The sequence below is a fragment of the Lygodium microphyllum genome, unplaced genomic scaffold (genome assembly GCF_053477565.2).
Source record: "Lygodium microphyllum isolate KBCC unplaced genomic scaffold, Lygodium_microphyllum_v1.1.10 scaffold_139, whole genome shotgun sequence".
In the NCBI taxonomy this organism is placed as follows: domain Eukaryota; kingdom Viridiplantae; phylum Streptophyta; class Polypodiopsida; order Schizaeales; family Lygodiaceae; genus Lygodium; species Lygodium microphyllum.
In genome coordinates, this window is record NW_028229622.1 from 1,787 (window position 1) to 73,875 (window position 72,089).

Sequence of the window (72,089 nt, forward strand, 5' to 3'; positions counted from 1 at the left end):
TTGCCCTTTAGCATGCATCTTGCCATCTCCACAATGGTGCGATTCCTGCGTTCCACAACACCGTTCTGCTGAGGTGTGTGAGGCGTCGTCAATTGACGCTTGATCCCTTTGCTCTTGCAAAAGCCTTCAAACTCCTTTGAGTTGAACTCACCACCACCATCTGTTCTAAATTTATTCACACTTTTCCCTGTTTCATTCTCAACAAGTACTAGCCATTCTTTAAACTTACCAAAAGCTTGAGCCTTATCACGAAGGAAGTACACCCACATCTTCCTACTGTAGTCGTCGACAATCAACGTAAAATAAGAAGATCCCCCCAAGGCCTGTGTAGGAATCTTACCACACAAGTCAGCATGCACCAACTCTAGAGGAGCCTGTGCTCTATTCTTGCTTTCTTGTGAAAATGCCTTTCTCTGTTGCTTGCCCATCATACAAGCTTCACATGGTTCCTTCAATTCAGTTATTGTAGGTAGGTGAGCAACTATACCTTGCTTTTGCATCTCCTTCAATACTGCAAATCCGATGTGTCCAAACCTTTCATGCCAAAGCTTACTTGTGCCCACTCCAGCGGTGGCTGTAAGAGCACTTAGCTCATACAGGTTGTTCCTTCTTTCTTCTTTGCCAACAATTGTGCCAACACTATCAATAATTTTTGCACATGTCTTCTTGAACCTCACTTCATGACCAAGATCAGTTATGGCAGCAACTGATAAGAGATTTCTCCTGATTTCGGTAACATACAACACATTTGAAAGCTTTTTGACTTCACCATTTGCAGCAACAAAAGAAATAGTACCTGTGCCCGCAGCAGGGCATTTAGCATCATTTCCAACCGTCACAGTGATGGATTCTTGTAGAGGTTGCATAGAACTGTATAGACCTTTCTTGTTGGTCATGTGACGGGAGGCCCCACTATCCAACACCCATGAGTCAGTGGTAGATTCTTCTTGCGCCGAGGAGCACACTTCCTCAATGGTCGCCATGAATAATTCCAACTCTGCTTCAGCCGTATTGGCTGTCTCTTTCCCTTTACTTTTAAGGGTACCATTCTTTTCATCTGCCTTCTTGACACGACAATCTGCAATTGCATGTCCTTTCTTCTTGCAGTAGAAGCACTCTCCTTGAAACTTCTTCTTGCCGCCCTTCTTCTTTTTGTCACCATCATTTTTGGTGGAGGAAACACCTTTGCCTTTTGCATTGGCAGAGAATGCAGCATCTCCATTGTTGCTTCCTTCTCGGGCTTTTAGCCTCAACTCCTCCTCCATTAATAATGCACAAAACTCCTCAAAAGTCAAAGCTTGAGGTCTCACCTGAGTATTTAGGGCAGTTACTAGTCCATCAAACTTTTGTGGACAGATTCGAAGACACCTCCGAGCTAGCTCTTCGCTAGTCTTTTGTATCCCAGCGCCAGCCATCTGGTCACACAGATTCTTAATCCGAGTGATGAATGCTTCAACCGTCTCTCCTTCAGCAAACTTCTCCGCTGCTAGTTGATTCTCCAAGTTTTGAATCCTTGTTTGGTTTCGTGTTTCATACTGACTCCTTAGTACATTCCAAGCCTCTGACGCTTTGGTTGTATGCTGAATCAAAGTCAAAACACTGTCAGAACAGCTTGTAACTAAGGCACATAATGCATCTGCATTCCTTCGTTTCCAAGCTCGTAGAATATCTGCATTCGGAGGAATCATCACACCAGGATTTGATGGGTCGGGGATAGGCTGTGGTTTTGCATCAGTCCCCAGCACAGTCTCCAGAAGCTCATAAGAATCAAGGATAGTTGTAATTTTGAACTTCCACAAGGTGTAGTTTGTACCATCTAACTTGCCTTCGCTGAAGGTTGGTGGACGAATCCTTAGTGTTTGAATAGCCGATACAGCAACACCACCTCCTGCACCGCTTCCTGATGCGCCAGAACCGCTTCCCGGAGTCGACATAGTTTCTCTTTGCTGTTGAAGCCTTTGCCTCTTGCACGCTCTCCGATCTCTAGAGCCCCCTGGGCTCTGATACCATGTAAAATATTACACGGCGCAGTGAACAGAATCTGAGAAAGAGATAGAGAGTACACAACAGATAAAGGAGAATCAGTAAATTCTTTAACTTCAAACAGCTGATACAAAGATGGCTCTGTCCACCCTGTGCGCTTTCACTGTGTGAAGCTTAGATGGCGATCTAGACAGAAGATAGGTGAAGAGCTTAAGGCTAGCTAGAACAACAACTCTGACTGGGTGAAAGATGAGTGAGTGATGGCTGCGAAAGGGTTTAGCTTTTATAGCCTGCGAAGGTCGTTAGGTCGGCCTGCTGACCGCGGCCTGCTGACCGACCTACCATATGAGCCTCCACTAGTCGGCCAGGGAATATTCCAGGGAATATACCCCCCCCAGCCAAGGGCCGCTTCCGCGGCCCCCGGACCCCACAATAGGGGCCCCTTTTAACTTCCTTACACCGCAACTCGGTGCAATGCGCCTCGAGTTGCTACCAGCTTAACCACTCTGTCTAACCCAAAGATTAGACCCACAACGGTCACCTTTTTGCCATCCGGTCACATAGGCCTCATCTGATATACAAGTCAGGACTCAACCAATGTCCGGGCTCACATTTGGCTTCTCCTCATAATGGGGGCCTTACAACTTTGAGCACCATGGATCATTGGTAGCACCAGTAACTAGGGTGGTGCATTCATCATATCTAACACTAATCATATGACCAGTCATGTTGAATGGTTTGGAGAGATGCACGACTTACAAAATCCAAGTTACGTGCAGACAGGTGATGATTCATGCCACCTAATTTCACACATTAGAAAGGTTTCCTTGTCCTTGCATGATGGCTAGACAAAGAATCTAACAGATGTATTACATGTGCCACCAATCACAAAGAATCTAGTGTATGTTGGCCAAATGATAGAGCAGGGGTTGTAGGTCCGATTCAATGCAAAAGGTCATTTTGTAGAAGACTTTAATGATAAGTGCAGGTTGTTTGCAAAAGGAAGTAGAGTTGGCCGCATGTTCACTTTAGATGCTGGAATTCCTGCAGTGGATGATGCTATGTATGCTAAAGGAAAAGGAGTACTTGCAGATATTGAAATATGGCATAAACTATTAGACATGCAAATGTGCAAAGACTAAATTTAATACAGTCCAGAGGATTAGTTATAGGTTTGCTTTCTTTTAGAGTTGTAGATTTTTATAAAGTTTGTGAAGCATGCCAGTTTGGTAATAAGCAGGCGAGACAACCCTTCTAGCATGACAGAGAAGTGAGCAGAAATATACTTGATATAGTGCATACAGATGTTTGGGGGCCTACACAGAATGTATCTCTTGGTGACAGGCTGAAAAGAATATGGCCAAATTTTTTTGGTCTGAAGCTGTCCATATTATTGTCTATATTATGAATAGAACCCCTACAACTGCAATTCATGGGATGACTCTCAAAGAATGCTTTACTGGCAAGAAGCCCAATGTATCACACTTGAAGGTATTTGGCTGCATTGCGTATGTTCATGTGCCAGATGAGCTATGGAAGAAGCTTGATCCAAAGACTGAAAAAATGCATTTTTATTGGATACTCTTTAGAGGAGAAAGGGTATCATTGTTATAACCTTGTCATAGGTGAGTTCAGAGTGAGCAGAGACGTTATTTTTTATGAGATGAGTAGTTGGTATGCACCTGATGGTGATGTACTAGATGATGATAATGATCATGATAGCTATGTGAAGAAAAGCAAGAATCACGGAGTCTTAGTGGACTAGAAACATCTTCTGGTACTACACCTATAGTGAGTCCTTGGTTGGAGACTAAGGAGTAGCTCCACATCTTCAGGTGTATCTATAAGTGTTGCAAGCAAAGACAAAGGAAAGAAGAAAGTGTTGGATGGTAATGATGCATCTACTAGTCATTTGGGATTTGATGGAGATTCTAGTGGTTTAGAGAGTTTGGATGATGAGCTTGGTATTTCTTCAGTCAGGACACCACCAGGTGTACAGAGAGCTCATAATAATGTAAAGGCTCCGTTGAGTGATCCAGTGGTACGCTCGTCTAGCAATGTCAAATACCCTATTAAAAGATTTGTCTTTGAAAGTTATGTAGCTCACCATTATGCTTATATGGTGAAACTAGTTGAGGATATTGAGTCCACTTATTTTGAGGATGCTGTTGGTCATGCTCATTGGGATGCAACAAGGGTGAGGAGATACCTGCATTAGAAGCCAAAAGACTTGGGATTTGATACCCTTGCTACGGGTAAGAAAGCTATTGGCTGTAAGTGGGTTTACAAAGCTAAGCATAATACAGATGGTTCAGTTAGTAGGTATAAGGCTAGGCTAGTTGCAAAAGGCTATGCTCAAACATATGGCATAGATTATGAAGAGACATTCAGTCTAGTTGCTAGGATGGCAACTGTTAGATGTGTGATTGCCTTGGCAATAGCTAAAGGTTGGAGTTTGCAGCAAATGGATGTTAGGAATGCCTTCTTGCATGGTGAATTGCATGAAGAAGTGTATATGAAGCAGAAAATAGGTTATGAGGATTTAGAGCATCCCACATATGTGTGCATGTTAAAGAAGGCACTTTATGGATTGAAGCAAGCACCTAGAGCATGGTCTGACAAGATTGAAGAGTATCTTGTCAATATTGGATTTTGTATTTCTGATGCTGATCACTCACTTTATGTGAGAAGGGGAGATGCAGGTTTGTTCATCATAGTCATTTATGTGGATGACTTAATTATTACAGGTGACAGTGACAATGGGATTGCTGAAGTTAAGGACTTCTTGAAGAAGATGTTTGAGATGAAGGATTTGGGAGAGTTGAGATACTTTCTTGGTATTGAGGTGATTAGATGTGATGATGGTATATGGTTATCCCAAAGGCAGTATGGCTTGTATATGTTATCCAAGTATGGTATGATAGCATGTAAGCCTCTTTCAGTACCATTGGAGAAAAGTGTGAAATTGAGTGCCAACGTTGGGGATGAGATAGAAGACCCTACTATGTTTAGGAGGATAGTAGGGAGTTTGATTTACATGACTATCACAAGGCCATACTTGAGCTATGTTGTTGGCCTTATCAGTCATTTGATGCCTAGAAAGCTTCATTTGGATGCAGTTAGATGTATATTGAGATATGTAAAGTCCACTTTACATTATGGACCTTTTTATGAGGCAAGTAAGGATGCACAAGTCTTTGGATACATAGATGCAGATTGGGCTGGTAGCATGTCAGACAAAAGATCTACTAGTGGATTCATGTTTTCCCTTGGTAGTGCAGCAGTTACATGGAGCACAAAAAAGAAACCTACAGTTTCTTTATCGAGTACGGAGGCTGAGTATAGAGGTGTTGTTATGGCAGCTTGTGAGGTGGTATGGCTACAAAAGTTATTAGGTGATTTGGATGTGTCAGGAGATGGTCCAATTTTCATTCATTGTGACAACATGAGCAGCATACAGTTAGCTAGGAATCCCTAGTGTTCCATGCTAGGACAAAACACATTGAGGTGCACTACCACTTTGTGAGAGAGAAGGTACTTGCAGGAGAGATTGACTTGGTATATGTCAGCACACAGGATCAGATAGCTGACATTTTCACAAAGGCATTGGGTGCAGAGAAGCTTCAAAAGTTCCAAAGCTTATTTGGAGTTGCAGACATAGAGTTGAGCTTGAGGGAAAGTGTTGAGATGGCAAGCTCAACACATGCAGACATTAATGATGGATTGCCTAGCTAGATGAGTTCGCACATCTACACTTAGTACGTTGGTGGTCATTATGATACTCACATGGCCACTGACTTATCACTTATTATATTTAGTTTATTACACCTACCTACAGCTGGCAAAGATATAGCACCAGTTGATTGGTACAGTCTGTTATGCACTGTTTGACTTAGTAGGCCACTTTTCTTTATATTGTGTCTTATCTATACTTTGTGTACATTGTATAGTGTGTGGAAGAAGAAGAAGAAATCATCAAGAAAACGTTTTGGCCTCCATCTCTTTTCTTGTGTTCTTGAGTGAGCTTCCTCTTGTGTATACAGTGTGTGTTTGGCACATAGCTCAAGCAAGTCCCCCCACTACACAATTCTTGACAGCAATATACATGTTTTTTCACTTAGCAACTCCATTTTGATGTGGAGTATATACACATGTGTACTATCTCTATATACTATTTTTTTGCAAAAATTTTAAAAATTTCATTGGAGAGATATTCTCCCCTTCCATTTGACCTTGATATTTAATATGCGACCTTGTCTCCTTCTTAACCAAAGCCTTAAAGCTTTTAGAGTGAATGAACACCTCACTTTTCTCATGCATAAAGTAGACCCATACTTTGCAAGTATTATCATCAATGAAGGAAACATAATACCACTCAAAGTTGCAACCTTTGTAGAAACCCACACATTAGAATGTATAAATTCAAGTGGCTTTTTGCATATATGCTTTTCATGTGGAAACATCCTTGCTTACTTTATAAATTGACATGCTCTACATACTTTATGCATCCCGTCAATCTTTAGCTTGGGCAAACCATCCACAATTTATTTTGACTACATATCTTTTAGTCGGTGCACATTCACATGACCAATTATTTTATGCAAAATTTCAATATATGCCACAACACCTGAATCTTGTGCAAACATGGCAACATCCATTTCAGGTAGACTTACATTAATATTAAACAATTTGCTAGCAGGGTTCCCTTTTACAATCAACCTCAAATCATTTTTGAGATATTCTACATAAGAACCATCAGATGTGAACCGATTTTGCAATCCCTGTTCTACCATCTGATTGACAAAAACCAAATTTTTGTAATCTTTGGTACATGCAATACATCATCCAAGTACTTAGTTTTTCCATTTTGCATACTCAAAGCAATATTTCCAATATGAGTAGTGGGGTGACTTGTATCATCCCTTGTCTCCACATAACCCAGAGACTGTGGATTGTGCATCTCTCTAAACCACTCTCTATGAGAAGTAATGTGGTTAGAGGCACTTAAATCTACATATCATACATCATCCTTTGATGAACCATCAGTAATCATAATATTCATAAAGTGTTGTATAACAAACAATTGTTTACTTCTATCATAATTGTTTTTGCTTAAAAATATGGCTTTTTTAATTACAATGCTAACACTCTTTAATATCACCAAAATTTTGTTGTCTATTAAAATCTACAACTCACACTCTTTGACTCCCCCTTTCTTGAGATTGTCCTCCTCTCTTTTGCTATGCATCATAACCTTGACCACAACCACCGAATTAGTCTCTACCACACAAATTCTATCTCTATTAGTAGAGTAAAACACGTATTTAAACTTGTTTTTTCTTTGAGAATAAGAGAAATCTAAGCAAAGGTTCATATCCTAAAGCATCAATATCGAAATCAAGTCTACAAAATCAATTATATTATCCCTTATATTCATAGATAACCTAAAGCTCTTGTATCTAGCTCCAAGTCCATTTAAGCGTGCATGCACAACATCATCATCATCATCAACTATCACACTAATAGATCTAAGAGCTTCCATGATACTCTTGATCTTCTCAAGACATAATCTTTAATGGATAGATTCCCTCTTTTCACTTAGTTCAACTCTGACTTGAGCTACAGCCTTTTGGCCTTAGTATTCACTTTGAATAGCCTTGCCAAATTCTTTCATGCATTAGTGGGGGTTTTAGATACCTGCAAATATACCATCATGCTATCTGTGTGACACTAATAGATAGCCAATATATGGCTTTACTTTGTGTCTGCACCCAATCTTTCTTAGAATTTACCTATTTTGCAATAGCATTTTATGTAGAAATTTCAAGTGCTACTGCCATGTCTCCTTCAATATAATTCCAAATGCCTTTTCCCTTTAAGAAAATTTTCATCCTAAACTTCTATGTGGGATAATGGTTCTTATCAAGCTTCTCACTGACAATTTGGTGGTTGAAGTTGTCAGACATTTTGATAAAATGGAAAACCTTGTAAAAAATTGCAATCTGTAAGCCAAGTGATACTAGGTGCACCATAACTAAACACATATCCTTTTTCACTGACTGCACAATAATAATTGCAATATGTAATGTATATGAATATACATTTTGTGTATACAATCCAACAAACACTTGAAATCTTACAAATTTGAAATTTATAACCTATGCACTTGTAATAATGGACACTGTCGAAATTGTAGATACCCAAACTACTATTAGGACCACTTCCATGTCTAGAACGGAGGCTGAAATGACCTCAGATACCCAAACTACTATTAGGACCACTTCCATGTCTAGAACGAAGGCTGAAATGACCTCAGATATTGAAAGCCACAATGGGATACTCCAAAGGGCTCATCTAAAGTATAAACACCATTCTTTCTACTCACCAAGTTTCAATGCAATTAGAGATTGTTGCTTGCTTGCTTGCTTTCGTGCTCCAATGCCTTCACCTCAACCTTTAATTGAGCTTTACACAATCGTGGGATGGCTCTAATACCATGAAAACAAATAAGAGGGGAGAGAGGTGAAGCGCCCAAGAGCATACACATACAAAAGCAACGGAGATTTGAGAACACAAACAAATAAGCTAAAGTCTTCTTCTTCCACACAAAATAACATGATAAAAGACTAATATGGAGACAATCTTGCCAAATATAAAGATTGATAATGCATATAAAGGTGTTTGATATATAAGAATCGTTGAATTATTCTTGGAACAAGGGGCTCCAGTTGTAGACATGGAAGTGATAAAGCACATGATATTTGGGACTCAACTGGATGGCAAAGCTAGTAGTGAATTTAATGATGGAAGAAATGATGCTTAAATTAGGATTGAATGATAAGAAGGAGAATACGAGTATTGTTCTATGTTTAGCTAATCAACGAAAAGTGACACTCTTAGGTCTCTTACGTCAAATTCCAACTGTGATTGCAAGGTAGGATTTTAGCATTTTTGGTGGTGCAACCTATCCAAGGAGCCACTTCATACCCAATTATTTTGGTTAGAGACATTGGTTGTTGCAGTCCCGATGTGACCAGAGCTAGACAAAGGCATTACAATGATAGGACCCAAGCATGATAGGGTGCAGTTGAGAGTTGTGGCTAGGGAGTTTTGGCATGAACTCATGGAAAAGAGTATAGACACGGATCAATATGATGACCTTGGAGCAAAGGATGAATTCAATGAGAGCTCAAAGATTGAGCAAAACTATGCTTGGTTATATAGAGATCTACATCATTGAGCCTTGTTGGATGGGAATAAGACAATAGACAATATGGTGCACCAAAATAATATTACAACACCCTTACGAATGGGGGAAGATTCTGTGCACTATTCTCAAGAAGATGACATTGATATCGATTTAGTTAACTGGTTGACTACCTTTAATAGTGGTTTATCTAATTTATTAGCAATTTTCATGGACGACAACAATTTTGGAGATGAATGGGAGATTACTAGTTTAGATGTTGAAAGCTTAGTGAAGGAGAGTACAAGGCCAAATGCCAATGGAATACAAGAGTACTATCATTTCAAGGATTTCTTCTTCGAGTTTAATTCTAGAGTCATTACACAAGAAGAAGAATTAGAGGATGGAATAGAGGAGATGGGTGATGAAATAGACATTGAAGAATTTACCACAGTTTTGGAGGTTAATGAAATGGTAACGGAGAATCCACCTATTCCTTAGGAGAGTTTTGAGGTCTCAAAAATGCCTTTTAGGAGATAGAAAGAAGTGCTCTAGACCAATAGGAGCAAAGCCTCTGTAATGGAACTTCTATTTAAAAAAAGACAAAAATTATTTTACTATATATATATATATATATATATATATATATATATATATATATGTATGTATGTATGTATGTATGTATGTATTATCAATATCTGATTATGATATTCTTTGCATTAATGATATACAATCTCGATCACTTTTATTTAATTATATGTTTGGATTAATGATAATGACATGTTTACTCTAAATTCAAATCAGTAAAAAGCTTGGCACATTTTTTTTCCCTCCTTTCTTTTGCCCCTCTCGTGTTTTTTCCTCCTTTGTGGTAGCCCAATCTGTGTGTGTGTGTGTGTGTGTGTGTGTGTGTGTGTGTGTGTGTGTGTGTGTGTGTGCCATGGATATAGAAATTTGACCTTCAATAAGGTATCCAAGCTCCCAAATCACATCCATATCAATGTTTAACTCATTCCAAAAAGATGGAAGATGGATTCCTACAATCATTAGCAAAAGCAGTTGGATCACCATGCAACAGGCAAAACGTGGAAAAAGGCAAAGATATGAGAGCTCGTTCATTTTTTCTTGGAAGGGTGGAATCCGAGATTTCAAGCTTGGCGTAAATAAGAATAGCATAAAAGAGATATTAGTGCAACATGTGTTTATACATAGAGAGCTATATTTGGAACCTGGAACTTCAAATCTTCCAATGTATAGACCAAATTGTAAGAATTTGATTCTTAAAGTATTTCTTTTCTTGAACTTGGTTTAAGGTTTTCCATTATAACATTTGTTTGTTTGTCTTGTAGATGTCTATCCCTCTGATCTTGAGGAATGGCAACTTGTCGAGTCTATTGTTGATGTTATTCATGTGATGCATGGTTCTCTTGGAGAAGAAATGTACAAATGTAGAAAGAAGAGCTTGTAGAGAATGGAATATTCTTTTATGATCATTCTTATATTTTCCCCATATAGTGCAGCCAATGGGGATCAATATCCCCCCTTCCTTTGCCCGTTTTTTCAAGCTTTGAGTGCTTTCATATGATCATGTCATACAATTTGTTGGTGAGGGATGGGACACTAGGATAGAAGGAAAAATTATATGTAACATAGATCAAGACTCTATAGCTTGTAAATATATGATTGTTACTCAAAATTTCATCCTTTACTTTTATTATAGTAGATAGCATTTTGTTGGTGGTAGTCTGGTTTCTTTAGACCAAAATCTTGATAATTTTAGCAAAGATCCTATAGTGGATCTTGATATTTGGTTCAATGAGGAGATTATTATAATCCTAAAGGTTAGATCATCATGTACGCTACACCATGTGAGGATGGATTTACAGAATGAAGATATTGAACTACCATGCTCATTTGTGTTCCAACTTAATAACAAATGAGTAAGTTTTTATATCATATTATATCCACTTAGGTGTATATCTGATTCCACTTCTTGATTATTAAACATTTGCAACATATTTTTTGCAGATATCAACAACGAGAGAGAAGAATATACAATGCAAGGATATTGAAGAGAAAAGATCTCTTTACATGATCAATATAAAATACATTTACAAATTTTGTGGCAAATTTTTATCAGCCATCTCCATGACTTATACACACATGGACTTACGAGCAATGAGGCAAAGCTACTTCTTTTTTTGAGAACTTTTCTTAAGAGAAGGGACATCCTTTTTAGGAGTCCTTTTGCCTTTCTTTGATGCTTTAGTTGCCTTGGGTGTTGAAGGCATAGCTTCACCTGCTGCAATTACATGCACCTCCTCTCCTTCAATGTCCAAGCCCCCACTATTGTCCATTCTTGTCGGTTGCATACAATTGCCCATTACGTACCTTATGACCTTTGCTCTTATATACCAAACATGCTCACTTGTATAGCAATCCCTTGTAAAAGTTCATACATTTGTAAAAAATGATTTTTAGTTCATTGTTATTTTTTACAATGGATTATATTATTATCATCAATGGACTATTTTACAACAAACCTCAATCTTAAAGTTTAGTACCTTTCACATTACCTTTATAAGTTTATCTTCATTGAGATAAATAAACCTAACCAAACGCATTTGCAACTACTCTCTAGCCAGAAGAGTGACTATCATCCTAATGAGGACACTGCAATCAACAATATAAAGTAAAACTATGAAACTTGTTTATGGTAGTTTAAAAAATAATTTTTCTTATTATGTTCCAACCATTCAAATCAAGACCTTACTGCATCTTGTCTATATTGCATTGTTGCAAGCAGATCAGAAGGCATGGAAGGCTTTTTCTCTAGCACTTCAATCAATCTTTTTATAGCTCTGTACCAGAAAGACAATAAAATTTAGAGTAACTAAAAAAAGAAAGATCAAAATATCAATGAGACCCTAGATTATATAACTTACAACTTGGCATTTCCATGGCTTTCTTTCATAGAATTGATGAGGAAACATTACCTCTCCACTCAGTCCATTCCAATTAGGCTCCAATGAGTACTGAAAATAAAAATATTTAAATAATCTAGCAAAACAAAATCTCATAAAATCTAATAAACTATCAAAATTTTACTTTTCATTGTATGGAATTAGAAGAAGCTCCAAGGTTTCAAAGTCAATTGAATTGAACCAATGGTCAAATGCACTTGCATCAAGCTCACTCCTCATATAGTATGAGATAGATGGATCAAGAACATCAACTTTTTGTTGTATATCAAAGGGGAGCTCATGCATTACACACCTAGCAAAGAAATAGATATTATAGTAAGAATCAACATGAAAGCCTATTGCTAGAAAAATATAGTGAGTTGAAACAAATTTTGATATATTATACCTCATCCCAGTAAGAAGAATAGAGTCATTTACTTCTCTCATTTTATTCTTGAGGATTTTAATACAGTCAGAGTAAAAAAATATAATATCAAACCTTTTGTTAATATCACTAGGTAAAAAGCAACAGACATTGAAGCCCTTAGGGTTAGCCCTTTCAAGAAGGGTAGATAGCTCTTCTTCAAAATATACAAGGTGCTCTGATTCCTTTTCTTCTTCCTTCTTTCTTTTATAATCTCTCCATTTATCTGCTTGTTCTTCTGTGGCCTTTTCATCTTTCTCAGGTAGTCGTGTGTCTTTTTCATCTGTGACATCTTCAACCTTGGGACTTGGATCACCTTTCTTTTTTCTATATGGAGGCACATTTAAAATATTAAAAGCCTTCCATTAGAAAGGGGGACTGGCTCAAGGACCTTTGAAAACGTGTATCTCAACCTCCTAAGAATTATCATGTCTTTGTTCATAAGTGTAAGCCTATGTGCATAAGCAGCACATATATAGGAATCTTGAAAAAACTCAATCAAAAAATCTTCTACAGCCTCTTGAATGCAATTGAGAGCTACCCTTGTCAATCTAAAACAATCAAGTCTATGCTTGCCACAAATTTCCTTGACAAGCCTTTGAAAAAGAAATTTTGGAAGTGCATTATCCGGAGCCTTCAGTACACTTCTAATCTCCTTTAGACATCTAACCTACTGTGAAAACTTTCTCCTTGGCTTTGATTTCCTTATAAGTTTGGAAGGTTTGTAGGATTGATGGATCTTTGAAGCAAGACCTCTAGGATCAACTTTCTGCTTTCTTGCACTAACCTTAGTTCTAGCCATTTGAAATCTCCAGATAAAACAAAAAAAAAACTCAAAATTAGAAAAGATCATCAAAGTCTAATATAATGTCATTTGCAGTCACTTAGTGGTAAACAAACACTACTTAAATAGTTTCAATCCCAAGCCAATCATATATTTACACTTTGACAATAACTTATTTTATCAAATGATAAAATTAAACTTTAATAATTTATCAAAGTTGTGTTAATCTTCTAACTTGACTTTCTATTGAACAATACAGCCCTTTGACTTATGAAATGCGACCTAGGACTTCTAGGCAAGGGAGACATATACTTTTTCGCGTTTCATACATCACCTTTTTTTTGTGAAAATTTTGGTCAAACTCAGAAAAAAATTGAAAAATAAGTCCATAAGCAAGTAGAATATGATTTTGCTATTGGACTTGTCAAGATCTTTTAAATTTGTTGTTTCTCGAACATAGAAGCATAGTAATCAATACATTTAGTTACTCAAACCAATCTTAGCATAAGATTGAGCTATTTTAATAAGTTGTAGAGCCCTTCCCGATATATGAAATGCCAGATGGAAAATCTGATGGGGAGAGTTATGCCTTATCACATTTTAGTCGTCAAGCTTTTTTGAAGAAAATTTTTCAACAGGTTCAGAGAAGATTGGTTTGAGTAACTAAAATGAACATTTTAGTAAAATGAACATTGCTATTGAGCTTACTAAGAATTTTTAAGAAAATTACATTTCTGAGAATTTAGCATGTTTTGTGTGAGGTGATGAAATCTTACCTTGTCTTGGAGGGTGCTAAAGAATTTTTGGATGTGACATAGTCGCCTCGTGCTGGTCTTTTAAAGGAGGGAAAGGGCTTGATCTCTTTGAAAAAACACTTTTGTGGTCCAAAAATTGGTTTTAAAATGACATTTGTTCACATGTGTGGCTGCTATAATACGTAGTAAACTTGGCACGTGTGCCGCATAGACCGTTGTTGCCTCGAAACTTGTGCCACGTATCACTGACATTTTTGGACATGATGGTGCTTTTATGGCACCACTTTTTGGTGTAAAAGAGAACTTTTAGCCTTTTCATTTTCACTATAAATACAACTCTTCTAAATGAGTGTAGGGTTTTTTTTTAAACAAATGCATAGTAATTGGTATATAAGAACTCAAGCTCGTGTTTATGCAAATTTTCTTCCAATCAATTTGTTTTCTCTTCTACAACCATATCCTCAACAAGGCACCGCAAGCCCAAAGTAAGTGTATTCTCAACAAGGCCCATTTATATTGAGGAAGCAATTTAATTTTCGAGTAACAAACTTATATAATCACTATTTTTCTACAATCTTTGAAAAATAGTTCAATGAGTATTTGGAGGAATCAAAGATCATTAAATTTGTTATTTTTCATCTGAAACGATTGATTGCCGTATGAAACGTGAAATTTTCAACATGTAGAGGGTTTCGGAAACCCGTTGTCGCATTTCATAAATCCTCTAACTAAAATAGTGTTCAACCGATGAAACGCGAAAGGGTCAATTTACATTTCATAAGGCATTGTTGTTTTGTTTTGTACAATTTAACATGTATGCTATGTTATCCAAGCATTTACAAATGTGGAGTATGATATATGGATTTAGATATCCAAGATGAATGAAATAAAATGTCATTGTGGCTCATTGTTCTAGTTTCACATTGATGTCTTGCCCAAGTTTTCTTAGTGAGCATATCATATATAGCTTAGACAAATTTTTTGGCTATGAGCAAATGTAAATTTATATACTGTTTCTCTAAACTTGTATTGTTGTTTTAGGATTGGGATCTTTGAGTAATCAAGATGACTAAAAGAAAGTTTTCTCTAGAGGGAATGAAGGAAGAGGATCTGGAGGATACCTGTGATGAGAAGCTCTTTGATTTTCTCCATGCAACTGCCAAATTTGTTTACATAAGAGATATGCTTAATGTTCCTTTTGATTTACAAGAGCTCTTGAAGGAACTTTAAGACAAGCTGAAGGATTATAGGGAGTTTTATAATGGACATGTTGAAGGCCTAGAGATTGAGGGATTTGTCCATTATAGTGATGTAGTGGAAGCTACCGATGCTGCTAGAACAACTTTGCAACAAATAAGGTTTAGTCTTATTGATGAGAAATTCAAGAAGTGGGAAGCAGATTTCCCTTCAACTGTGGATCTTGGACTGGCTTAAATTGTGGATCCTTGTTGTGCCTAGAGGGAGATCTATTCCAATTGCTTGAGTTCAACTCTATGGCTGGGGATATGCAATATAGGCAAGGAGATCTGGAGTTGGCTCCCTTTGATACATTGTACATACATTTGAGTGTCTTTAAGTCATCAACTATGTGCCACTCAATCTTATAGTTTCCAAATCCTTCAATAAATAGCTATTCTCCTACTTGTTGTCTCTTAATAACATCAGGTATTGGTGTTCGATGAAAAACCCAATACAATATATCAAAATCCTCTATATCTACTTTGAATGCTCCTAGCCACCAGATATTTTATTCTGATTGAACACTAAATGACATTGAGTGATTGCAGTGATTTGATGAAAGTGCTCTATTCATCAAGATAATAGAGACCCTCTATAGTTTTGTGCATTCCAAAATCTCACTTTCATCAAGTTTAACCACAAATCTAGCCACTCCTTGTGCCTCTTCTAGTGACAAGTCATAGAATCTGATCATTAAACATTGTAGGGTGGGCAAGTCAATGAAAATATTGCTAAATTCATTGAATACAACTTTCTTTTTCTTATCCTTGAAGCTAGCCTTGATATGGAAAGGCTCACCCAGAATCTCCATCACTTTGTTATTCACTCTTTGTTTGATAGTTATAATCACAGATGGCCTTGGAAGTATGCAATTGTGTACTTGTTCTTGCTTCATATTTGATTATAAAATCTAGAAAAGTTGTATATAGGCATCTCGACTGATACCAATATTATCTAGTGTCTTCTGCACTACCTCACTATCCAAAGAATGATTATTTATAAATGACTCCAAGCATTGTTTCTTTGCCTTTTTAAATTTCTTCTCCAAAATATCTTTTGAAACTACTGAAGGAAGAATATGATAATAAAACTAAGATGCTTTTAAAGAATCTCTTTCACTTGCATTTGATTGAACAAGAGACCTAAACAAAATCAACATCACAAATCAATACAATCAATTATAAACAAATCCATAGTTAATATTTTTTAAGTGAAAAAAATATACCTTGCTACTTGGATTCCTTTACTGCAACCACCTCCTCCTCGTTTGATTCTCTCAATATTTTTAAGATCCTTTTGTCAATTTCCAAGTCCTAAAACAGTTTTCTTTCATTGATAAGATTTGATGTATTTCTCCAACGAATGAATCCTCTGTTGGACAGCCCTCAAGCTTCTGTAACAACTCGTTGTTATGTTTTGATAAAAGATGGTTCTGCAATATGAGGACAACTTTTTCTAAAACCTTAAGTGTATAATCTAGAAACCCATTATAACCATCCCCACAATGAACCTCAACAATGAAGAGCTATTATAGAAAGGCGGAGTGCTATTTTTGCTAGGATCTTTGGGATATAACTTGCCATCCAACCAAAGATCAATATTCTTCTTTCCTTCAAACCGAAGTTTATGTTTCATAGACTCTGTAATAGTAATGGATTTTGTTTTCTTCCTTATTGGTTCATACTCACTATACAAGTCAATATGAAGATGATGGAGAGGTCTTTTACTAGAGCTACAGAGATCATTGGATGACTGATCCATAGCTAAGGATGTGATTAGAAGATTGGATTGAAAAACTATGTGAATTAGAAATAAGAAGGAAAATGAAGAAGAAACTAGTAAGGATGGGAAATAGAAGGAAAGTTTTCAAATATTGAAAAAAATTCAAATTGAATAATAGTTTTCACTTTAATGAGGATGAGTAAGGTCTTCATTATGGCAATCTTTGTCACCTTTATGGTAGCCTAGATTTCTAGGTCTGATGGGACCATGAGAATATCACGACAATGACTTATTAACAATTTTTTATATATTTATTTACCAAAATGTAAATTTTTTTAAAAATCTAAAAAACAATTTTACTTCGTAATTTTTTTCTCTCTCTAGGATCACTTACAAGGCATTTTCGAGACCTCAAAACTCCCTTAATGTACATCTACTCCTCTAAAGACGAAAGAGATTCCATTTGGGTTTGATCAATTGCCTTTGTCTATTCAACAATTCTACTTCCATTATTGGAGGGAGAGAAGTTGCGAATCCCACGGTAATAGGGGTTGTAGGTATTTTCATTCTCTATATTGTAAAGTAGATAACGATGATTCTTCGAATGGTGGAATTATCTTATGTTACGTACAAAGATAGACTGGAAAGAGAAATGGGGAGATGGCTTAGTTATCACAATAAAGAAGTGGAGATGCCTCAAGGAAATGTGTCTTATTTAGTGGGTGTATTGGAGGATGTAATTTTATGTAATAAAGATAAGATAGAAAATAATATTGATCTCATTCAATTGATATTGAATAAAATCACTCAACTTCAAATAAATAAAGTTGTTATAGAGCATGAAGCATTAAAGAACAAGAAGTTGGCTCAATCTTTACAGTTATATTACAATGAGGAGATGAATTATTTAGAAGATATTTTAAGTCAAATTGAGAATTTTACCAAGCAAGTGTTACAAGAGAAGAGTAATGTGGAACAAGTACAATTTCAATTCATGGAATAGTTAACTATCAGGGGTGCGACAATCAGTGTTTTGCAAGCAAGAGTAAGCTCAACTCTTATTAACAATTTGTCTTCAAGGAGAAAAGGTGGAAGAGTCATAGTGTCTACTGATAAAGGATAGGGGGCTATGAATGTCCCTTGGCTCTATCATCAACTATGTTGAATAGGTCATCCTGAATGGGGAGTGTCTTTGAGATCTAGGATGGGAAATTTATCCTCACGAGTAAGTGACGATTATGGTAAGAAAAAGATTTTACTATATCCCGTTGAAAAAGTTATGGGCTTAGTAGTTTACAATGATGCGGGTTGAACACATCTCTCGTGGCATGAACCAGTGGCTCCAACAAAATTCACAGAGCTTACGAGAGTACTTCACTATATTTAGGTTGTTGTATACAAGGAGAAGCAAATGAAAATCTTCACTTTTTCATACTTAAGCTCTAGCAACGAAAGAGGTGGAGGTGGACTTCTCAGGATTAGCAATGCCTTGAGTGTCATAATTAGATTTTGTGACATTATCACCAAGAGATTGAAAACAAAGGTACAACGTATTGTTTAAAGTACTTACAAATGTCAATGGGGAAGCAAGATGTGTTAGATCATTACATGGTCAAGATCATTGAGTTTTCACAATCAAAGGAGTCTTCGAGGGCATTAGTTGTGTATCATACATCTTGTAAACCTCTAGTTAATGATGAGCAACCTATGAGAGTGGGTAATTGGCTATATCATGGATCCATGATGAAATCTACTGATGTATGAGTTATCAATCCTTAAAAGGTCTAGATAGCTTATGTGCACACTTAAAAAATTGGAATGATACATTTTGAAGTGGCGCCTAATAAGTTTTTATTATTGGGTACTCAATTACAGGGGTTGCTTTGGAAAAGTCATAGAAGGTCCTTAAGAAATATTCTCATGTGTTTGCATGGAGTTATACAGATTTAAAAGGCATGAAACATGAATTGTGTCAACATTATATTGACATTGAACTTGGTGTCAAACCTATACACCAGCATCAATGGTGCACAAATCCTAATTATGTGGACAAATTGTATGCTAAAATTACTAAGTTGTTAGATGTGGATTTTATCTATCTTATATGTAATGTCCCCATTACTTAGTTTATTTTAATAGACAATGTGCATATACATTCCAAAAATTGATTTATGTTGAAAAAAAATTTGCATATTTTTAAAAGTAGCTCTAAATATGAAGATAATTGTTATTATTAATGAGATATTATATGCTAGCTCATGGAAGAAAGACTTGGGAAACCCTCCTAAGACTAGCTTATTAAAATTGTAGTATAGAACAACAAAAACAACTAGTCTAGTGGATAGCCACTTAGTAGTTAAGTGCACTTGGGTGATGGCACTATCAAGATAGGTGACCTCCCCGAGAAGATTTTTCTACAAGCTAGTGGGAGCTTCTTCATGCGCAGCCAACGGTGCCAATGAAGCCTTCGTAGCCAGTTGCCAAGTATGCCAAGGTCTATGCCTTGGTCACCGCCTTAGTCGCCGCCTTAGTTATGAGCCTTGGAGTGACACCTATATGATGCACAATACTCGCCCATATATTCAAAAATGTTTGCCTTCGCACTACAAAAAGGGGCTCCCCTCTCTAACATCATTGATGATGTCATCAAAGATGCTAAAAGAAAGCATTCTCTCTTTATTATCGATGATATCATTGAAAACTCTAAAAAGCAAGTGTCCTCTCTTTACCTCCCCCCTCCATTAGTATATAAGCAGGGGTAGCGTGTTACATCAAACACAACAAAGACTCGTGCAGAAGTTTCTCTGTTGTTGACGTGATGAAGCTCTGTTGCAATTAGCCAAGCCTCTCTCTCTCTCTCTCTCTCTCTCTCTCTCTCTCTCTCTCTCTCTCTCTCTCTCTCTCTCTCTCTCTCTCTCTCTCTCTCTCTCTCTCTCTCTCTCTCTCTCTCTCTCTCTCTCTCTCTCTCTCTCTCTCCACACCTATGCGGAAGTGCTACTCAAATCCATCAAGCTTCTTTCATGGTTCCCAAGAGACGTTGAGATGCTAGGCAAGGTCGCACTCGGAGAGCTCCCCAACGTTTCAACTCGAAGGACCGGCTATTCCACAACAAACCGAGGTTGCGGCCATAAACTGTAATCATGATAGATAACTGAACGGAGATAATTAGGTTTAGTATATAAGAAAAAGATTACTTTTAAGAAATTAACTCTAAAACTTTCTAATGAGGGATAAGTTAGTCCGTTACATAGATTACAATCAGTTAGAACGCACTTAAACTTACAAAAACATGTTAGTATTATCAATTGCTTTTTAGGAAGTTTTGTGGTTCCCATGTTCAACTAAGCCTGAGGTTTCCCATGGGGAGACGAGATAGTGATGTGCATGCATATGAATTTCAGTTGACTACTAAGAGGACTCCTCAGGGTTTGTTGGAGGAGGCACCTCACACTATCACATATAGTGATGACTAGATTTCACCTATAGTTATTGTTTCTAAGAAGAATTCCAATAAAATTCACATATGTGTGGATTATTGAGCATTGAATAAGCATACTTGTAAATATAATTTTCCTTTTTCCTTTTCAGATCAATTGTTGGATTGAGTGACTGGATGCTTGTTATATTATTTTATGGAAGGATTTAGTGGCTATAATCAAATTCTAATTAACCCTAAAGATCAACCCAAAAGTACTTTCACCAGAGAGAGTGGGAGACCTTTGCCTATAAGGTAATGCCATTTGGTTTGTGCAACATACCAGCTACTTTTCAAAGAGCCATGATGACAATCTTTCAAGATCTTCTAATCAAATGGATGGGATCCTTTTTGGATAACTTCTATGTACATGATGATGAGAATAATATGGTCGATCATTTAGAAGAGGTGTTCCAACATTATGAGAGTACAGAAGTTTCTTTGAATCCATAGAAATGTGTTTTTGCAGTGCCACATGGCATATTATTAGGCCATGTAGTTTTGGGTGACAACATTGCAATGGATATGGCAAAGTACAAAAAAGTGCTAATATACCTTTATCGATGCTTTATCGAGTGATTTGCCATGGTAGCTTCACTTTTAATAGCCTTATTGAAAAAGAATAAAGCCTATGATTGGAATCTAGCATGCCAAGCTACATATGAGAAACTAAAACTTAAGTTGGTTGAAGGCCCAATTTTGGCTTCACCTGATTGGGCTAAATAGTTTCATATTCATGTTGATGCCTCTATAGATACAATGGGAATTATTTTGTGCCAAGCAGGCAATAAGAACATAGATCATCTAATTTATTATGCTAGTTAGAATATAAGTGATGCAGAGAAAAAATATACCACAACTAAGAAAGAGTGCTTATTGATTTTTTTTGCCATTACTAAGTTTTGACATTATTCGTTGGGCAACAAGTTTTATTTTTTATGTGGATCATGAAGCACTGAAGTGTTTGTTAAACAAACGTGAACTTAGTGGCCAAGTTACAAGATACATGTTGCTTTTTCAAGAATTTTATTTTGAAGTAATTACTTGTGCTGCGCTTTTTGTTGGTTATTGGAGACCTAAATTATATAAGAATGCATATGAATATTATAGAAAGTGTAATAAATATCAATGTACTAGGAGTTGACTAAACATTTTGGGATGCCATTAACTCTTGTATTAGCACTTGTACATTTTGAGAAGTGGGGTATAGATTCAATTGGTTCCATTGATCCACCTACATGATATCATTCTAATAGATATATTTTGGTATGTATTAATTATGTAACTAAATGGGTGGAAGCTAGAACACTTAAGAAGACTGATGGGGGAAAAGATGTCACTCTTTTTCTTTATGAGAATATTATTCCTCACTTTGGCTGTCCACTAAAATTGGTTAGTGATCATGGATCTCATTTTTTAAATAATTTAACTTCGAAATTGATTGATCTCTATAAAATTAATCACTGAAAGTCTACTCCTTATTATCCTTGAGCAAACAATACTATAGACGTTACTAATTGTATTTTTAGAACAATTTTAACCAAAATAATAGTCGAGAATAGATGTGATTGGGATGAGTGCACTCTGGGTGTATTGAATTGGCTACAAGATGACAACTAACAACACACCTTTTAATTTGGTTTATGGAATTGAGGCTGTATTTTCTATTGAGTTGGAAGTTTCTACTTTGCATGTTGCATTATCTAATCACCTTGGAGAGCGGGAATCTCTTTCTAATTGCTTGTGTAAGTTAGTTAAGTTTGACAAAGATCATATGTTTACCTTACAATGGATAGTAGCACATTATAAACAATGAAAAGCCTGACATGATAGATGCTTAAATCTTAAGGACTTCCAAAAGAACGATTTAGTTTTGTTGTATGATAGTTGTTACTACTATAAGTTTCCATGGAAACTTCATATTCGATGGTTACGTCCATTTCAAGTTAAAGAAGTCTATGATAATGGTTCTTTTTTTGGGGGGGGGATTCTTAATGGAATGCATATATGGAGATTCTGTGGATGGATGCTCTTACTCCTCACCTTAATGTTGATAGTTTTGATCATGTACCTTATAGTATTCCATGACTTCATATATATGATAGGTAAATATGCTCCGTGAGGTGAGGCATGTTATGGCATGTCTTTTGTGGTTATGTTTTGTTTGCAATACCATCCTCAGTTTAGTTATAGACCCTATTAGTGCCACCTTTATATGCATGCATAGCTACTATTTTGGTAGTGTCATGCTTATTTTCGACGTTATGGTAATACTGCATGTATCAAGCTATTGGGTATACTTATTAGCGCCACGACTATGATATTGTATTTTCTCTTGAGCATGGTGTTGTCCAATATAGGATGGATAGAGAGAAATAGAAGTTTGCTCGTTATTAGGGTTATGTTTATCATTTGACTCTATCTTATCTTGATATCTAGTTTGACGATAGTTGTCTATACTGGTATTACATTTGTCATTACATGAACGCGAATGTGGGTAGTACATTAGGAAATCTGCCAGTGGCACCTATGCCACCTTATATTTTGGTAGTTGATGCTCTACTCCATGACATGATGGAGAATTCTAGTGATGTATCTGATGATGCTTTTGATATATCTAATGTGAGGGTGCTAGGGATTCTTCACGATCATCCTACATATTATGATTTGCCTGATGAATTTGATGTTGACAATCTAGATGATTTTGGGTTAAGGTTGTTATTTGTTTTAGAGGAATTAAGAGACTGTGATGATTTTTATTTAGGTTTTTTGTTTTCTTACCTTGCTTATTTGTGTTTTGCTTTAGATGAAAGAATTTAAGAAAAAAACAACCAATTTAAAAAAACCAAAGTGGAACACAACAAAATACTAGAAATGTCTAAATTGTAACTTAGGATTTTTCTTTTCTTTTCCATTTTTTCACACATTTGTTTAGTTTAGTTATCTTTCACTTAGTTAGGTGGTCAGCTCATGCATAGTTGGGTTTACCTTTTAGTGTAGATTTTCTTTTAATTGGACTTGGGGACCAATATATTACGATGCACTATTACCAGATGTATCCTTCCCTTTCTTTATTTTGAATTTTTGTTACTAAACTTTCTGTTTTTTAAAGTTGTTTTGTTTTGTCGTGATGCGAGTAATGTACATATGAGTGGTAATTGTTACCACGAGGGGGTTCCTGACTTCTGCATGATTGCATACTTTCCAATTTGAATTGGTTGACTACAAACTCACTAGAGTATATCCCCTATGGACTTGTTTCATTTTTGCTAGGATTTGTTGGGCCGCAAGACATCTCTTCGTGAAATTTGACTAGTTTGTTTGTGGTTGGTTGTACTTCTATTGAGCTTTGTGAGATTAGCCTAGATGTTAGTTGACTAACTAGTATAGCTTTCTTGATTACGTTTCTCGAGAAGGATTGGTGAGCTAAAATGTTTGTCATAGTGACCATGTAAGTACATTATGATATTAAAATTATAAAAAAACACAACTCAACCAACCCCAAAGCAAATAGTTCAAGACTTGAACATAAAAAGAAACTAGCCATGAAAAGAAAGAAAGAAAGAAAGAAAGAAAGAAATAACTCTCAAAAGACGATATCCATCACCTCTGAGGTCCTGGTAGGCTATAGAGATTTCCTTGACAAGTGACTTTTGTGTCCGATGCCTTGCATCTCTTTAGGATGGGACCTTTTGAGCATGGCTGAAAGCAAGGCTTAAGAATTTTAAAAGAAAAAAACAAACAACTTTTGATAAAAGGAAATAGAGGTGCAATAATAATTATATTACATGTCATCATCAATTAGTAGCTAGACACATTGTTCTTTATTTCATGGAGGCTTAGCACTTCTGCCTTAGAGACTCTATCTTGTGGTGCATCCTAGCTTGGTTTTGTTGAGATCTAGCATTGGTCTTGCAAGCGTAAGCAAAGTTCTTGTCATGGATATCTAGAAGGAGATAGTGTAGCATTTCTTTGCTCTGAGAGGTGTTTTAGTACCTATAGCAACTCTTATGGTTTTCTTTTTGGTTGTATTCTTACTTAGGAATTGCAATGTCATGCACTTCAGTGGTGGGCAGAGTGGTTCGTGACCTGGTTTAGTTGCCATATTAAGCTAGTTTTCATTGTAGAAGGAAGAGACTATTATTTGTTAGAATATACTATTCTTTGTGTTCCTTGTAGGTTGAATGCCGATGTTGCTATGTTGGTGGGAATGCTTGTAGCCTGGAGGGGGAGAGTATGATTATTTTTTCAACTCAATGGCTTGGGTCAAGAAGCCATGGGCGAGGTCAAAAATAGGCCGGAGATGTAGAAGGGTGTCAAAAAGCACTAGTTCAAGTGTGAAACTTGTAAAATTTGAAGAGAGAGATAATCAAGAAGTTGAGTGGGAATGTCTTGTGAAGAGAGGTTGAGCAAGAGGGGGAAAAACATATTAAAAAAGTGGGCGCCATCATGGAAGGAGGATGTTGATGATTTGATACAGCAAATGACAAATATTTTCTCATCTATGAGCATAAAATGAGCACTTCTTCTCTTCTCTTTCATTTTGTCCCATTCTTAAAGGCTATTTCATAATATATATAGACAGATAGGTTTTTAGTAAGATCAATGATAAATTAGAAAATATTAGTGATGAATGAAGGAGAGTAAGGAGTTTCAAGATTGTTGAGCCCAAAAGAAGAGGAGAAGCAAGTATCAACATTGTCAAATACGGCCAAATATCTTTCTTTCTTCTATTAATAGGGTATTTTCATTTCCAATGAAAAGTGAAGTGAAATGGATAGTTTTTAAATAGAGTTCAATTGTTGCATCATATGAATCAAATTGATAAAAGAAATGGTGAAAAATAGGTCAAAGATTGCATTTTTAGGTGCTAATTAATGGATATTAAGAAATTTGGGATTTTTTATAAAAATTAAATAGAAATAGAGTTAAACATAATGAAAAGAACCTAATAATAATGAGATCTCACCTTTAGATAAAGAAATTATTGAGAGGTATAAGCATTTTAGTGGTTAAACTGATTTTTTTAGTCATAATTAGTGATAATTAAGAAAGCTAAGAAGATATTAGTGATGTTATATTAAAATAGAAATGAAAAATGATTAGGGGGACTTGATTATTAATTCTTTAGCACTACAGATCTCTGGATTTGAAGATATCTAAATTTTTAGGGTTGAAATGACAGTTTTGGAGTGTTTTTACTGTTTAATTAGTGAATACTAGGAGAAAATGATGCTATTTAATGATGGAAATTTGGTATGCAAGATGAATTTGTTGTGGAGATTCAATGGTTAAGAGGGTTTGAATTTTTGGATCTGAGAGTAATTATTATGTATATTTCTATTTTTTAGATAGAAATAATGAAAAATTAAAATGCTAAGATAAGGAAGGAATTTGTCAAAAGTTTGAAAAGAGATTATAGTTTATTTTCTAGTTAGAGTATGATGCTAAAAGTTTGTGATTAATGGAATTAATTAGAGAATACTTCCTTTGTAAAATGAAGGATTGAAATAATAATTAGTGAATATTATATATTTTATCACAGTATTAATAAAATTAAAAAGTGCATTAGAAGTTTCATAATATATATTTTCTCTTATTCGAATATGGAGAGAATTGGACTTAAATTGTTGATAGTTTTAGTTCAAAATGGAAAAGTTAATGTGTGAAATTATAGAATTTTGAGAGATTAAAGTAAATATATTGAACAAAATTAAGTTTGGATTACATGTGTGTGATGGAGCTATTGTTTATATGATTAATTAGAGATTATTAAGACTTCTTTAGTCCACTTCTAATCCTTAATTAACATAATGACTCAAAAGGAATCACCTTCATTGATGCCTTTGTAATATATTGTGGATGATTCTTAATGATATATATATCTCTTTTTGGAGGTGTCATTCAGATGGTCGTGTTTGTGTGTGTGTTGTAATAATCTTATGTGATGAGTTCGTACTAGTTGAATAAATTATTCCGAGAGCTCTTTTCAACTATTGATGATGATGGTGGATGGAAAGTTGAAGATGAAACCTCTTATATCCTTTACAAAATTTTTATGACTTTTAATTGATTATCAAATGTGTTAATGAATAATGAAGTTTTCCTTTAGAGGTCTTTTTCTAGAGATACAGGTAATAAGTTGGGGTCGTTGTTTGGCGAGATTATTGAAGATACTGAAGAAGATCAAAATTGAGATCTTTAGTGAACTTATATTCTTATTTTCCTTAGGTCGCGAGGATGCTTCCTTTCTAAGTGTGGAGATATATTGAGAGTGGAAAAAGGCTGAATTTTCGACTAATTTTTGTTGTTTTTGAGGTCTGAATGATTGATTTTTGACGGATTTAGAGTGATGTATGGTTGTCAATGGAAGTGTTTGAGAGTGTTTTGGATGACGTTGATTGTGTTTTGGAAGTTCATGATGATTATTAGTGGAAATATGAAGCTCTGTGATGTTCTGATAGGTTCTGTTGAGGTTTTGATAGCTTCTGTATACATTCTGTATAGCTTCTGTTTTGTTTTGATTTTCTTCTATATGAAGCATGGATTGATGATTGATGAAGATTGAAATCTTTTGAAAGCTTATTGAATAGTTTTTGATAGTTTGGAATGATTTTAGTATGAATTATGAGGATTTGATGTTCCCTGATGACCTTTTGTAACCCTCTGTAAACCTTCTGTAGAGCCTTTGTCTCTACTCTGTATCTGTTCTGTATCTGCTCTAGTTCTGTTCTGTACTGTTCTGTAGATCTTCTGTAAGTGTTTTGTAGAATGTACGTGTGACTTTGGAAAAGTTTTCTAACTTTTTGAAAGTATGAATCTAAGTTCAAAAGAGCTAAAACAAATGGAAGAAGAAGCTATTGAAGACTGAAGAGAAGACTGGAGTGACAATGACAGTAGTGAGCTATGAAGAGACACTGTAGTGGCTCTGGTGCCTCTTCACATCAGACATACCTCTTGGGAGGTGCATCCACGACCTAAGAAGGATTCTTGAGAGTCATTATGAGAGTATTGTAGTGAGGAGATGATGTACTATTGAGAGAGAGAGAGAGAGAGAGAGAGAGAGAGAGAGAGAGAGAGTCAGAGATAGCAAATTCTATTAAAACAGTGTAACTGTATATGAGAGATGTACTATTTGAGAGAGAGAGAGAGAGAGAGAGAGAGAGTCAGAGATAGCAAATTCTATTAAAACAGTGTAACTGTATATGAGAGATTGAGAGAGAAAACTATGAAGACATTGAAGATGAATACTATGTGATTGAATTCCATTCAAAAATGGTGTGTTCTTTTGTGTTCCTTGTTCTATTGAAGAATTCTATGAAGATGTTGAAGATTATGGTTGATTCTATCAAATCCATGGGAGATATCTACTATGATGGTGCGTTAAGATTTATTGTTTTCTTTGTTTTGGTCATCAAAAGAATGAAATAAAATCTTGTTGATGTTACAAGATAGATTTTCTTGCAGTAGAATCCCCTTTTCCTTGGTGTTCCTCTTGGGGCTCCAATAAGTTCACTTATGCTCTTCCTAATAAGAGGTGTCTCTATCTTGCTTGTGCAATGTCTAGTGCTTATGCTAGTACAACTTAAGAGTCAGATCAAATATTGAATAAACTCAAAATGTTTTCCGACACTTGAGGACCCAATTGCTATGAAGTTATATTCTCCTACACTTGAGGTCCTAGTTTATTTAAAGTTATGTTGTGCTATGCAGGTCTAAGGTGATAGATCATTGAGTTAGATCAAGATGGTCTACCCTTGATGTTACCTAAGATTCAGATGTGGGGAGTGAGGGCTATGGGTTTAGAAACAAGGTTGGCTAAAGTAAAGCCACTAGATGCTTCTAACTTCAGAATCCCTAGCTGTAGTGAAAGTGTGATGTGCTTGTACCTTTTTATTTTATTTTCTTTTTTGAATAAAGTACAACTGAATGTGTGGAACATAGCACATTACTCAACAAGTGAGTGGAGTGTGCTTTGGGGTAGCCTTTGCTGAGGAGATATTCTTTTATGAACTCATGAAGCTATAAGAATGACTTAAGCAAGAAGGGATGTGTGCATTTAGTGACCCTACTATCCACCACCATAGCCTTTACCAATTGTACATATAGTAAGTGGAGAATAACATCGCTTGGAGGTATGGATGCTACTTGGATGCTTCATTCAGTGTTAGTACTCAAAGCTTTGCAGACTACTTGGGTCAAATACTTTCGAATGTATGCTATACGGATCTTGGATGTATGGATGCCATCCTCATGATGTTTTGAGCTTTGCTTGCTCATTTGACATTTGACTTCTATTTCAATGGGATCTACTTGGATTTATGTATTGAGTCACATTTGACACTTAGATGTACCATAGAGTATTTGGTTTATGCGATTGAGCTTGATCTTATTACAGTGAGATAGTAGGACTTAGTGTGACATGTACATTCTCTATTCATGCTATATGTATGTAGTTGATGCCTTGTGGGCTGATCTTACTTTTGTTTTGGGCTAGCACCTATCCTTGTCACGTTGTTGTCAGTGATGTATTCATCTTACATGGCTATGTATGGAGCTTCTATTGCCATTTGCTCAATTAGTTGTGCCTTTGGTAGGTCTCTTACGTTATTTGTGAGACCTACTATATGCATGATGGTCATGCCTAGGGGTGTATTTCAATCTGACACATTAGGCCGATTGTTCACAGTTTGATAAGAAGAAGACCGAGATGGCCAAGATGTTGGGGGCAAAGGCGCCTTTGCCTAGCCACCCGTGTATTACTACATTGACAGTACCCGCCACTGCACACTATAGGTGGCGGACGCCCGTCACCATCACTTTATTATTTATTCTTTTAGTGATAGTTTGAATTAAGGAAGGCCCGGTCACACATTGTAACTGTTGGAGTTCCCATTTGAGTATCTCTCCCTTCTTGCTCTTACTCTCTGCCATAGCTCACTTCCAAGCAAGCTTCGATCCTTCTCACCTTTCAACTAGTATCAAAGCTTTCGATTAGAGCTTGATCATGGAGCTTGGCCCAGCATTACTTCAGCCTGGATTGAAGACCTAGAGCTTGGAGCTTCAATGCCAGCCATGGCTTCTTCCCCTCGAGGTAAGATTTCATCTCCCGCCTCTTCCCGGCCCTCATAGGCTCTTTGCAGGTATTCCTTAGCTTCATTGGGAACCTTGTATGCCCCCATTTTCCCCCTTATCCTCAACATAACCAGTAGGCCCCACAGTTAGCTCACGTTTTTTTTGCGCCTGTTTCAAAATCCGACTCAAAAATCTCATTTTTTCTCATATCTCGGGCATCCGGAACCCGATTTAGGCAAGGTAAGAGTCTAACTTGGGGTTTTGGCATGCTTCGGACGCGATAGCAATGTTAGATCTACCAAATTCTGATCATAGATTTTTTTGCAATAGATCTAAGTTGATTTACAGTCAGAAAATGTCATGCTCTTAGCTTATGTGATGCTCCCGAGGCTTGGTATTTGATGCCCAGATACTTTGGGGATGTTTGCCCAATGTTTTGAGATACTTTGGGACTTTTTTTGAGCTTCCATAGCTTGATTTATGCAGGGATTTACTATTGTAAATTGTTTGGGCAGCAAGGTTTTATCAGGGATGACTTATGCATAATGCTCTTTGTTGACATTCGGGTGTCATGTTGGATGTACTGATGCTTGGTCATCTGTCAAGAATTGCGTGGTGGAGGGGATTGCTCAAGATGCTGCGCCAAACACACACAGAATGCACAAGGAGAAGCTCACTCAAGAGACAAGAAGAGAGATGGAGGCCAAAACGTTTTCTTGCTGATTTCTTCTTCTTCTTCCACACACTTACAATGTACACAAAGTATAGATAAGATACAACATAAAAGGAAAGTGGCCTACTAAGTCAAACAATGCATAACCGACTACACTAGTCGACTGGCGCTATAACTATGCCAGCTGTAAATAGGTGTAACAACCTGAATATAATAAGTAATGAGTCAGTGGCCATGTGAGATGCATAATGACCACCGACGTGCTAAGTGTAGACGTGTGGACCCATCTAACCAGGCGGTCCATCATCCATGTCCACATGTGTTGAGCTTGCCATCTCAACACTCCCCCTCAAGCTCAACTGCATCTCTGCAACTCCAAGTAAGCTTCGAAACTTTTGAAGCTTCTCTGTACCCAATGCCTTCGTGAAGATATCAGCTATCTGATCCTGTGTGCTGACATACACCAAGTCAATCTCACCTGCTAGTACCTTCTCTCTCACAAAGTGGTAGTGTACCTCAATATGTTTTGTCCTGGCATGGAACACAGGGTTCCTAGCCAACTGTATACTGCTCATGTTGTCACAATAAATGACAACTGGACCTTCCACCTGCACATCCAAATCAGCCAGTAACTTTTGCAGCCATACTACCTCACATGCTGCAACAGCAGCACCTCTATACTCAGCCTCTGTACTCGACAAAGCAACTGTAGATTGCTTTTTGCTGCTCCAAGCAACTGCTGCACTACCAAGAGAGAACATGTATCCGCTGGTAGATCTTCTATCCGACATACTACCAGCCCAATCTGCATCTGTGTATCCAAACACATGTACGTCTGTACCTGCCTCATAGAAAAGTCCATAATGTAATGTGAACTTGACATATCTCAATATGCGTCTCACTGCATCCAAATGTGGCTTTCTAGGTACTTGCATAAACTGACTCACAAGACCAACAGCATAGCTCAAGTCTGGCCTTGTAATGGTCATGTAGATCAAACTCCCCACTATCCTCCTGAACATAGTAGGGTCTTCTATCTCATCCCCAACATCAGCACTCAGCTTTACATTCTGCTCCAACGGGACTGAAAGTGGTTTGCATGCAGTCATACCATACTTGGACAACATATCCAGGCCATACTGTCTTTGGAACAGCCATATACCATCATCACATCTGATCACCTCAATGCCAAGGAAGTACCTTAGCTCACCTAAATCCTTCATCTCAAACTTCATCTTCAAATAGCCCTTGACTTCAGCAATCCCACTATCACTATCACCTGTAATAATCAAGTCATCCACATAGATGACTATGATGACCAAACCTGCATCTCCCTTTCTCACATAAAGTGAGTGATTAGCATCAGAAACATAAAAGCCAATATTGACAAGATACTCTCTGATCTTGTCAGACCATGCTCTTGGTGCTTGCTTGAGCCCATAGAGTGCCTTCTTCAACCTGCACACATACGTGGGATTCTCTAAATCTTCATAACCTGCTGGCTGATCCATATACACTTCTTCCTGCAAATTACCATGCAAGAAGGCATTCTTTACATCCATTTGCTCCAACCTCCAACCTTTGGCTGCTGCCAAAGCAATCACACATCTGACAGTTGCCATCCTAGCAACTGGACTGAAGGTTTCATCATAATCTATGCCATATGTTTGGGCATAGCCTTTTGCAACCAGCCTAGCTTTGTACCTGCTAATAGAACCATCTGCATTGTGCTTAATCTTATAAACCCACTTACATCCAATAGCTTTCTTTCCCTTTGGCAATGATACTAGATCCCAAGTCTTATTGGCCTCTAATGCAGCCATCTCCTCATCCATTGCTGCATCCCAATGAGCATGACCAACAGCCTCCTCAAAACATGTGGGCTCAACATCCTCAACTAGTTTCACCATATAAGCATAATGGTGAGCTGCATAACCCTCAAAACCAAATCTTTTAACAGGGTATCTCACCCTGCTAGACCTGCGTACCACTGGATCACTCAATGGAGTCTTTGCATTAACACGTGCTCTCTGCACACCTGGAGTCCTCACTGAAGGAATGCCAAGCTCATCATCCAAGCTCTCTGAGCCACTGGAGTCTCCATCAAGAACTGCATCAATGCCTTCTGACACTTTATTCTTTCCTTTGTCTTTACCTGTAGTGCTACTAGATGCACCCGAAGATGTAGAGGTACTCCTTAGTCTCCCAGACCAAGGACTACCAGATGATGTCTCTGGTCCACTAAGAGTTCGTGATTCTTGCTTTTCAGCCTGCACATGAGTGTCATGATCATCATCATCATCCAATGCATCACCAGTAGATGCATACCAACTGCTCATTTCATCAAAGATGACATCCCTGCTCACTCTGAACTTACATGTGACAGGGTTGTAACAGCGATACCCTTTCTGCTCTAAAGAGTATCCAATAAAGACACACTTTTCAGCCTTTGGATCCAGTTTCTTCCGCAACTCATCTGGTACATGAACATACGCAATGCAGCCAAACACTTTCAAGTGTGAAACATCAGGCTTCTTACCTGTAAAACATTCTTCGGGGGTCATACCATGAACTGCAGCTATGGGAGTTCTGTTCATAATATAAACAGCAGTATGAACAGCCTCAGACCAAAAATGCTTAGGCATATTCTTTTCAGCCATCAAGGCGCGTGCAACTTCTGCAATATGCCTGTTTTTCCTTTCTGCAACCCCATTTTGCTGTGGGGTATACCTGCATGTGAACTGTCTCTTTATCCCATGAGACCTCAGAAAATCACTGAACTCATTTGAGAGGTACTCTCCCCCTCCATCTGACCTCAGGCACTTTACTTTCAAGCCTGTTTCTCTTTCAACTGCAGCCTTGAAAGTTCTAAAGTGCTCAAAAGCTTCACTCTTTTCCTTCATAAAATATACCCACAGCTTTCTAGAACAATCATCAATGAATGTGATAAAGTATGAACTGCCTCCAAGAGATACATTTTGTGTAGGCCCCCAAATGTCCGTATGCACAACATCAAGGATATTTCTGCTTACATCTCTATCATGTGAAAAGGGTTGTCTTGCCTGCTTACCAAACTGACATGCTTCACATACCTTCTGAAATTCTGCAACTTTAAATGTAGGCAAACCTGTAACCAACCCTTTGGACTGCATTAATTTCAGCCTTTGTACATTTGCATGTCCAATGCGTTTGTGCCAAATTTCAATGTCTGCAACAACACCTTTTCCTTTGGCATACATAGCCGCATTCATAGTAGGAATTCCAGCATCTAGAGTGAACATACGTCCAACTCTACTTCCCTTTGCTACCAACCTGCACTTGTCATTGAAGTCTTCTACAAAGCAGCCCTTTGCATTAAATCTGACTTGCAGCCCTTGCTCTACCATTTGACCGACTGACACCAAGTTCTTTGTAATAGATGGTACATGTAATACATCTAAAAGACTCTTTGTCTTACCATCATGCAAGGACAAGGGAACTTTTCCAATGTGTGAAATTGGGTGGCATGAGTCATCACCCGTCTGCACATAACCTGCATTCTGCAAATCCTGCATCTCTCCAAACCATTCTGCATGGCTGGTCATATGATTGGATGCACCTGAATCAACATACCAAACATCTTCATGTGTTCCCTTTCCTGTAACAGCATTCAGCATATGCTGCATAACGAACAAACGTTCATTTTTGTCTTCATTCTGTCGTGAAGACGATGCATAGTTTCCTTGCTGCAACTTACCACTCCGAATATCATCTTTCTTGGCATAACATTGGGCTGCAATATGACCTGTTTTGCCACAGTAGTGGCACACAATACCAGAGTTGTTAGAACCTCTGTTCTGCCATCCACCTCTTCCTCTAAAGCTCCCCCTGCCTCTAAAGTTACCACGACCTCCTGAAACCTGCATATCGCCAAATTGCTGATTCAATCTGTTTTGCTGGTTGTCACTACCACGTCCTGTACCACGGCCTCTTGAAGAGAACCTACCACGTCCCCTTCCTGAACTGGAGTAGAAAGCTTGGACCTGTTCACCGCTTCTTTCAGATGTCTCACTCTGCATGTTGATCTCTTCAGTGATCATAAGGGAGACCAACTCATCGAAATCTGGAAATGGCTTTCTGACATATACGGAAGTTACAAAAGACTTCCAAGCCTTTTCATTGTTAAGTCCACCCAAGGTAGACGACACCAAATCATCATCATCGGGCATTGCATCAATCGCTGCCAATGCATCTGCAATGCTTCTTACTTTCAGTGCATACTCATTTATAGACATCTTCCCTTTCTTCAATGTATTCAACTCTTGCTTGAGTTGAATCTTTCGTGCCTTTGTATTTACAGAAAACATACTTTCAAGTATGGTCCAAGCTGCATATGCATTCTCTGCATTTCTAATGTGTCCCAGCATGTTATTGTCAATTACTGCAGACAACCAATACATGACCTTCTTGTCTTTTGCATTCCATTCCTTTCGTGCCTTTGTCTCTTCTACAGTTGGAGGATCACTCACCTCCGGCTCCTTTTCTTCACCTGAAACGAACTCGTAGAGGCCTTTTCCAATAAGGAAGTTCGTGACACGAAACTTCCATGATGGGTAGTTGTTCTTGTCGAGCTTCTCAATGATGGGGCTTCCACTGTTCTCTGCCATTATCACAAAACTAATACCAAACAGCAAGCAAATCTTCTGCAACCCTTGACCTGTAGTGCACAGCAATACACCAGACAGCCTTTTTTACTGTCTGCTCAACAATACATGCAATCTGCAACCAGTTTGCAGATAAACCTTGTGTTTACTCACTGATAAACACCTTTGAACTTACAGATCTGAAATCTGTAACCTGCGCACCCACATTCGGTCAATACAGTCGAAGTCACAGTGTACCCCGAAACTGCTGTCCGCAACCTTGCGGCTCTAAAACGGGCCCTGAAACGGCCTCAAATGCCCAAAATCTCTGTGGGAAAGCCCTAAAGGGCTTATCTGCAGAATACACAGTGCTCTTCGCGCACACCAAATCTCATTGCAATCTGAGATTTTTGCTCTGCCCTGCTTCCGGTGCCTCCACAGGCACTATCCAAGAGAAGGAGTGGAAGAATGGGAGAGTTTCTTACCCGTAGCTTGCTTGCTCGAACCTTGCTTCTTCTCCTTCACTTCAACCTTCGAAATCAGCCTCTCTCAATGGCGCGGCTCTGATACCATGTCAAGAATTGCGTGGTGGAGGGGATTGCTCAAGATGCTGCGCCAAACACACACAGAATGCACAAGGAGAAGCTCACTCAAGAGACAAGAAGAGAGATGGAGGCCAAAACGTTTTCTTGCTGATTTCTTCTTCTTCTTCCACACACTTACAATGTACACAAAGTATAGATAAGATACAACATAAAAGGAAAGTGGCCTACTAAGTCAAACAATGCATAACCGACTACACTAGTCGACTGGCGCTATAACTATGCCAGCTGTAAATAGGTGTAACAACCTGAATATAATAAGTAATGAGTCAGTGGCCATGTGAGATGCATAATGACCACCGACGTGCTAAGTGTAGACGTGTGGACCCATCTAACCAGGCGGTCCATCATCCATGTCCACATGTGTTGAGCTTGCCATCTCAACATCATCGTGGTTTATGCCCGGATATGCTATTTGAGAGCTATTGAGCCTTGATTTGGATGCATACACTTCGTTGTTGGCTGGGATTTATGCTACCTTGGTGGACACGTTATTTTACCTCCAATTTGGTTATGCCTATTGGTTTCAGGCTATGTCTTTGGGATATGCAATGAAGTATTGACCTTCAGGGTACAACATCGAGCTTGTATTTGGTTTCAGATCTTCATTTGAGCTTGATATTGGCTTTGGAATGCATTTGATGCTCCGTCTTGGATGTACATATGGCATGTATGTTACCTATGTCTGACCGGTCTTCTAGTGGGAGCATAATTGGATATTTGACAGACATTGAGTAGGTGGTTTATGCTATTGAGCTTTGAGTCTTCTGAGAACTGGGATCTTCTTCACTTGGATGTTGCATGGTTGATATGCCGTGGTCTGCATACATGTACTTGGGCTCATTTGGGCTTTACAATCCCTGAGCATACACCTCTTTGTGTCAGGTCTTGCTAGTGTTGTGTACACTTTGCCCTATTACACAGGGGGTGTGCCGGCTTACTGACATATTTTTTTGACATGCTTGGGTGTTTGCTCAATGTCTATATGACTGTCATATGCTGATTTATGCCTGCTTGATGCTAGTTATGCTTTGATAGTCAGTGGTGGTTGACTTAGTGCATTGATTTTGCCTGCAGTTTACTCTCATTGTACCTGGTTATAATTTATTACAGCAAGCAGTTATGTATGGAATGATGTGGAATTTTCATGTTGAATCATCCTGATTTTATGAACTTTTGATGGTACTTGGTGGGCAGCATCATTAGCTTGCTTGGAAGTGAGCTATGGTAGAGAGCAAGAGTAAGAAGAGAGAGAGACACAAATGGGAACTCCATTGTTTTTTCTTGAGACTTTGAGTGAGTCATGGGATGTATTCTGCACTGCCTTATGTGCTCATGCTACTATTTTGAACTTGCCTGATGTAGAGAGTGCTCTTCTGTAGGAAGAGATCAACCATAAGAACTTGGATACCTCTTGTGTGTCGCATGCTTTGACTGTTAGAGGCAGAGATGGTAATGGCAAGAATGACCGTGGGAATGGCCGTGGTAGAGACTTGCAGAAGTCTAGGTCTAAGTCACATGGTAAGTCACACAGCAAGTCTCGTGGGAGAAATGCTAATGTGACATGTCATCATTGCGGGAAAAAGGGTCATATACGCCCACAGTGTCATGAGTTGCGCAATGAGAAGGGCAAAGAGAAGGGGAAAGAGAAAGTATAGGAAAAGTCCTCTGATTGCAACATTATGCCTGCAAAATCCAGTGTGAAAATTGAGGAGATAAATGTAATGCAGACTGATGACTCCAATGAGGAGTACATACGTGCAGCTAGTTCTTGTGATGCTACCTCGTTGACCAATGTTCACTCTATGTATGCGTAGTGCTAGCTTTTGGATTCTGGTGCTTCATTTCATGTTACACCATGTCGTGAGTAGTTCCACTCCTACCGCACTATCTCTAGTTCAGTTCGCTTGGGTAATGAAAAGTCACTTGCTATTATTGGCATTGGGGATGTACGACTGCAGTTCTCTACTGGTAGTACTTTTCTATTACTGGATGTACGCCATGTACATGCACTTACACGCAATCTTATGCCTACAGGGCAGCTTGATGATGCTAGGTTTCATGTTTCGTTTGGAGATTCTGCTTGGAAGACCACCCGTGGCACACTTGTGTTTGCTAGAGGTGCCACAGCTGGCACCCTCTATCCTCTTGTAGTTGATGGGTCCTCTGTTGACCATGTTTTGTCAGTGGGTTCCATTCCACATGTATCTCTTTGGCATGCCCATTTAGGCCATATGTCCTTGAAGGGAATGAAAATGCTTTCTTGCAGTACTTACCATCCCTTGACTATACATGTTTTGATTCATGTGAGCATTGTCTTTATGGCGGCAGACAAACTAGGAATACACATAAGAAGTCTAGTAGGACACACATGAGTGAGCCCTTGGCATTGGTACATTCGGATGTCTATGGGCCCAGGCCTGATCAGTCTATGGGTGGTGCAAAGTATTTTGTGATGTTCATTGATGATTTTTTGAGTAAAGTCTAGGCTTACCTCATTAAGATTAAGTTTGAAGCCTTGGTTGTGTTTCAGATATGGCTTGCATTGGTTGAGAACCAGACTGGGCATAGGCTGTGAAATGCCTTAGGACTGACAATGGGGGAGAATATGTGTCACGTGCTTTTGAGAAACCATGTGATGAGAGGGGTATTGAGTGTTAGTTGACTGCCCCCTACACCCCACCCTAGAGTGGTTTGGCTGAGCGGATGAATAGAACCATCCAAGAGCGTGTACGTAGTATGGTTAGCCATGCAGGCTTACCACATAGCTTTTGGGTTGAAGCAGTCAGTACAGCTATGCATGTCATAAATAGATCACCTTCTAGTGATTTTGATTTCCAGGTTGCAAAGGAGGTATGGACTGGGAAACCTTTGTCTTATGCACATCTACGTGTCTTTGGATGTGAGGCATTCTGCCATGTGCCCAAAGACAACCGTCCGCAAGCATGGAAAGTCATCCGTAGCCATGATGTAGTCTTCCATGAAGACAATATGCATAGACATCCTGAGAAGGTGGTAGAGATACACAGGGTAATATTCTAGGAGGAGCCACGTGCTCCTGCATAGCCAGTTGGATAGCCTGTAACATCAATTGATACACATGGCCAGGGTGTTGGACCAGGCACAGAGTCTGCCATGAGATGGTCTACCAGAGATAGGCATCCACCTAATAGATTTGAGCCATTGATGCATTATGTCTTAGTTACAAATGCAGGAGAGCCTCTCACCTATGATGAGGCTATGCGTAGGGGTGACAATCACTCTTGGGAGAGGGCTATGCAGTCTGAGATAGACTCCCTACACAAGAATATGACTTGGGATTTGGTTGCATTGCCTCAGGGCAAGAAGACTTTGCCATGCAAATGGGTGTACAAGTTGAAAAGTACCCTTGGATATCCCAAGCCGACTTATAAGGCAAGACTTGTTACTAAGGATTTTAAACAAGAGCATGGAGTTGATTTTGATGAAGTCTTTTCTCCTGTGGTCAAGATGACCACCCTATGCTTGGTCTTGGCCTTAGTTGCACAGCTTGACTTGGACATGTATCAAACGGATGTCAAGACTGCATTTTTGCATGGGGATTTGCATGATGAGATTTACATGGAGCAGCCTAAGGGCTTTGCAGAACTTGGCAGGGAGCACCTAGTGTAAAAGTTGAAGAAAAGTCTTTATGGCTTGAAGCAGACACTTAGGGAGTGGTATTATAAGTTTGATGCCTTTATGCACTCACAGGGCTATAGCAGAAGTGCTATGACCGTGTCTTTACACGAAGAAAGCCCATGATGGCTCATTGCTTATTTTGGTACTTTATGTGGATGATATGCTGATAGCAGGGAAAGCTCATGATGAGTTGGATGCTCTTAAATCTCAGCTAAAGAAGAGCTTTGAGATGAAGGATTTAGGACAGGCCTCTCACATTCTTGGTATGCATATTCAGCGCGACAAGCATCAAGGACTACTCTACCTCTCACAGAGGGAGTACATTCATAAAGTCCTTGAGCGTTTCCGCATGTATGACGTAAAGCCTATTGGATGTCCATTACCTTTTTATGTGAAGGTTTCACATGCCGATTTTCCATAGATGGATGAGCAGAGGGTTGAGATGGTCGAGATCCCTTATGCATCAGTCATGGGTAGTTTGATGTATACCATGATAGCCACTCATCCAGATATTGCCTTTGCAATTGGTATTATGGCACACTATATGGCTACACCTGGCAAAAAGCATTGGGATGCTGTAAAGGGTATCATGAGATACGTGAAGGGCACAACAGATATGCATATTTTCTATGGCAACCAGGATACAGGAGTTATGGGCTACACAGACTCCGATTATGCAGGACATGCAGATAGTAGGAAGTCCACTTTCGGCTATGTCTTTACCTATGCTGGAGGTGCTCTTTCTTGGATGTCCAAGGTTCAAAAGTGTACGGCTCTCCCTACCACTGAGGCCGAGTATGTTGCGACCACTAAGGCTTGCAAGGAGGCCATATGGCTGGGCCGTTTGGTTCATGACCTTGGGATTGATACTATACCTTCGCTGCATTTGGATTCTATGAGTGCTATTCAGCTAGCCAAAAATCCAGTCTTCCATGCAAAGACGAAACACATTGAGGTGAGGTATCACTTCATACTTGGGGTCGTGGAGGACAAGTCTGTTGACCTTGTCAAGATCTCCACTGACAAAAATCCTGCAGATTTGCTCACGAAAAGCCTCATTACTAAGCGTTTTGCCTTCCTCAGGAGATTGATGGGTGTTGGATGAGATGACATTTTTCCTCATCATATTGTACATGTATACATTGTATTGTCTTTTCTTTTTCTTTTCCCTCCTCACTAGGGTAGATTCGCCTTTAAGTGGGAGGTTGTTGGGGGTAAAGGTGCCTCTGCCTAATTGCCCGTGTATTACTACACTGATAGTACCCGTCATTGCACACTGCAGGTGGCGAGCGCCCGTCACCGTCACTTTATTCTTTATTATTTTAGTGACAATTTGAATAAAAGAAGGCCCGGTCACACATTCACTGTTGGAGTTTCCATTTGTGTCTCTCTCTCTTCTTGCTCTTGTTCTCCGCCATAGCTCACTTCCAAGCAAGCTTCGATCCTTCTCACCTTTCACAAGATCCCTTATGCATGTGCTGTTGGTAGTTTTATGTATGCCATGGTAGCCACTCATCCTGACATAGAATTTGCAATGGAAGATGCCTCTTCATAATCTATGCCATATATTTGAGCATAGCGTTTTGCAACCAATCTATCCTTATACATGCTAACAGAACCATATGCATTATACTTAATTTTGTAAACTCACTTATAGCCAAAAGCTTTCTTGCCCTTAGGCAATGGTACCAAATCCCAAGTCTTATTGGCTTCTAATACAACCATCTCCTCATGTATTGCTACATCCCAATGAGCATGACCAATAGCATCCTCAAAACAAGTGGGCTCAATATCCTCAATCACCTTTATCATACAAGCATAATAGTGAGCTACAGAATCTTTAAAACCAAATCTTTTAACAAGGCATCTAACCCTGCTAGACCTACATACTAGTGGATCACTCAATGGAGCATTTACATCACCATGTGCTCTCTATATACTTGGTATCCTGACTAAAGGAATACCAAGCTCATCATCCAAACTGCCTAAACTACTAGAATCTCCATCAAATCACAAATGACTAGTAGATGCATCATTACCATCCGACACTTTCTTCTTTCCTTTGTCTTCACTTGCAACACTTAGAGATGCACCTGAAGATTTGGGGCTACTATTTAGTCTCCCAGACCAAGGGCTAATTGTAAATGTAGTACCAAATGATGTTTTTGGTCCACTAAGGCTCTATGATTCTTACTTTTCTTTCTGCACATAATTATCATGATCATGATCATCATCTAATGAATCACTACTAGATGTATACCAATTGCTCATCTCATCAAAACGAACATCCTTGCTCACTTTAAACTCACCTATGACTAGATTATAACAATGATACCCTTTTTGCTCTAAAGAGTATCCAATAAAAATACGTTTTTCAGCCTTTGGATTAAGCTTCTTTTGTAGCTCATCTAGCACATAAACATGTGAGAACCAAACACTTTTAAGTGTGACACATCACTTCTTACCTGTAAAGCATTCTTCATGAGTTATTTTATGAACTATAGCTGTGGTGGTAGTATGAACAGCTTTAGACCAAAAATGTTTTGGCATATTCCTTTCAGCCCACCATCAATTTCCATGCAACTTTTGCAATATATTCATACCAAAAGATATGTTCAGTATAGGTCCCCAAACATCATCTGTATGCACAAAATCAAATATCTTTCTACTCGCATCTCTGTCATACCAAAAAGATTATCTTGTTTACTTACCAAATTGATATGCTTTACACACTTTATGAAATTCTGCAACTCTAAAAGCAAAGAACCCTTTAACCAATCCTTTAGACTACATTACTTTTAGCCTTTGCACATTTGCATGTTCAACACTTTTATGTCATATTTTAATATTTACAACAATTCTTTTTTCTTTAGCATACATAGTAACATTTATAGTAGGAATTTGAGTATATAAAGTGAACATGTGACCACAACATGTGGCCAACTCTACTTCTTTTTGCAATCGACTTGCATATAAAATTAAAGTCTTCTACAAAGCAACCTTTTGCATTAAATTGAACTTGTAACACTTGCTCTACCATTTGGCCAACATATAATAAATTCTTTGTGATTGATGGAAATTGTAACATATTTGATAGACTCTTGGTCTGGCCATCATGCAAGGACAAGGAAACCTTTTCAATGTGTAAAATTGGGTAGCATGAATTATTACCAATTTGCATATAACTTGAATTTTGTAAATCATGCATCTCTCCAAACCATTCAATATGACTAGTTATATGATTAGATGCACATTTATTGATATACCATACATCATCACGTGTTCCCTTTCCTGTAACAATATTTATCATATGCTTCATAATAAACAGACGCTCTTTTTTGTGTTCATTTTGTCATGAAGATGATGCATAGTTTCGTTACTGTAATTTACCACTGCGCAAATGATCCTTCTTAGTATAACAAAGGGCTGCAATATGACCTATTTTTCCACAATAATGGCAAACAATAGCATAATTGCTAGAACCTCAGTTTTGCTATCCACCTCTTACTTTAGAGCTCCCCCTTCCTCTAAAGTTTCCATGGCCTCCTAAAACCTGCATTTCACCGAATTATTGATTTAACTTATTTTATTGGTTATCACTAGCACGTCCTATACCACTGCCTCTTGAAGAGGATCTATCACGTCCCCTTCCTCAACTTGAGTAAAATACTTGGACATATCCACCACTACATGTTGATCTCTTTGGTGATCATGAGAGAGACTAACTCATCAAAATTTAAAAATGGATTTCTTACATATACAGAAGTGAAAAATAGTTTCTAGGTCTTCTCATTATTTAGGCCACCCAAAGTAGATGAAACCAAATTATTATCATTAGGCATTGCATCAATCACTGCCAAAGTATTTGCAATGCTCCTCACCTTCAAAACATACTCATTGATAGACATTTTCCCTTTCTTCAAAGTATTCAACTCTTGCTTAACTTGAGTCTTTTATGCCTTCGTATTTACTAGAAATATGTTCTCAAAATTTGCCCAAGCTGCATGTGAAGTTTTTGCATTTTTTATATGCACTAGCATAGTATTATCAATGTCCATAGTAGATAGTCAATACATCACCTTTTTGTCCTTTGTATTCCATTCTTTTCATGCCTTTAATTCATTTACAATCGTGCAGGGTCTCAGCTCTGGCTCCTTTTCTTCACCTAAAAGGAACTCATAAAGGCCTTCTCCAATAAGAAAGTTCATCATATGGAACTCCCATAATGGATAGTTGATCTTGTCTAGCTTCTCAATGATGGAGTTTCCACTATTCTCTATCATTATTACAAAAATGATATAAAATAACAAGCAAGTCTTCTACAACCTTTCACAACAAGTGCACAATAATATACCAAGTAGCCTTTTTTCCTGACTTAACAGAGTGTTTTTCCTTCCTTAGGAAATTGATGGGCATTGGATGAGATGACATCTTTCCTTATCCTGTTGTACTTTGTAACTTCTCTCTCATTCTCTCTAGGGGCACATCCACCTTTAAGTGGGAGGTTGTTGGGGTAAAAGGCTATTGTGCCTAGTTACCCGCATATTAGTTACGTTAATAGTACCCGCATAACTATACACTTCAAGTAGTAGGCACCCATCATTGTCACTTGATTCTTTATTCTTTTAATGACATTTGAATAAGGGAAGGCTGGTCACACATTGTGACTTTTGGAGTTTCCACATATTGTGTCTCTTGCTCCTTCCACCATAGCTTTTGCTTCCACTCTAGGCTCACTCCCTTCATCTAAGGCATGCAATTCTTTGATCTAGTCGCTATTTAATTGTCTAGCTCTAACATCTTTAGACAAGATTTTACCCATATCATCACTTTTGAGTTCAGCAGTAGATCTATCATACTCCTATTCATGGTGTTCATGATGATCAAGTGACCGAGAATAAAATGGCTATTGCTCATAGTCATGTCTTTACTGCCCATAAGAAATTGATGCAAGAGAATGATGTCCATAAGCATTAGCATGCTATTCATATACATTTCCATACTACTCATCTATGTTTACATGCTACTATCCATGTGCACATTACTACACATGACCATGCTACCCATGAGAATTTGCATATTCATTAGATGTATGTTGTTCATAGTTTGCGTTATCAACATATGTATGCTGATTACAAGCATAATCATCATATATGTACTAACCATAAGCATAATCATCAAATGCATGCTCTTACCTTTTCTCATGATATCGATATTGATGGTCATCTTATTCATAATGTTCGTGATGCTAATAATACTCATTATATTATTGATGATGCTAATAATACTCATGGTTATAGTAATCCATGCTTATTGTTGCTCTATTCTCTATCTCCACCCTCATAAGAGAAATGGACTAATCAACTAGAGTTGCGAGTTTATCAATGTTAACTTGTGTTTGAAGCCAAGATTGAGGAAGAGACCTAGAACTATGAGCCATAACTACATTCATCTAGTATGTAGTGCATAACCTATTTGATCAGTTCTTATAGCAACTACAAGAATCTAAAGATCAAGATCAATGTAGGCAAGGATAATAGGTTGTGGCCCTACTCAATGGGCATTGTTGATAGATTCCCTTTAATTTTAGGTCCACAAAGTTCACTAACTCAGCTAGTCTTGTAGCTTGAATGATCTTCTCTTATTCAACAAACTATACCATAGTTTGAACATGTAGAAGCTAATTTGCAAATTCACAAACATGGGCTTGAGTTTGTGATTAATATGGATAATGTTATGAAAGTGATCAACTAACAATTGCCCAATGGTGGACTGCTTGTTTTTGGAAACAATATTTGTAAAGCTCAAATTTAGGGTTTGACTAGACCATTTGACAGTCCCAGAGCCTCCTTTATCATCTTACTTTGCTGTACTATTACATGCTGGAATGGTTGAAGCCATGACATCAACATGAATTTAGAAGTCTTCTAGTACTTTTGAACCCAGCAATAGTGCATCTGACTATCTTTTCTAAGGCTTTTTGCACAGCAGGATGATTGCATTCTTCTCAACTCAAACAGAGAAATATTAAACTTAACATGCCATTAATAAATCTGGGAATTTCCCACAAGTTTAGAACTCATGGTCAAAACATTCTCTTTGCTATAACTCTCACATCATGGCTCCAAATTGGGTGTTCAATGTAGCTCAATATATTCTATTTTTCATAAGGTTTCCAATTATGTATTAGATGGTAGCTTTGGGTGACTTGAAGACATATTTTGTTGAGTCCCAATGTTCTAAATAATTAAAAATGGGACTTTTTTTCCCAAATTCACCAAAATTGTGTTACTTGATTTTTTATCCAAACTGTTGTGCATGCATCCCATTATTCAAGTCATACAAAGCCACCATCATAACAGCTTGATAGAGTTTGCTAGCCACAAAGCTTTGAAAGGTCAATTACCCTTTAGTCCCAATCTCTCAAATTCAATTCAAGCTAGAATGATAAGATTGTAGAATATCTTGTTAGCATTGGATTTCATATAGCATAGGTTGATCACTCACTCTACGTATGTAAGAGTGATGCAAGTATTGCGGTTAATACTATATATGTGGATGATTTGATCATTGTGGGTAATATTGAGATATATATTGACAATGTGAAGTCTTCTCAAGGTTGAATTTGAGATGAAAGATTTGGGACAACTACACTATTTTTCGGCATAGAGACAATTAAGACTCAAAGGATACATGGTTGTCACAGAGACAATATGCATTGGATATGTTAAAGTATAGTATGGCTGATTACAAGCCTATTTCTATGCATTTGGATGTTAGTGCTAAGCTTAGTTCACATGAGGGTGACCTAATTGAGGATGTCACTATGTATTAGAAGATTATGGGTAGCCTTATTTGTTTGATAATCACGAGGCTAGACGTAAACTACATAGTTGGTTTGGAGATTCAATTTATGAAACTTCCATGGAAGCCGCATTTGGATGCATTGTGGTGCATATTGCACTATGTTAAGTCTAAATTAGACTATACCTTCTTATATGGTATACTTGTATCATTGGATTTGCATGGTTACACAAATGCACATTGGGCTGGTAGTATTTTAGACAAGAGATCTACATGTGGTTTTGTGTTTTTCTTTAGGAGTGTTATTGTTACTTTGAGCAACAAGAAATAGTTGATAGTTGCCTTATTTAGTAGAGAGGAAGAATATAGAGGTATTGCAGCATTCAATTAAATAGAAACCCAATGTATCATCACAGACCAAACACATAGAGGTCTCATTTGGAAGAGAGTTCTAGCAGGTGATATTGACTTGGTTTATGTCAGTACAAATTATCAAGTTGTCGGCATTTTCACCAAGGCCTTGGGATTTGAGAAGCTTCAACACTTCAAGACTATACTTGGAGCTCACAAGCTCATGCTATGCTTGAGGAAAAGTGTTGATATGTCAAGCTCTACATAAGCGAGCATCCACTATGTGCCTTGGTGATGTGGCAAGATATTATTCACAAATATTAGGTGACCGACATGAGGATATGCCAGTGACTCTGTAATTGGACTATGCTCACGTAGTCCATTCTTGGTTATGGTACATTCATTGCGCTATCTCTTCTTTCCTTAGTAGGTTCACAACTGATGACCACATGTATATACATTGTGGTACTTTCATATTAGTCTTTTATCATATTGTAAACTTAGTAATTTTGTATGAAGAAGAATAAGATTTCAGCCCTATCTCTCTATGTTCTCAAGTCTCCATTGCTTTTGTGTATATATGCTCTTGGGTGCTTCACCTCTCTCCCCTCTTGTTTGTTTTCATTAGCTGTCTATTAGTGTCACAAACAACACGATGGGCTATTTGTAAGAATTTGATACCCTTACAATTGCATAGAAGAATCTAGCAAGGTTGATCAAAGGAAACACAAAGGCCAAAAAAGTTGCAACTCAAGTTTAAAGCTAAACCAAGTGAAAAAATAAAACCTCTCCATTACTCATTATGCCTTAAATATCTAGAGTATTCTAAAGGCTCTTGGATCTATCAGTGTGATAGTTGCAATCCCAAGGAAGGGGGAGTCAAAGAAGCTAAGTTGTAGATTCTCAAAGGCAATAGAATTTTGGTGATAGTAAGGAGTGCTAGCATTGTGGTCAGATAGGCCACAATTCTTAAAAATGCTTCAAAAATAAGGCTAAAATTAGATTTGGAAAAAATCAGCAAGGAAATTATACATCCAATGCAGAAACAATGATGACAAAAGTGAAGAGTTGTTCGTTAAGCAATACTTTATGCCTACATGACTTCTCACAAGAAGAGTGGTTTAAAGAGATACCCAGTCTAGAGTCTCCAAGTGACTGATTACTCATATTGGAAATGTTCCTATAAGCATGCAAGATGATAATACTAAATACTTGGTTGATGTGCTACATATACCAAATATTACAAAAAATATGGTTTCTGTTGTTCAAATGGTAGGACTTGGATTGCAGGTTTGGTTCACATTTGATTGTTGTTATGTAGAAAATACTAAAAATGATTGTTGTAGGTTGATTGTAAAAGAAAAATATCCTACCAAATTGTTTACTCTTGATGTAAGTCTATCTGAAATACATGTTGTCATGTTTGCACAAGGTTCAAGTGCTATGGATAATATTGAAATTCGGCATAATAGAATTGGTCATGTGAATGTGTAGTGGGTGGCTAAAAGACATGTAATCAAAATAGATTGTGGATGGCTTACCCAAGTTTAGGGTTGATGCGATGCATAAAGTATGTGAAGCATGTCAATTTAGAATGTAAAAAAGACATGCATTTCCACGTGAAAATCATGTATGCAAGAAGTCACTTGAATTGATACATTCTGATGTATGGGATCCTATAAAGACTACAACTTTGAGTAGTTGCAAGTATTATGTTTCCTTCATTAATGATCATACTCGCAAAGTATAGGTTTACTTTATACGTGAGAAAAGTGAGGTATTCACTCATTTTAAAAGCTCTAAGGATTTGGTGGAGAGAGCCAAAAAAGAGACATATTATAGAGGTGGCTTATGCATTGATGTCAAAAAGAGACTTGCCTCATTATCATTAGGTTGAAGCAATTGCTAATGCTATATACATTATGAACAAGACACCCACTGTTATTGTACATGGTATGATACTCGAAGAGAAGTTTATGAGTAGAGAGTGAAATCTAATCCATCTAAAAGTATTTGGATATATTTCTTACATGCATATTCCTAATGAGTTGTGTAGTAAATTGGATTCCAAAGCAAAAAAATATGCATTTATCGGATATTATCTTGAGTAAAAGCAATATCGATGGTGTAACCTTGTTACACATGAATTGAGAGTTGGCAGGGATGTTATTTTTTAGGAAATGAGCAGTTGGTACAAGAATGCATAGAATGAAATTGGGATTGATGAGCATGAGAGTGTGGCATTGTAGAAAATAGGTCAATAGTCACAGACATTGAGTGGATCACAAGAGTCTCCTAGTCATGATTCTATTAATAGACCTTGGAGTGGCAAATTGAGGTCACACGTTACTCCACCAAGTACATCACAAATGTCAAAAAGAGGTAAAGAGAGTAGGGGACTCACCTATTATGATAGATGTGTCATCAGATTTCTCTCATGTCGATGTTCATTCGGATAGATCAAAGTAGTAGAGCTTGGATGAAAAATTTGGGATTATGTCTATTAAAACACCTAGTGTGCAAAAGGCACAAGAGGATGCTAAAGCATCTAGTAGTGATCTAGGTCAATGCAATTCAAAGTAGAGTGAGAAAACTAATGCAACGATTGACATATGATAGCTACATAGCTCATCACTATGCCTATATGGATAAGATTGTGCAAGATATGGAATCCACTTTTTTTGAGGATGCACTGGGTAATGAGCATTGGGATCCTATTATGGATGAAGAAATCGCTTTACTTAAGGATAATGACACATGGGAGTTTGTATCTTTACTTGAAGGAAAGAAAGCTATTTACTACTGTAAATGGATTTATAGAGAATGTTGAAGCAAAAACAACTATGAAATACTTGATAATCCTGAAACTATCAGTATCAGGAAATTAAATAAATATTGGAAGTCTGTATTAGGACTTGTACATTGATAAGAATTTGTCGATACAAATTCTAAAGTCTAAGTAGACTTGGAAAAGTATTTGAAATCTTGCTAAGCACAGGTTAGGGCATGGCAGTGTATGAATTGCCTGCCATAGGTATAAATGCCCATATTATCTTTTAGGACGGAAATATTAAAATTTTCATAAGGATAAAATAGACTTCAGATTCGTGAAATAACTTGCGGATCCCAAAAAAGAGCTGCAAGTAGGAAGCAAAACCCTAAGGTTAAGGTGGGACCTTAAAAGAGAAACCCTAGATTTGGGTGGGGGCAGCTTCCTATGCTAAAAACACTTGTTGTTTCTTTTTTGATTTGTACATGCATTGATGGTTGCATAGGAAAGATTGATTGTGCTTGCAGTAGTTAGATGTGATTATAAATATATAATCAGGATAATCAAAGGAAAGATCATGCTATGCCTCCCCCACGGCTAGACGTGGAACCCTAATCTAAGGGGGATTATTTTGTACCGTTGTGAGGAGCTTTGGACCATGGCCCTACATCGAGAGGTCGCTCGATGAGGAATCCATTAGGCAGGAGGAGGCATGAGTGCCACGGGGCTTTGGCCGTAAATCTCTCGATCACTCCTTTAGGAACTACTTGACTCTCATACAAATTAGGATGGGATCCTGGAGTCCCCAGTACTAGTGAAGGGATGGAAATATTGGAGGGTTTGTTTTCTTCTGCACAGACAGAAGGGATTTTCTAGTTAACAGAGGTTTATCTTTTGCATAGGCAGAAGGGAAAAATAATTGTAAATAACTTTGCGAAATATGTTTTTCCAAAAGACTGTTTTCTCTGTCTTTGTGTTGTGCCGTAAAATTATGCAAAGGAACATGTGATAATGGGTTAATTAACAAAGCTGCTTTCATATGGCATAACTTAATGTGATAGGTAATTAGAAAACTAAAGGAAACCATTTGTGGGAAGCAGGTGAGCGAGATCCCTGATGGATCAGTCCTACGGATGGGTGGTCCTGATAAGCTAAGAGCTTCTCTCAAGAGATTGAACGAAACGTTAATTAGGAAAAATAAGGTAGAGCCGAGCATTGAGTTACCTAGGGTCAAGTCTTAAAACCTTGATCAATAATTATCTCAGGGGAAAGGTGTGGCGGCTGTGCCAGAACTCCATTAAGGTTCCTTGAATCCTAACCAGTTTTTGCTGGAAAAAAGTCTTGCACTCCATGAACCAAGGATAACTACAATCACTCTAGTTGGACAAGAAGCCCTTGTGGGATACCTTCGATGCAGCTAGGTGATCCATCGAGGTCTCAGTTGTCAAATTAGGGCCCCGAGCTTGCAGGTTGATCATCGTGGGGAACGGTCGGTACCTTTCCTTACGGGGTGGAATCTAGGAAACCTAGACGATAGATCCCATGCATTCTTGTGAGTGCTGGGCAAAGCTGTCTAGGATAGTTCCTTGATGGACCACTAAAACGTGATGTCAGGGAATTGTTAGGTAGGCACTTGACAATTGTGGTCATTACTATATATGTGGATGATTTTATCATTGTGGGTGATAGTGAGATAGAGATTGACAATGTGAAGGGTCTTCTCAAGACTAAATTTGAGATGAAGGATCTGGAAGAGCTATACTAGATATACCCTAACTTTCTATGTGCTCAAGTCTCCATTGCCTCTATGTATGCTCTCTTGGTTTCTTCACCTCTCTCCTCTGTCAAGGATCATGTGGTGGGGCGACTTGCTTGAAATGATGTATCAAATACATACCATACACATAAGAGGAAAGTCAACACAAGAAGAGAGATGGACACCAAAATGTTTTCTTGCTTGGTATTTCTTCTTCTCCCTCTCACAATACAATGTACACAAAATATAGATAAGATATAACATAGAGAAAAGCGACCTACTAAGTCAAGCAGTACATAATTGACTCTACTAATTGATTGGTGATATAACTATGCTAGTGATATGTCAGTGTAACAAACTAAATATAATAAGTGATATGTTAGTGGCCATGTGAGGATCTTTCCATCTTAACACTCCCCCTCAAGCTCAATTGTATCTCTGCAACTCCAAGTAAGCTTTGAAACTTTCAAAGCTTCTCTATACCCAATGTCTTTGTAAAAATGTCTGCTATTTGATCTTGTGTGCTACAAGTCAATCTCTCCTACAAGTACCTTCTCTCTTACAAAATGGTAGTGTATCTCAATGTGTTTTGTCCTAGCATGGAACACTAGGTTCCTAGCTAACTGTATACTACTCATATTGTCACTATGAATGACAACTGGACCATCTCCCTGCACATCCCAATCACCCAATAACTTTTGTACCCATACCACCTCACATGTTGCCAGAGTAGCATCTCTATACTCAACCTCTATACTCGTCGATAAAGCAACTGTAGATTGCTTTTTCGTGCTCTATGTAGTTGTACCACTACCAAGGAAAAACATGAATTTTTTGATATGTTGCCAGCCTAATCTGCATCTCCTTATCCAAACACATGTACATCCTTATCTACCTTTTTAAAAATTGCATAATGAAAAGTGGACTTTACATACCTCAGTATGCATCTAACTGTATCCAAGCGAGACTTTCTAAATATTTGCATAAATTGACTAACAAGGCCAACAACATAGCTCAAGTCTAGCCTTGTGATAGTCATGTAAATCAAACTTCCTACTATCTTGCTAAACATAGTAGGATCTTTTAACTCATCCCTAACATCAGGACTTAACTTCACATTTACCCCAATGGTACTGAAAGAGGCTTACATGCTATCATACCATAGTTGGACAATATATCCAATGCATACTACCTTTGGGATAGCTATATAGCATCATTACATCTGATCACCTCAATTCATCCCCAACATCAGGACTCAACTTCACATTTGTCCCAATGGTACTAAAAGAGGCTTACATGCTATTATTCCATAATTGGACAACATATCCAAGCCATACTACCTTTGGGATAGCTATATACCATCATTACATCTGATCACCTCAATACCAAGAAAATATCTTAGCCCACCCAAATCCTTCATCTCAAACGTCTTCTTCAAAAATTCATTAACTTTATGATCCCAAAGTCATTGTCACTTGTAATAATCAAGTCATCCACATAGATGACTATGATTGACCAAGCCTACATCTCTCTTTTTCACATAAAGTGAGTGCTCATCGGCATCGTAAACATAAACACTAATGTTGACAATATACTCTGTGATCTTGTCAGACCATGTTCTAGGTGCTTGCTTCAGCCCATAGAGTGCTTTCTTTAACTTGCACACATATGTGGGATGCTCTAAATCCTCATAACATATTGGCTACTCCATATATACCTCTTCTCGTAGCTCACCATGTAAGAAGGCATTATTTATATCCATTTTCTACAAATTCCAACCTTTGGCTACTATCGAAGCAATTAGGCATCTAACAACAATTGCCATCCTAGCAATTGGATTGAATGTCTCTTCATAATTTATGCCATATGTTTGAGCATAGCCTTTTGCAACTAGCCTAGCCTTATACATGCTAACAGAACCATCTTCATTATGCTTCATTTTGTAAACCCACTTATAACCAATACCTTTCTTTCCCTTAGGCAATGATACCATATCCCAAGTCGTATTGGCTTCTAATACAGCTATCTCCTCCTCCATTACTACATCCCAATGAGCACGGCCAACAACATCATCAAAGCAAGTGGACTCAACATATTCAACCATCTTTACCATATAAGCATAATGGTGAGTTTCATAATCTTCAAACCCAAATATTCTAATATGGCATTTGACCTTACTAAATTTGCATACCACTTGATCACTCAGTGGAGCCTTTACATTACCATGTGCTCCGTGTATACTTGGTGTCCCCTTTGATTGAAGGAATACCAATCTTATCATCCAAACTCTTTGAACCACTGGAATCTCCATCAAATCCCAAATGACTAGTAAATGCATCATTACCATCTAATACTTTCTTCTTATCTTTGTCTTTACCTATAATACTTGCAGATGTACCTAAAGATGCGAGGCTACTCCTTAGTCTTTCACACCAAGGGCTAGCTGTAGCTATTGTACCATATGATATTTCGGGTCCACTAAGGCTACGTGATTCTTGTTTTTCTCCTACACATAGCTATCATCATCATCATCATCATCATTGAATCATCACTACTAGATGCAAACCAACTACTCATCTCACTAAAAAAATATTCCTACTCACTCTGAACTCACTTGTGCCAGGTTATAACAATGATACCCTTTTTGCCCTAAAGAGTATTCAATAAAAATACATTTTTCAGCCTTTGGATCAAGCTTCTTTCTTCGTAGATCATCTGGCACATGAACATATACAATACATCCAAAGACTTTCAAGTGTGACACATTGGGCTTCTTACCTTTAAAGCATTCTTTGAGGGTCATCCCATGAACTGTAGCTACATGAGTTCTATTCATAATATAGATAGCAATATGAACATGTTCATACCAAAAGTATTTTGGTATATTCTTTTCAGTCATCAATGCACATGTAACTTTTGTAATATGTATATTTTTCATTTTTGCAACTCCATTTTGCTGTGGGATGTACATGCAAGTAAATTGTCTCTTTATCCCATGGAATCTCAAAAAGTCACTAAACTCATTAGAGAGGTAGCCTCCCCCTCCATCTAATCTCAAGCATCTACTTTTCAAGCTTGTTTTTGTTTCAACACTAACCTTGAAAGTTTTGAAGTGCTCAAATACATCACTTTTTACCTTCATAAAATATACCCACATCTTTCTTGAACAATCATCAATAAATGTAACAAAATATTTGCTACCACCAAGAGATATATTCTTTATAGGCTCCCGAATATTTGTGTGTACAACATCAAGTATGTTTTTGATCACATCTCTATCATGTGAAAAAGATTATCTTTGCTACTTACCAAATTGGCATGCTTCACATACTTTATGGAATTCTATAACTATAAAAACAAGTAACCATGTAACTAATCCTTTGGACTTCATTATTTTAGTCTTTGCACATTTGCATGTCCAATATATTTATGTCATATTTTAATGTCTGCAACCACTTATTTTTCTTTATAATACATATTAACATTCATAGCAAAAATTCTAACATCTAAAGTAAACATGCGGCCAACTCTACTTTCTTTTGTGACCAATCTATACTTATCATTAAAGTCTTCTACAAAACAACATTTTGCATTAAATAGAACCTATAACCATTGCTCTACTATTTGACCAACAAACACTTAATTCTTTGTGATTGATGGTACATGTAATACATTTGAAAGACTCTTTCTATGGCCATTATGCAAGGATTAGGAAACCTTTCTAACGTGTGAAATTGGGTGGCATGGATCATCACCTATCTACACATAACCTGGATTTTGTAGAACTTGTATCTCTCCAAACCATTCAGTATGACTAGACATATGATTAGATACATCATGATCAACATACCATTCATCATTCAGTATGACTAGACATATGATTAGATACACCACGATCAACATACCATTCATCATCATGTGTCCCCTTTAACAACATTCATCATATGCTACATAATAAACAAACACTCATTTTTGCCTTTATTCTATCATGAAGATGATGCATAGTTTCTTTGTTGCAATTTACCAGTATGGATATAATCTTTCTTAGCATAACACTTGGCTGCAATATGACATGTTTTACCACAATAATGAAAAACAATACCAAAATTTCTAGAACCGCTATTCTACCATCCATCACTTCCTCTAGATCTCCCCTTGTCTCTAGAGTTTCCATAGCCTCCTAAAACTTGCATTTCACTGAATTGTTGATTTAACATGTTTTATTGGTTATCACCAATATGTCCCATACCATGGCCACTTGAAGAGGATCTACCACATCCCCTTCTTGAACTTGAGTAAAATGCTTGGGTTTGTTTACCATTTTTTTAAGATGAGTCACATTGCATATTGATGTCTTTGTAATCATGAGAGTGATCAACTCATCAAAATCTAGAAATGGCTTCCATATATATATAGAAGTGATAAAATATTTCCAAGCCTTCTCATTATTAAGGCCACCCAAAGTAGATAAAAGTAAATCATCTTCATCAAAGCATTGCATTAATCACTACCAAAGCATCTACAATATGTAAAAACAAGAGGAGAGAGAGATAGGGAATGGAACAGAATCAATGAGCCATAGCTCTCATTCAAATTTTTCATTATATCACACTAGGTCTACAAGACTGAAAGATAAAAGTAAGTGTTACTTTAGATCTAATTAACCAATCATCTGACTATAGCTAGATTAACCCTACACCGACTTATTCAATGACACCCACATGAACAGTTGTATCTAGCTAGAGTCAGTCTCACACACTGACATAACAGATACGGAAGATACAGGAGCTTGATTTCTAACACTCCCCCTCAAGCTCAAGCCATCTGCAATACTCCAAGTAGTTGCCTAAAATAAATGAACTTATCTTTACCAAGTGACTTGGTAAAGATGTTCATTACACCTGGTCTTCAGTCTTCACATGCATTAGGTCAATGTGATCTGCTAGTACCATTTCTCTAATGAAATGGTAATGAACTTCAAAACACCATATTGGGGAATATGGGAATTTCCCATAAGTTTGGAACATGTGGTCAAATCTTTGGATTTGTCATAACTTGAACACTATAACTCTAAATCGAGTGCTCTATAGCTCAATAGATTCCATTTTCCAAGTGCTTTCCAATTATAGGTCACATCCTATGGTTTTGAGAAACTTATGAGCATGTTCTCTGGATGCCACCTTTTTAGTATTCAAAAAATGAAAATTGGGAGATTCCTAAACTCACTAATATTGTGTTTCAATGTGTTTCGATCTTGCATGATAGACGGGATTTCTTGCAATCATAACACTACTCAGATGATCACAATGCAGCTTCACTTTGTTGTCCAAGTATATTCCTAAGTCATTCAGTAACTTTTGTAACCAAACAGCTTCACAAGTTGATAAGGCCACACCACGGTACTCAGCTTCTGTACTAGACAATGCAATTGTAGGCTGTTTCTTGCTCTGGCAAGTAGACCATCTCACGGCAAGCTCTGCTGCCTGCCCAGCTGCCTGTCCAACACCTTGACCATGAGCATTTATTGCAGTTGTAGGCTGTCCAACTGGCTGTGCGGGAGCTCTCAGCTCCTCCTAAAATATGACTCTGCGGATCTCAACAACTCTCTCAGGCTGCCTATGTATCTTGTCTTCATGGAAGACTATATCATGACTGCAGATGACTTTTCGCACTTGCGGATCCCAGAGACGGTAACCCATCTCGCCTGCATCCCCATAACCAAGGAAAATGCATTTGACACTCTTGGGATCCAGCTTACTTCTCTTGTCCCTGGGCACATGGCAAAATGCCTCACATCCAAAGACACAGAGATGCGCATAAGAGGGGGGTTTTCCAGTCCATACCTCCTCTGCAACCTGGAAATCCAAACCACTAGAAGGTGATCTATTTATGACATGCACAGCTGTACTAACTATCTCAACCTAAAAGCTCTGTGGTAGGCCTGCATGGCTAAGCATACTACGTACATGCTCCTGGATGGTTCTATTCATCCGCTCAGCCAAACCATTCTTGGGGGGTGTACGGGGTAGTCAACTGACGCTTAATACCCCTCTCATCACATAACTGCTCAAAAGCACGTGAGACATACTCACCCCATTATCTGTCCTTAGGCATTTTAGCCTATACCCAAACTGGTTCTCAACCAATGCAAGCCATCTCTGAAACACAGCCAAGACATCGGATTTCAGCTTAATGGGATAAGCCCAAACTTTCCTGAAAAATCATCTATGAACGTAACAAAATACTTTGCACCACTCATAGACTGACAAGGCATGGGCCCACAGACATCCGAATGTACCAATGCCAAGGGCTCACTCATGCGTGGCCTACCAGACTTCTTATGCATAGACCTAGTCTCCCTGCCATAAAGACAATGCTCACATGAATCAGAATATGCATAATCAAGGGGCGGTAAGTACTGCAAACCAAAAAACATTTTCATTCCCTTCAAAGAAATATGGCCCAAACGGGCATGCCAAAGAGATACATGTGGGATAGAATCCACAGACAAAACATGATCAAGGGCAAGGGGTAGAGACTGCCAGCCTTGGCACCTCTCGCAATCACAAGTCTGCCACGAGTGATCTTCCATGTAGAGTCTCCAAAAGTTACATGATAACCTGCGTCATCAAGCTATCCAGCTGACATGAGACTGCCTATCAAAGCAGGTACATGACGTACATCCTGCATAACAAAATTGCTGCCAAAAGGAAACTGCAGCCTAACATCACCAATGCCCACAATATCAAGAGAGCTATCATCACCCAAGCACACAGTACCCGAAATAGTACAGTATGAATGAAATCACCCTCGGCAAGGTGTCACATGAAAGGATGCAGCTCAGTCCAAGAGCCAACACTGTGCATACATAGAGTGTATCTCTATCATCTGCGAAGCACTAGAAGAAGCTGCAAGGATATAATCATCATCATCAACATCCTCAAGTTGTATAATATTGATCTCTTCAATTTTAACACTGGACTTTGCAGGCACTATGTTGCGATCAGAAGACTTATTCTGCACTTTGTCTTTTCCCTTATCTTTGTGCCTTTCATTGTGCAATTCATGGCATTGTGGCCTAATATGGCCCTTTTTCTCATAGTGGTGACAACTAACATCTGCATTCTTGCCACGAGATTTGCTACGTGACTTCCCACGAGACTTGGACCGAGATTTTTGAGAATCCCGTCCACGGCCACTGCCACTGCCATGCTTTCCATATCCATCATTCCTGCCTCTAACTGTCATAGCATGCGACACACGAGAGGCATCCAAATTCTTACGGTTAACCTCTTCTTGCAAAAGACTCTTCTTGCAGAAGAGCACTCTCAACATCAGATAATTTCAAGGTAGCAATAGAGGCACATAATGCAGTGCGGAATACATCCCATGACTCATTAAGAGTACCAAGCAAGAAAAGAGGAGTGACATCCTCTGCAAAAGTGATGTCTTGCGAAGTCAAGTTCTTGAGTATAGCATAGAACTAGCTCAAGTGAGCAGACATAGTCACATTCTCCTTTATGCGTAGATCCATAAGCTGCTTCAACCAATACATCTGACTCGTTGGACTTTTCTTGTCATAGAGATTTTTTATCTTTTCCCACAACTGCCATGCACTCTATTCTTCCTCAAATACATTGTAGTGAACCTGTTTTGTGAGAGACAATACAATGGTGGACTTGCATAACTCATCAAGCTCAAGCCATTCTTCATCTGGCATAGTTGCAGGCGGATGCTCGCTTAACCTCAAGGGTTTGATCTATGATTTTTGCACCAACACCTGCCAAATCTGGCTCTTTCAATAAGAGTATTTCGTACCATCAATCTTAGTGATGTTGAAAATAGCATGATCAGTGGACGAACTCGCCATAATGCAGGCTGAAAGACTGTAGACAGTTCAAAACTGCTTGTTGTTCTGCCGAAAATGACCAAAAATTTACCAAAATCGATGAAAAATGGTGAGGAAAGTGGAACCAAAGCTGCTGCCCACCAAGTACTAGTGAAAGTACATCATTTCAGAGTATTTCAGCATGAAAAATCCATGTCAGTCCATACATATATGCTTGCTGTAATAAATTTCAAATTTCAGTCAAAGAGAGCTAACAGTGCCAAAATCGGATCCCAAGGCAATCAGATACTGCCAAGACCAAAGCCAGCATCATGCGGGCATAGCATAAGCATATGACGGTCGATAATCATGAATCCAACACCCAAGTATGTCATATAAACATCTGCCAGTGAGTAGGCACACCCCCCAGTCAACGGGGCAAAGTGTTCTTGCCACTACCAAAACTTGACACAAGTAGGTGTCAATTCACAAAGATACGGATCCAAAACTGAGACTTACTTAGCTCATAAGCATACAGTGAACCAAGACATATGATGTATCATCCCAAAAGGTAAGAAGTCCCAAAGTCTCAAGTGTCTGTAACTACTCAATGGCATGTAACGGCTCAATGCATAAAAGTACTGCCTGCTCAATGTCTGATAAGCATTCAAGAATGCTCCCACTGGCACAAAAGTCATATGTACGAGCTCAAGAGCTCAAGCCAAGGCAAGACACAGTGCCAATGATATAAGTCCAAGACAATACATCAATAGTACATCCCGAACATGTAGGCAGTAGAGCATCCGTATGTAGCATCCGTAAGCATGTAAGGCATCAAATGCATCCCAATCCAAACTCTGACAAGCCAAGTAACATCCAAGACTACTCCAGATAATCCAAAATGCATCCAAGGTGGAGCTTCAATGAGCACTCAAGCTCAATGTATGCATAGGGTAATCAACTGTGATATGAGCATCAAGCTGTAGGCAACGGGTATGCATAAACCCAAGAAGCATCATTGTCAAAGCATATGCTAATGTCAATAAGTGCGGGATGAAATAAGCTCAAGCTTCCAAAAGCATCCGGATTCAATGACAAGCTCAAAGTCATCCCTCGATGATCAATACATCATAGCATAACCCAAGACATACATCCAGAACCAATAGGCATATGTCAAAGCATGAAAGATAGGTTTAGCCCAAGAGTATTTAGCATGCATTTATTGTTATAAACTGTGTATTTCTAGCCCCAAAATTAGGCCAAAATCATAGCATTACATGTAGCTTCAATCCCCCAATCAATAGGGATGCAATAGGCATCAAACCGGTTATGTAGTCATGCCCAAACAAGCATAGGCATACAAATATATGCTGTCTCAGACCTAAAATCTATTGCAAAATATTTTTTCATCAGAATTTGGCAAATCCGACATTAGCATCGCGTCCGAAGCGTGCCAAAATCCCAACTTAGACTCTTACCTTGCCTGAATCGAGTTCCGAATACTCGAGATATGACAAAAAGAGTGATTTTTGGCCCAGATTTTGAAACATGCGCAAAAAAAACGTGAGCTGGCTGGGGGGGTCTGCTATCCCACGTGTCAACAATGGGGCACAAATGAGAGCCAAAGAAGGCCTACACCAAGCCTTAGCAAGCCTTGATAGGCTGGAAGCAAGATCCAGGTGAAGGAAGCTCCAAGAGGTGTGAGCTATGGCTGCCCACAACTTGTTTACATCCTGTGAGACCTGAGAACTGAAGTAAAACTCTGAAGAAAATGATCAAATACCTCTTACGTAATGCCGTAAAGGTGCTTAACAATGTCGAGAAGGTGCTGGGAAGCCAGGGAGTGATGGGAGCTCGAAAGAGTCGGATATGGCTGCCAGGAAGGAGACCCAATGCAAGTAGGGAGTCGATGGGATGCTGAGAATGCCATGAACCAAGCTCAAGAGTCGGAAAGCAAAGCTCTAATACCAGTTGAAAGGGAGTGACGGATCGAAGGTTGGACTCAAGAGCTATGGCGAGAGAGCAAGAGCAAGAAAGGGAGAGACTAGAAATGGGAACTCCAACAGTCACAATGTGTGACCGGGCCTTCCTTTATTCAAACTGTCACTAAAAGAATAAAGAATAAAGTGGTGGTGACGGGCGCCCGCCACCTACAGTGTGCAGTGGCGATGACTGTCAGTGTAGTAATACACAGGCGGCTAGGTGGAGGCACCTTTACCCCCAACATCTTCCATATTTGGATTGGGCATCTTGCAAAAATCTCAAACAACCTCACACACTCAAAATCTCGTTAGAGGGATGAGCGTAGCTCAAATTTGGGTTTATAAGGCTTGCTTTTTTTTTAAATGGATTTTTTCAATCTTGCTTCTTTTGCGAGTATGGTAATTGATGACGGTCTTCTTCAAAGTGAAAAATAGACTGCATGTGATAGTCTGCTTTGTTAGAAATCGATTCTGTCAAATTGCAGGTGTAAACAGAGGCTTGTTGAAGTTTTTGGCAGTGGTTCCAATGTGAACAACCGTTGAGAAAGAGATTAAAGAGTGAAATATTTAAGTTTTAATAAAGCTTAGTAGCTTTAAGCTTTAGAAAAGAATAACTTAATGAATCATTGGCACAGCGCAGGACAAGAGTATGTCGTCGTCAGATTCAGTGCCGTTGAGAACATACTCCCGCCGCACTGACGATTAAATTTTTGGGAGATTAAGCTTTCTAAGCTTAAAGTTTAAGCTTTGACAATTGATATAAGACTTAGTTTCTGTCACAAAGGAACTTCTCGAGTGGTCCTCCATCGCCTAGAAGTGGTCCTTTGCAATCTGACACCACAACAGGGGGTTCTTCACCACCAGGAATATGCTGGTATTGACAGTTCGTGAGACTGCCTGTACAACCCGTTCGTTCCAAGAGCTTTGCCTTCGCGCAAGATGGTAAAGTGATTGGAAGCCCTTGATCTCACCTTCGCTCTATTACCACCGATACACAAATTGGATGTTGTATGCACACATAGTGAACGCCAAAAGGTCCCCAAGAACAAAGAACTCTACTAAAACTCATAAGGCAAAAAGACAAATTAGGTACAATCTCCCCCCATCTCTTATGTGACCCCTCCACAAGGCATGTACTTATAAATTTATTAATCTCCAAGCTCAAAAATAGCCCAATTTACAATTAGCATGCTTTGACTTTTGTGTTTGCTTTTGTCCAAATAAAGAATAAAGTGGTTGGGCATCCCAAAAATCGGAGAGCTATGCCCAAATACAATGTCCAATAATGAAATATTTAAACCAACGGCCTATGCGCATTACAAAATAATACATGTTTGTCAAGCGCTTCAATAAATAAGCGTGCCTAAATAAATATTAGCACCATGCCTTTAATGATAAGGCGCACGCCTATCAAAAATGATAATTCCTTCTAGGTAATCTAAACACATGCCATCGCCTGATGCTTCCCAACGCCACCACTGCTTGCTCTACACATCAACTAAAGCATTCACAATTGTTTAAAAATAATAAAATTAAATCGATAAAAGTGAACTCCTAGCAGTCTTCAGCCACAAAATAAATAAACAGGTTAGAACTCTATCCTAATCTTAATTTAATATAAATGCACTCTAAACTCATAAACGTCCATTAATTTAAATATGTTTTTGTGGAATCACCCACATGCACATTAAATTAATTTGACGCCTGAAAAGGACAGGCATCCCCGTCAACTTCTCGCACAAGGAATCCACCTTGTGTATGAGCCCCAGAAAATAAATATAGTTTTACGAAATCACTGCAAATCCTCATGGAATCCACCATGGAATATGCCTCCTAGCATCATTTATATACAAGCCCTTGCGGGGGATGGTGTTGGATGGACCGGCCCTTGAAATTAAAGATATAGTTGGGGCGGATCCCTCCCTAACGTTGACCGCGTCGAATACACCCAAGGTGCACCTTTAACAAAACGTCTCTCTCTCTCACTACTACCACTACTACCACTACTACCACTACTACCACTACTACCACTACTACCACTACTACCACTACTACCACTACTACCACTACTACCACTACTACCACTACTACCACTACTACCACTACTACTACTACTACTACTACTACTACTACTACTACTACTACTACTACTACTACTACTACTGTTGTTAGTACTCACCTTCCCAAAGCGTCGAACACATACTACTACTACTAGTACTCACCTTCCCGAAGCGTCAAACACACCAAAGGTGCACCTTTAACAAAACCTCTCTCTCTCTCTCTCTCTCTCTCTCTCTCTCTCTCTCTCTCTCTCTCTCTCTCTCTCTCTCTCTCTCTCTCTCTCTCTCTCTCTCTCTCTCTCTCTCTCTCTCTCTACCACTACCACTACCACTACCACTACCACTACCACTACCACTACCACTACCACTACCACTACCACTACCACTACCACTACCACTACCACTACCACCCTTAGCCTTCTTCCAATGGCAATCACCTCTTCCACCACCTTAATAGGCAGGACCCGGTGCAAGTGGGTGGGGAAGTGAAAATTAAGATCAAAGGGCTACCGTGCATTCTTCTGTTGCTCCCAGGCGATGAGATCTACATAGAAGCTTGCTGGAAGTTTATCTAAGGTTGGTGGAATGAGTGCAGTTGGCTCTATTACTAGTCTAGCATTCAATCTTCTTCTCTCTTCCTCCACCATTTTTTTCCTCTTTTCTTTCAGTGTGCTGCTCTCCTCTCGATGGAGGTGCCAGTTGGTTGTTGTTGGTCTTCTAGGGGTGGAGAAGGAGGCGATGGGACTAATTCCTCTTCATGAGGTCCCATCTCGAAGTTCAGTCCCACCTCTTCCTCTTACTAGGCTTCCTACTACGCCCCTTCAACGAACCCTAATGCATCCACCTCTTATGGGGTCAGGCTTGCCTGCAATAGATACTTTCTTTGTTCTTTGGAGCTTATGCAAACTCCCATTGGTTGTGCTAACATTTGCATGCCTGCCTTTAGGGCCCTACGTGCAATCCCCAGCTTCTTCTTGATTGTTTCAACGGCCTCCCTTTCCTCTATCTGAGTGACATCAAGTAGTGTATTGAGGAAGGTGTGTTGATGGGCTTCGAAACTCATCTAGACGGCTAGTGCTTTGCTTTCAACCAATACTTTGTCTTTCTCCACCTAATCTTGATGGTGCGCCAAGGGTTTAACTCTTTTTTCATTATGTGTTGCCCATTCCTCTACCCTTCTCATCATTTCCTCAAGGCTTTTCCCCTGCCTCTGAGCTAGTACTATCGGCCTCCGTTCTTGACCTTCCATTTTTCCTCTCAATTTTTGCTGCTCTTCCTATGCTGAGGCTGCCTCTTCTGTCAATTTTTCCACCTCTTTTTCGTACATGCATGCTCTTTTCTCCCTGAGTGCCTCTAGTTCTTTTGTGGCTTAGTGATCTTTTCTGTTTCAGCTTGCAAATCTTCATAAAGCCCCACGATCTCTTCATTGTGTCTTCACAAGCACCATATGGCTTCGATTTCTTCATCCACTCTTGCTCGCCATTCGGCTTCCACTTCATCCTTAGCTTGGAGCCGTTCTTTGAGCTCATTGATCTCCCTTTGGGCCATGGCTATTTGGCATGTTTTCTCCAACTGGAATGCAGCCATGGCCTCCTTTTTTGTTGTTGTTATGTTCTTTTCTTCCTGGATTTTTCCAACTGCAACAGCAATTGTTTTACATATTCATCATACTCCTTAGCCGGCAGCTCTGTCGTGGGTACAGAGGTGGTAGAGGCTTCCACCTTCTGCCTCTTTGGATCTTGCCTGGACTAGGCATGTTGCAGTATGGTCTCTTGGTCCCTATCATTGGGGTACCCTCTCCGGTCCCTTGGGTCCTCTCCTTATCTACAAGGTACTGCACCCAGGCTAAGACATTGCTGGAGTCTACTTTTGGCGTAAAGCCCTAGGTGGTTGTGACTGTGGATGTGGTTGGCACTAGGAGGGTAGGAATGGGCACAATTGGTTCCTTGCCCCCTTGCCTTCTTTTGGAGGAAGCGGCATGATTTTCCGCACATATCTTTCCTCCTTTTCTCCCTGTTCCTATATCGGCTAGTCTATAGCTCTCCTTCCCCTTCATCATCAATCTCCATCTCTTCACTTGTTTGTGTCTACTGCCCTTGTTGAGGAGGTGATCTTAGTGGTGTCTCTCCAACTCCTTCTTCTCCTTCTCTCTGCCATTGCCCCAAGGCTTCTCTGACAATGGCCGTAAGGACCCCACCAAATCCAATGGTTGAGGCCTTAGAAGATGAGGCTTTCCTTTTGGCCTTGGTAGCTGGGGACTCTCCTCTTGCTAGCCCTCCTATTTCCAGGGCCTTAGCTGAGGTCTCAATGGCCTTTCTCACAAAACCATTGAGATTCACCTCATCCAGTGATCGTGTTGCGATGCTCTCTAGCACAAGGACATTAATACGGCTCATGATGGTGTTGTATCTCTGACTAGAGAACAACGCATGCACCATTTTTTCTTGGAGTTGAATCTCAAGGTTGGGAATATTTTCCAAGCTAATGCCATCGTTGGTATGGACCTTCACCTTGTCCACTCCCAGCATGGTGTACATATCTCTCTTTGGCTTCCATTCCACCTAGTTAGCCAATCCCAAGGCCCTTTCTACCATATCTGAGGTTAGCTCAATCTATCAATCTATACTTTGCGAGTCTCTTCCCCTTCTCGCAAGGTGATGGTGCCACAATTCCTGTTAAAAGTTCTTAGAAATTCTGCATAGTGGGTGTAATTGACTCCTTGGCTCACTACTTCTATGTATTTCTGCAATTGGCATTGGTCTATGATCTGCCTCACGGCGTGTTCCTCGATGGCCATGTCTTTTAGGTTGAACTTAAATTGGTTAAAGGCCCATGTTTCCACCGAAAGACTATATTTTGCCTACTCTTCTTCTGAAAAATGCAATTTTCCAGCCTTTTCTTGGCCTGCGATGATTGGTGCCTATCATGAAGCCATATTCACCATTAGTGCTTTTTAGAATAATTACAAGCAAAAGGAAACAACTACATTCTTTTGTTAAATTGAAATCCTTGAGAGCAGAAGTAGGATTTTTTTCTTTGATTAGTCTATTGATTTCAAATTTTATTGACATTTCCCTCAATCATGAGTTGTTTCATCCTTCCATTTCTATTTTTAGGCATTGATTGAGGTTTCTAATGTGTGATTTTCCTTTATTGTTTGCCTTATGTGTTTGATTTGATTCATGTGCTTGGTTTGATTCACCTTACCTCCTCCCCCCTCTAAAATGAGAAGAATCCTTACCTCCTCCCCCCTCTGAAGAAATGAGAAGAATCCTTCCTCTGATTTGATTCATGTGCTTGGTTTGATTCACCTTACCTCCTCCCCCCTCTGAAATGAGAAGAATCCTTCCTAGGATTAAAGGGTTAGATGAAGGGCCTTCAACACATAATCTTAGTGTTTTACTTTTGCATGAGCCAAGCATAAAATTTCAGATTATATTCTAAATGAGCATAGATGTCCATGTCTAGAGGACGGATGCCTACATGCATAATGTAAGTGAGGACATCAAGCAAGAAGTCACCGGAGTCCACCCTGCTAGCAATGTGTAGCTCCTCCTCGGTGAGGATGCAATCTAAATAGGGATGTCCCCTAATGTGTTCTTCTAGGGGTCGATTACAGATGGTAGTCAACACCCTATAGGACATTGGAGCTACATAGGTTGGGTCGTATTTCCCTGCCTTGATTGTGCATCGTTGCTTAACATTGGTCATCATTTGGCATCCCTCTAGCTTCCATTGCAATCAAAGAGCATACCATTTCCACAAGAAAGTGTCAAGATTGTGGGAGAGAAGGAAGGAGTCTCACTTGTAGCTTTCTTGCTTGCACAATGGGGGAATACACACAAAGGTGGAGGCTGAAAACAGTTTTCCTCTTCTTAGTTGTGTAAGCCAAAAAGAACTCAAGTACATAGAAATAGAAGAACCCTATATATGGGTCTCAAACCAAACTCAACTAGCTAAGGTGGCATACTAATAGAGCCACAAACTAGAGTAGATAAGGATAGCTGTCATCAAGCTATTATTCATGGGCGGTGTACCAACTGCATCTGCAACTAACAAGTCGGTGACATAAATGCACAACGGTCACCCTGGCATATCACGAGTGGAGCTCGATATCTCAACACTCCCCCTTGAGCTCAATCCCAATTCCTGCACACCAAGCAGGTCTCTAAACTTGCGCAGCTTCTCTGCGCCCAATGCCTTCGTGAATATGTCAGCTACCTGATCCTCTGTGCTGACATAAACTAGATCAATAAGACCTAGTAAAACCCTCTCCCGCACATAGTGATAATGCACCTCAATGTGCTTTGTTCTAGCATGATAGACTGGGTTATTTGCCAAGTGTATACTACTCATGTTGTCACAATAAATGACAACTGGCCCATCTATAGGTTGATGCATATCATAAAGTAGCTTATGCAACGCTACCTCACATGCAGCCATTGTTGCACCCCTGTACTCAGCCTCTGTGCTCGACAAGGCAACTGTAGGCTGTTTCTTGTTGCTCCAAGTGACTGCAGCACTCCCAAAAGAGAACACATATCCACTGGTAGATCGTCTATCAGAAATACTACCAGCCCAATCAGCATCAGTGTATCCTTGCAACTGTATCTAAACCCCAGTCTCATAAAGTAGTCGATACTGCAATGTGGACTTCACATACCTGAGTATGCGTCTAGCCGCATCCAAATGCGGTTTCCTTGGAGCCTGCATAAACTGACTTACCAATCCAACAGCATAGCTCAAATCTGGCCTGGTAATAGTCATATAAATCAAACTTCCTACTATGCGTCTGTACATAGTAGGGTCTTCCAAAAGCTCACCTGCATCTGCGCTCAGCTTCACATTCTGCTCCAAAGGAACTAAAATAGGCTTACAGCCTATCATCCCATATTTGGATAGCATGTCCAATCCATACTGCCTCTGCAAGAGCCGTATCCCACTTGGTGATCTAATCACCTCAATGCCCAAGAAATAACGCAGCTCTCCCAAATCCTTCATCTCAATTTTCTGCTTCAATAGCATTTTCACATGAAGGATATCTTCATCACTGTCACCTGTTATAATCAAATCATCAACATAAATGACAAGTAGCATAATACCTTTATCTGTTTTTCTCACATAAAGTGAGAAATCTGCCTTGGAAATCTGAAAGCCAACAGTGATAACATACTGTCCTATCTTGTCAGACCATGCTCTAGGTGCTTGTTTCAAGCCATACAAGGCTTTCTTCAACCTGCAAACAAACTCAGGATGAACAGCATGCACACAACCTGGTGGCTGCTCCATATAGACCTCTTCTTGCAAATCACTATGCAAGAACGCATTCTTTACATCCATCTGATGTAAAGACCATCCCTTTGATGCAGCCATAGCAATGACTGCTCTTACGGTTGCCATCCTTGCAACCGGACTTAATGTTTCTTCATAATCAATGCCATATGTTTGTGCATACCCCTTGACTACTAATCTTGCCTTGTATCTATTCATGGAACCATCTGCATTGTGTTTCACCTTATAAACCCACTTACAGCCAATTGCATTCTTATCTTTAGGCAAAGGTACCAATTCCCATGTAGCATTTGCTTCCAAGGCATCCATTTCTTCATCCATGGCTTTCTCCCATTTTTCTTTTCCCATGGCTTGCTCAAAAGAAGTGGGTTCTGGTTCCTGTATCACTTTGACCATATATGCATAGTGAATGGCTATAAATCCATCATATTTCAGCCTATCCACAGGATACCTAGCTCTGGTAGACCTGCGCAAAGTAGGTTCACTCCCAGGTGCTCTCAAAACATCCCTGGTCTTCCTTACTCCAGGTGTAACAATAGAAGGAATACCCAACTCATCATCAATGCTCTGTTTTGAGCCACTGGATTCACCATCCGCATAAGAATGACCTGCATTCACATCAAACATGGGCTAATCTACTTTCTCTTTTCCTTTCCGTGACCCCTAAATACCACTATCTGCATTGCTTTGAGAAGATTCTCCTGATCTCAATCTGCCTGTCCATGGCGAAGAATGTGAACCACTACTAGAGGACGCTCCAGGTCCATTGATATTTTGTGACTGCTGCTGTGAATTCTGTGCAGCATTACCGTTTTGTGCATCTACATCATCAATCACATTTACTGGTTTATACCAGCTACTTATCTCATCAAAAACAACATCTCTGCTCACTGTAAACTTATGAGTAGAAGGGTTATAACATCTATACCCTTTCTGCTCTGCAGAGAGTAACCAATAAAGATGCACTTCTCAGCTTTTGGATCCAACTTGGATCTCAACTCATCTGGCACATGAACATAGGCAATGCAACCAAAAATCTTCAAATGAGAAATATCTGGTTTCCTACCAGTATACCTCTCCTCTGGAGTCATTCCATGTATTGCTGCAGTGGGAGTCCTGTTCATTATGTAGACTGCTGTAGCAACTGCCTCAGCCCAATAAAAATCTGGCAGGTCTTTTTCATTGAGCATGGCACGAGATACCTCTCTAATATGCCTGTTTTTTCTTTCTGCAATTCCATTTTGCTGTGGGGTATGATTGCATGAATATTGCTGCTTTATGCCATGCTCCTGCAAGAACCTTGCAAACTCATTTAAGAGGTACTCTCCCTCTCCATCTGACCTTAGGCATTTTATTTACAGCTTTAGTAGTCCACACATCAGAGTGGATTAATTCCAATGGCTTCTTACTCTCTTGAACATGTCTAGGAAATGGTTTCCTTGCCTGTTTTCCAAACTGAAAAGCTTCACATATCTTATGCATTTCTGCAACCTTGAATTTTGGCAATCTTGCAACAATATTTTGGGCCTGCATTGATTTAAGTCATTGTATATTAACATTACCAATGCGTTTATGCCAGATCTCAATATCTGCAACTACACCAGTCCCATGGGCAAACATTGATGCACTCAATTCAGGCATGTTTGCATCCAATATAAACATTCTGCCCTTCTTCTTTCCTTTTGCTATCAAGCGACCTTTATTTTTCATATCCTCAACAAAGCATCCATGTGAATTAAATCTGACTTGCAAGCCCTGCTCAACCATTTGACCAACAGAAACCAGGTTCTTGGTGATATTCGGAACATGAAATACATCCGACAGGTATTTCTTTTTCCCATCCTGCATAGACAAAGGAATATTTCTAATCTGCACAATAGGATGTGCAGTATCATCACCAGTCTCCACAAATCCTGGTTTTTCCATTTTACTTGCATCCTGCATCCATTCTGCATGACCTGTCATGTGGTTTGATGCACCTGAGTCAACATACCACACATTGTTACTTTCTTTTGCACTTGTCACAGAATTGGTCATGTACTGCACCATAAACAAATGCTCATTTCTGTCATCACCCTGTCTACTAGAAGATGCATAATTCCCTTGTTGCAGTTTTTCATTCATGATATCATTCTGCTTTTTATAGCAGTCTTTAGCCATATGACCCATTTTACCACAGTAGTAGCATTCAACATTGCTATTTGCATTTTGCCCTCTTTGCCATCCACCACGACCTCTTTGGCTCCCCCTGCCTCTAGAGTTACCACGTCCTCCTCCATAGGACTGGTTTTCTTGAGTTTGCTGCATATTCTGATTTCTACCACGGCCTCCAAATCGGCCTCCTCTACCTCTGCATCTACCTCTTCCAGCATTTGAGTAGAAGACAGCTTCTTTTGAAGTTCCTCCTGAAGAAGATGCACCACCATTTCTCTGCTCCTCAAAAATTAGAAGAGCAATCAACTCCTCAAAATCAGGAAATCTTTCACGGACGGAAATGGATGTTCGAAACTATGCATAATCCTTTCCTAGACCATTCAAGGTCACAGAAACTAAATCATCATCTTTCACTGGCGACCCAATGGAAGCAAGTGCATCTGCAATCTTCTTCACCTTCATGTGGTAGTCATTGATGCTCATATTTTCTCTTTGCACATTCTGCAACTCTTGCTTGAGCTGCATTTTCCTGGCTTGCGTATTTGTGCTATACATTTTTGACAAAGTATCCCATGCCTCCTTTGGCGTACTTGCATCCTGAATATGCACAATCATAGAGTCTGAAATACTGATAGACAGCCAGTACATAACTTTCCTGGCTCTCTCATGCCATGCTTTAAATGCCTGCATTTGCTGTTGATTGGGAATATCAGGAAGAACTGGTTCTTCTTCATTTCCTACAACAAATTCCCAATATCCTTTTCCCATAAGGAAATTCGTCATTCTAAACTTCCATGCTTGAAAGTTGTTCTTGTCAAGCTTTTCAGTGACAATCTGTGAAAGAGAATCAGACGCCATTACAGAACACTGCAAAAAATTCTGTCACTGCAAAGAATACAACTTCAGTCTCACAAGGGCTAATTTGCAAAACTGACAAAAGTGGTATTTGACCACACAGTCACTTCCTAGTGACGATTTTGCATCAACAGGCAACACGGATGATTCTGTAACTCCCAATGTCTCTGCGCACAGGTATACGATGCAATTTCTACAGTAACTTTTCACCGACCTGTAGAAAAGTGGTCGCACAGCATAAAATAGGGCCTTTTCCTGAGTGTGTGCAGAAAACTTCCGCCTCCAAAACAAGCCCCGAAATGGCCTCAAATCAAAAAAACAGGGTCACCTAGGGCTAAAGCCCTGTCCCGCAACATATACTGCCCTCTTTCTTCACCGCGAAGGGCGTCTCAACCTGAGACAATGCACTCTTGCAATTTTCGGTTGTGCTATCTGCAGAGATCTACTCCCAAAACAGAAAATAAAAGCAACATTACTCCTCTTACCAGAACACCACGAACTTGGTTTGCTTTCTTGAGCTCCTTACCACGAACAAGGCTCTGATACCATGTCAAGATTATGGGAGAGAAGAAAGGAGTCTCACTTGTAGCTTTCTTGCTTGCACAATGGGGGAACACACACAAAGGTGGAGGCTGAAAACAGTTTTCCTCTTCTTAGTTGTGTAAGCCAAAAAGAACTCAAGTACATAGAAATAGAAGAACCCTATATATGGGTCTCAAACCAAACTCAACTAGCTAAGGTGGCATACTAACAGAGCCACGAACTAGAGTAGATAAGGATAGCTGTCATCTAGCTATTATTCATGGGCGGTGTACCAACCGCATCTGCAACTAACAAGTCGGTGACATAAATGCACAACGGTCACCTTGGCATATCACGAGTGGAGCTCGATATCTCAACAGAAAGAGGAGTCATTGTCAACAAGTTGTTTCAACTCCTCAATTTCTTGGTCTGTGGCCATGATCATGTTCTTGTTATATGACGTAATGAGATGTTGTTTGATTGCCTTTTCTCTGGATATCTTAGTGGCAATTAACTCCTCCGCGGCTTTGGAATCCTTAATGAATACAAATT